The sequence below is a fragment of the Uranotaenia lowii genome, chromosome 2 (genome assembly GCF_029784155.1).
Source record: "Uranotaenia lowii strain MFRU-FL chromosome 2, ASM2978415v1, whole genome shotgun sequence".
Lineage (NCBI taxonomy): Eukaryota > Metazoa > Arthropoda > Insecta > Diptera > Culicidae > Uranotaenia > Uranotaenia lowii.
Genome location: NC_073692.1, coordinates 210,930,533 through 211,002,621, shown reverse-complemented (window position 1 = coordinate 211,002,621; position 72,089 = coordinate 210,930,533).

Here is a 72,089-nt window from a genome sequence, read left to right as displayed (position 1 = left end):
ATGACGGCATGTCAGGAATATTCGGAAAATACATCGCCCCGTAGGGGTTATTCATCACTGGAAATCCAGGGAACTGCGACGAGCTCGGCGGTGGCAATGTTAGCGGATTCAATGGTACAGGTGGAACTGGATTCTGAGCCACTGGCGGAAAACGTGGATTCGAATCAAGATAATTGCTCCTTGGGCCCGGTGCTATAGCTGGGGGAGGATTTCTTACTGGAATCTCTGCTTGTTTTGGCGCAGTGCTTGGTTGAATCTGTTGACCTGATTGAATTACTGCTTGCATTCTTTGCCGCTCCTCTCGCTGTTGGATGGCGGGATGTGGGTTCGCACTTGGAGCCACTGTCTCGGGTTTCTGCTGGACTGGGGTAGAAGTATGCACGAATCCGCATTGTTGTTCCACCCAACCGGCGATACTTCGATGACTTTTTCCTCCTACGCTACGATCACATCCTTCATTGAGCTCTTCCAGAGCTATTTCTGCTTCTAGCTGCTGCTTCTTAGCAAGAAACTCGCGATCCCGTTCCGCTTTTTGATCCTCCAAATCCTTTTGCTCTTTCAGGTGCCTCAAACGAAGATGAGCAATAGCATTTACTGAGACGACTGATCCGGCATTCGAATTAGACGAAGATTGAAGTCTTCCGAAATTTCGATCGTCCTGTCTCCCACTTATTGGACCGGTGGTATTATCATCACGTTCAGCGGCGCGAGCTGAAGCAAATGTTGTGTGTGCTTTGGGCGAGTTTATGTTGCCGGTTTGAGTCGAATTAACTGCGTTGTGACTAGCTACGCATCTGCAGCAGAGCCAGCTGCGATCGGCTATGGTAGCCGTAACACCGGCGCATCCATAATGTTGCCATTGCGAACACTCGTCACAAGCGACCATGCTCTGCGCTGAATCCGGGCGGCGACATGTCACGCAGCTGTACAGCTCTCCGGTAGGGCCTTCCATCATCGGTTCCAGGTTTAGGTTGCTCGTTGCAGCTTTATTTCCGAGATTTGTGGGAAATAAAAACTGTTCCGTAGTACGTTGTATGCGAACGAACTCGACTGTAAATACATTTTATTATTAAATGATGAATGTAAACAATCTTTTATGAACTTACAAATAAGTTTCGCCGTTTACCCTAAGCTCTAGCTCTGGCAACCCTAAACCGTCGGATATCACCCGCTATTTGAAGCTAATGGACGAAAATCATATTTATCATCGGGTACAAAACAAGTATTCTTGCGTACTTACGCTTTTTCTTTCCTACCGCTATAATTGAGCTCAACCCGGTACACCTAACCGGAACAACCGAACGGTCACTCAAACTATCAAAGGAAATACAATATTTAAGTGGCAAATTGCGCAGTAAGGAATTTCTATCACCTAACCTCTTCCGACTCACAAACCCGCGAGCACTCAAATTACGCGCAACTGGCCAAATAGATTTCACCTACTATAACAAAATACATTAAAAGATTATCGGATCAACTAATAATGAATACATACTGTTTTCTCTAAAACTATTCACTTAAAACTAACTAACTGCCAGGTCAAGAAAAAACGTGTCGCAGTTTCGATCAATTTTCTAACAATGACAATTCTTTTTCGCGCCAACGCGTTGACGTTTGTCCGATCTCCGTACCAAAGTTGCCAGTTGTGCTAACACTAATATTTTTCGACTGGGAGAAGTTTTAGTATGTTGGGAGAGTTTTTACCCGTGGGCACAACCTGAATGTTGTAAGCGGCATACCACTCCATGGACGTTTTTCATAATGGCAGGCCAAATCTGGCCAAAATAGAACTGTCTGACTAACAAAAAAAATTTCACAGTTACAGTCCTTAGTCCCGAATATCTAATTTTCAAAAATATAAGACTCACTAAGGTTGCCAGATTGCGTGGATTTTACCCGCATGTTTTCACTTTATCTGAGAAATCAAAGAAAAATTCAAATTGCGTGATTACAATTAAGTATGTATTTTTTACCCAAAACATTTTTTGAGCAAATGTTATTTAAATAAACTGGCTGATGTGTTTTGATGAACAAAAAAACTCTTTTTTGAGTTTTATTATACTTGATTTTCAAGAGTTCCCGAGTTTGGCTGAATATTGCCCAGATTTTGCTATGTAAACTTTGAAATCGAATGCCCGATTTCGAAAGGTTAAAAAATTTACTGCCTGTGGCCGGATTGTGGAATATGTATCCTGTTTATTACTCTTAATTTTGAGTTCAGTTCATCATTGGGAAAAAAAACATGATTCAAATCTTGGTTTTGCATTTGAAACTGAAATTAGATTTTTTTTTCATGCACGAAATTCATCATTCTGGAAAATTGAAAGAAGAGAATAAAACTTACAAACCATTTTTTATATTTGGATTTAAAATTTTTACTTTTATGCAGAATTGAAACTTTAACTTATTTCATAATGGTGATCCAGAATTGATATATCAGAGCTTCATCATTTGGAATTTTCATTCAGATTCACGTGTTGGAGAAATAATTCATATAGAAAATAGAAGATTGAAAAATCAAATAAGAGATTTCTGGCTAAGGATTGTGTTATGAAAAGGATTTTTAAGTTCATAATTATTGGGATTTTTTGTTTTTATCTTGGATTTAAAAAAAAATGAGAATCAAAAATATGTTTAGGTTTAAAATGCAAAATTCGGAATTGGAATAAAAATTCAAAATTTTGCAAGGAGAAACACACTAAGTGAAGACGCTGGCTCCGGATCGTCAACAGTGGATAGTTTTGACCATGGCGACAACTTACTTACTTACTTAATGATCCCGCGCCGATCCTCCGGTGCATAGGGCCGTGGTAAAAGACCTCCACTGTTGACGATCCGGAGCCAGCGTCTTCACCTGGTCCCAGTCAAGACTCTCGTCGACAGTTCGAATTTCGGCGGCTAGGCTTTGCCGCCACGAGTTTCTGGGTCTGCCTCTTCTTCGATGTCCTTCTGGATTCCAATCTAGCGCCTCTCTGCAAATCTCGTTTTCATCTTTTCTCAGCGTGTGTCCAATCCATCTCCATTTACGTTCCCGAATCTCGATTTCTAGCGCCCTTGGATGACACCGGCGATGTAGTTCCTCATTTGAGATCCAATTGCCAGGCCACCAAGCGCGGATGATATTCCGCAGGCAGGCAGGCAGGCGAAAACTTGCAGTTTTCGCGTCGTCACCGCATACATGTGCACCAAGTTTCGCACCCGTACAGCAATACGGATTTGACGTTTGAGTTGAAGATTCGAATTTTCGTTCGTAGAGAGATCTGACGTGACCGCCAGATGTTTCGGAGACTCGCAAACGCAAATCGGGCCTTTCTGATCCGGGTTTCGATGTCTTTCCTGGTACCACCATCAGGCGTTATCTGGCTACCAAGATACTGGAAGCACTCCACTTTCTCAACTTGTTGCCCAGCTACCATGAAACTGGAGGGATTTCCTGTGTTGATCTCCATCGACTTGGTCTTTCCGACATTGACTTTGAGACCTGCTGCCTTGGAACTTTCGGTGAGGTCGTCGAGTTTGCTCTTCATGTCCGATTGTGTTTGAGCGAGCAAAACAATATCGTCAGCCAGGTCAAGGTCGTTCAGTTGCTCCATTGTTGAAGGATTCCACGGCAATCCTCGATTCGGTGCACAGTCGATCGATCCAGTCAGAATCTCATCCATTACGATTAGAAAAAGTTACAGAGGTTGTATATAAGACACGACCGATAAGTTCACGTAGAATTACGACAGCCTGTCCCGTTTCAATGTGTTTTTCGTCTTGAAATAGCATTCTAGAATGAAGTATGCGAATTTTTTAAAGGAAATGATCTTCAAGAAAAGTCAGTCTTCCCTAAATTGTCGTTTTAATACCTATTAATGGTCCAAAACGACCCATAAGATAGAATGCAGCTTGTTCAACTGCATAACAAAAGGCGAATTAAATATAAGTATAAGCAGAAACAAAGCCGATGTCGTCGAAATGATTGCGCCCGGCAGTTATGCAAATAATGTTATCAACACACGAGCTTTTTATCAAACGCTTGCGAGAATAGCTTTCAATGACTGCTTTGCAGTCTTCACGGTACAACATGGGTGCGAAGTGCACGCAAGTTTTTGTACTTACTTGCACACAACTTTTGAGGCGCAAGTTCAACACGCACCCATTTAAACTCAACGCACTCAAAGTGTAGGGTGCAAGTTCGAGCTCGTGTTCGAACTCGGGTGCGAACCCGTGTGCGTGCATCCATGTTCAGAATCCAGGAAACGGAATCAAATGCAGAAAGTGTAAGCGCTTGAATCTTAGGTAACTTTTTTGTTTCAATTCCAATCGTGATACTGTCTTCGAGTAAAATGTTTGTCTTGATTTATGCTTTGAGAAAATTATTTTAAAAAATCAATCGGCTAGTGGATAAAAAAGTTATTAATGAAAAATCTGATTTTTGTGCATCTTTCGAGCAAAATATTTCTTAATCCCTTCCGATGGTCAGATTTTGCTTAATAAGGCTTGTGAACTTCTGGTAAGGCAATGTTTAATTTTAGCTTGGAGCTGGTTAGATTTACCATATTTTATTCTTCCTATGCTAATATTACTTACGTAAAGTAACCATAACCGGAAAAAACTATGTGTTTTTGAAAAAAAGTTCTATATTTCTTTGATTTGATGCCAAAATTCTGTGACCAGATTCTGTGATGTTTTAATACGATTTTCACTGAAAAACATTTGGCATATGCTTACTTTTACAATAAATATCATAGAAATCACAAAACAGTGTTAACTTTATAACATTTTCGTGAATTTGATTCAGAAATCCAAAGTAAGTATTGGTATGAAAATTTATAAGTTTGGAAAAGTATTCAAAATACCAAAAATCTGTAAATATTTTGTTCTATGACATAGAATCTGTGACGAAAATATGCTCAAAATTCTGTGAAATTATAGATTATTCTGTGATTTCGGCAACCTTGACCATAACTTCTACAACTTTCAACCGATTTTTGATAAATAAGAACTTAAAATCTTTGTTTTATATCAACATTCAAGTTCTGTATAAAACAAATAATATAAGAATGTTACCATCGCAATAACTTTTCTGTTCTAAGTCCATTCGGATTACAGTCTTCGGGTGAAATATTTTTTTAAATTCAGGCTTTAAGAAAATTATCCATAAAAAGCAACTGGCCGGTGAAGAAAAAAGTTATTAATGAAAAACCAGTATTTTTTGTTCCTCCCGAACAAAATACCTCAAAATCCTATTCACGTTTGAGACTCAAGCAGCCCTCCCCATGGTCACATCAATCTGAAATTTGGCATGTGGCCTTCTGGTACACTAATACTTAACGTTGACTTGGAGCGAGTGAGATTTACCATGTTTTATTCTTCCTATACTATGATAAGTACACCGTGGTTCGCCAAATTATTCAAAAATGCGAAATCTCCTGTTATGGTAAAGTAACCATAACATTTTCAATTTTCAAGCGATTTTGATAAACAACCACTTGAAATCTTTATTTTAAACTGATATTTAAGTATGAAGAAAATTTTTAACATATTACCTTCGAGTCCGAAACTAAAGCTGGAACAAAATTTTCTCTATTAAAATGCGTTTTTTATAATTATTTCTATCATAAAGTCACTAATATCAACTTTACTGTTAATCATACTCAAAAATAAAGTTTGCATGATCGATAGAAAATTTATTCACCTTTAATAAGCAAATAAGAGATTTCGAATTCACGTTATGAATTAAGAGATATTTGAATTTCAGTACAAGTACTTTATAATTTTTTTCAAAATTTCATATTTTGAGCATAACTCAAAAACTGTTCTACTGAGATTTTTTTAAATTTCATTCTCCGATTCAGGGCTTGTGATATAGCTCAGTTGACAAGTCTGTTGTCTCGTGAGCCGATGTCCGCGAGTTCGAGCCCAAGACTAAACATCGAACACAGTTGTACCGGATAGTTTTTCAATAAAGATCCGCCAACTGCAACGTTGATAAAGTCGCGAATGCCATAAAGATGGTAAATCGCCTATAATCGAAACAACAAAAAAAAAATTCTCCGATTCAGAGCCCGATATCACATTAAAAATATAGGTAATTTAAACGAAGTTTGAAAGACGGTAAAAACATTATTTCATGTACGACTATAATTCAGTCTAAAAATACTCGAAAAATCAAGTACGGCTTATTATGAACTTTTGAGAATGATGAACATAATCTTTCCATGAAGTAATTACGTAAAAAACAATTAAATAAATAGATGATGCGAAATACAATTGTAAAACAATTTATTGTCCTCGTATTAACAGGGCTTTTATAATTCATATAACGAATTAATTGTAGAACAAATAAAAAAAATTATAACATCGGAGAGATTGAACATCGGAGAGATTGAATATAGCTAAGCAAAGCCAAAATTATATGTCATTTTTAAAGTAAAACTTTTTTTTCTAGTGAAGGATCCCATTTTCATTGGATCCCAACATATCCAAACATTGTCGGATAGATGTATTCTTGAAAATTCCTAACATCAATGAAACATTCAAATACTGCAAAGCTGTCAGAAAGTCAGAGTATTTTGAAAATATAATTGTTTTTTTTTTACTTTTTTTCTGTCTGAACAAGTTTCTTGAAAGCAGGTAATACAAATCGACTTAATTTTGAAATGTTGAGTAGTTTGAATAAGTAACCTACACAATAAATATCATATCATAAAATTCGAATAACATTTACGGCCTGGGGAACGCCATCAAACCGCAACTCAAATTTCCCCCAAAACGGATGTTTTTCGAACAGCTTTGGAAGGTTAATATTTTGCAAATTTTTGCCATTTGTAATATTCTTGGCATTTTTTTAAATTTTCATCTTTTTTTTTTTATTTAGTCATTTTTAATATTTTTGTCAATGTTGAAATTTTGAATATTTGAACGTTTTCCATTTCTGTCAATTTGATCTTTTTTTCATTTTCAATCATTTAAATTTTGCATAATTTTATATATTTTCTACTCGCCATTCGATTGTTTATCCATTTTATGCTTGCTTTTTTTAAGCCTCATAAATATAAATATTGTTTCATAAAGTTTGCAGAGCGAGAGTTGAAACGGCAATTCCCAATTATTTCATAAAATCCGGTTTTCTGAAAAACAATCTAGTTCCAGACAAACAAATTTTCGGCCAATTTTTTCCTTCGTTTTCTTGCAACCATTTACATATTTCGGTTTTAGCACCCCATGCATAACTCCAAAAATGCTCAAAAACAGCAGTGAAATTTAATAACATAGGCACAAACGATAGAAAAACTAACTGAAGAAAAATGCATTCAACTCCCATGCATACCCAGGCAGACACATTCAATCTCAGCTCAGCCAACCACTATGAGTACAAAACTCGGTACGAACCCGAAGCGAACCAGGGTACGAACATCGGGGCGCGCACTCGGGTACAATAAATGTGCTCGAGTTCAGGTTCGAACTAAACCCAAGTACAAGCTTGTGTGCAAGTTCAGAGAAAACTTGCGCCTGGAATTCCGCACTCAAGTTCGCACTCGGTACATGTTTTCGTGAAGACTGCTGCTTTGATCTAAACGCTTGACTCAGTGCAAAAGCTCTCGAACTGTTTAGCCTCATGCGTCTCGTTGGAATCAGTATTATGTTTTCATTTCCCTTCAGATCACATTGCAATCACTAACTTAAAATGTTGATTTTACCTAGGATTCCGGAGAAGGCATCAAAGTATTATAAACGGCTCTTTTCAGGGCCATAATTTTTTTTCGCAAGTGAAACGTTGCCACGTACAGACGTGTTTTGGATTGTTCTCAGTTTATTCGCTCTCCTTCGTTTTCTCTCGCTAATAGTTAGCTCCCAGTAGTTTAGTTCTACAAAAAGTGAACCTTTTAGCTTCCCGCTGCTGCTGTTCCTACCGAAATTTGTTTTCGGTCTTCATGGCGGAATCTATTCCGCCCTGGGGGCCCCTTCCCGGTCCTTCCAACCGGAACTCGAGGACTCTTCCCAGATGGATGGACCCAAACGATGTCCATGGTGAGGTCCGCTTCCTCATACTGAAACCCGGTGACAAATTCAAGCTGCCCCAAAACCCCTTTATCGTCGCCAAATCGATTGACCAAATTGCTGGTCGCATCGATGGTGCCAGCCCAACCGACGGAGGACAAGCTGTCCTGCTGAAAGTTCGAAGCCAGCAACAATTCGATAAACTTCTTCAACTGAAGAAGCTCATTGACAATACACCGGTCTCAGTCGTGCCACATCTCACCAAAAATTCATGCCAGTGCGTCGTTTCGTGCAGAGAGGTAGCAGATCTCAAGGACGACGAAATCTGTCAAGCTCTCGGGGACCAAAATGTCGTTAAGGTCTATCGCTTTACAAGGAAAATCAACGAAAAAACAACGCCTACCAACACTATGGTGCTCACCTTCAGCGGCACCGTTCCTCCAACCCACGTCTGGTTCTGGTACCTCCGTGTTCCCACTAGGCCCTACTATCCAAGGCCCATGCAATGCTTTACCTGTGGAAAATTTGGCCATACCAAGGGCAAGTGCTCAAACACACCCATCTGCCAAAACTGCGGGAAAAATAATATTCATGACGATTGCCCAAACGACCCCCACTGTAACAACTGCCAAGGTGAACACTCAACAACCAACAGAATATGCCCCGCTTACCAACAGGAACAGAGCATCATCCGGATCCGCGTGGATATGGGAATCAGTCACTCCGAAGCCGCAAAAGAATTTCATTCTTGAAGAAACTCCGCAGCATATCAAAGGTCCAATAACGCATTGTCAACACTATTCCATCACCTCAAGAAGACAACAACAGAATTTTTGAGCTGGAGAAACCAATTGCGAATCTGGTTAAGAAAAACATCGAACTCTTAGCCAGAATCTCGGAACTGGAAACCAAAAAGAACATCCAAAGTGACGAATCGTACACCACTTTAACGGACTCCAACAGCGAAGCATCAATGGACACTGCCGACGACTCCCAACCGCTCAGCTCGACTCCGAAGCGTGGCCGCGGTACCGAATCCCCCGAAAAGACCTCTCCAGTTCGCATGAACAAAACCAGGAGACCATCTACCCAGTCCGACTCTGACTTCGAAATCCCCAGGTACGGTAACCAACCAATCAAATTGCCCAACCGTCAGTAAGTCGATTTTTACTTTATTTTCCACTGGCCCTCCTACTTGACTGTTATTCGAAGAATTTTTCCACCACTCTTGATATGGCTTTCAATATTCCAACGCACAAAACTGTAACCAATTTTGCAATCCAGTGGAATATTTTGGGTTTAAAAATCCGCTTACCTGACATTCAAATTCTCGTTGCCAAATATTCACCGATTATCCTCGCATTACAAGAAACTTTTATCTCAGATACATCCATCAATCGAAACGCAATCAAAGGCTACCAACTCATTACCCACAAAGACCCCACAAATCCCCACAGCAGAGGCGTTTGCCTCGGCATAAAAAACGGCTTCCCCTTTTCCCCAATCCCCACCCAATCAAATCTCAACATCACCTGCATTCGTCTGCAAGCTCCAATAAACATCTCAATTGTCTCCGTCTATGCCTCGCCATCACTTGCCTATCAAGATTTCGCCAAGGGTCTGGAAGACCTCATTCCTCAAATTCCATCCCCCTTAATTTTACTAGGAGACTTCAACGCCCATTCTACCGAATGGGGAGGCAAAACAGTTGACCGACGTGGGCGTTTTCTCAGTGACTTTGCCCTAGCAAACAGTCTCACTATTTTGAACAACGGTTCCCACACCCGCATATGCCCCAGCACTGGCAACACGTCCGCCCTGGACCTTAGCATCACCTCTCTGTCACACGGACCTAAATTCCGCTGGGACGTCATCGACGACAGTGGGGGAAGTGACCACCTCCCGATTCTAGTTAAAATCGAACACCCTACCACAATAGTAGCCACCAGACCTCGTTGGCGTTACCAAGAAGCCGACTGGTTTGGCTATCAAAGTCATGTCGATCACCTTCTCTCACTCTCTGTCCCCAACAACATCGATTCCTTTAACACAATACTTTTAGAAGCTGGTACTAAATTTATTCCTCGATCTAAAGGTATCCCTGGTAAAACATGTGTCCCTTGGTGGGGACCTGAAGTTCGAGATGCGATAAAGCTAAGAAGGAAAACTCTTCGTACACTAAGGCGAATCCCCAATGACGATCCTCGAAAACCAAGTGCCCTCGAGGCTTTCAAAATAGCAAGAGCATCAGCTCGATCAGCAGTCCGCACTGCTAAAATAAATGCTTGGCAAACATTCACCGAAGAAATTCATCCTAATACCCCCTCTAAGGTCCTTTGAAATAAAATTAAATTTCTTAACGGCGAACCTAGAAAAAACCAATTTCACCTCCTCCTAAACCGACAATATACCAACGATCCATATTTACTAGCTGAAGCCTTCTCTAATCACTTCACTTCAACTCAGTCTACCCCCAGCAACAACAACTCAATAACACAAAATCTACAACCTCCCCCGCACGCAGACAGACCTAAACTCTGCTATACACAAAGTAAAAGGACTATCTTCCGGTCCCGACGACATTGGATATCCCCTATTGAAACATCTGTCCCCCCTCGCCAAAATTACTTTCCTAGATATAATCAATAAGATTTGGAATGACGGACACATTCCTGTCGAATGGAAATTAGGCCTGGTGGTTCCCATCCCAAAACCACAAAAAGATCCATGTAATCTTGATAGTTATCGCCCCATAACCCTCCTGGACTGCTCGGGAAAGATCATGGAAAGGATGGTTAATCATCGATTAATCACAATCCTTGATCAAAACAGCCGCCTGAATGACCGACAGTATGCTTTCCGTCCTGGTCGATCTACAGACGACTACCTCTGCCTCTTAGAGAACATTCTCGACGACTCACTAAATCAGCATCAACACATCGAACTCCTATCCTTAGACCTTTCTAAAGCGTTCGACAGAGTAAATCCAGAGAAAATCCTCAAGACTTTACAGAAATGGAAAATCGAAGGTCGAATGTTCAAATACATCAGCAGCTTTCTCTCGAACCGATCGATCCAGGTCATCGTTAATGCCACCCTCTCTAACCCAAAACCTGTCCCCACTGGAGTCCCCCAGGGCTCAGTGATATCCCCAACCCTCTTCCTTATTGCCATCAACTCAATATTTAAAATTATACCCAAAAACATCAATATCCTTGTGTACGCAGATGACATCCTTCTGATTTCATCCTCTCCTTTCGCTCGCCTGTCGCGTTCGAGACTACAACTTGCCCTAGATACGGTAGCAAGATGGGCCCCCGAAGTCGGATTTCTCTTTTCTCCTGACAAATCAAAGCTAATTCATCTAGGTCCTAACAGGAAAAAACTTAAAAAGCTCCCTCCAGTAAAAATGTCCGATCAAATCATCCCACTTGTCCACTCCTTCCGTCTTCTCGGAGTTTGGATCGAAGACCGCCTTACCTTCAGAGTCCACCTTGATCAAATCAGGAAGAATGCTACGAACAAAATAAATATTCTTCGCATTCTCAGCAAAACACCAAGCATGGCAAATCGAGAATCCCTTTTGCGATTTTTACATGGCTGGCTAATGCCTTCAACACTTAATGGAATTGGTTTCGTCAGTCGAGCCGGCCCACTCCTCTATGAAAAACTTGAACCTCTATATAATCGATGCATCCGAATTATAAGCTCCGCCTTCTGCACCAGCCCCACAATGTCTTTGATGGCGGAAAGTGGACAGACTCCATTCAATTTTCTCATTGCTAAACATCTCACTTGCAAATCATTACGCTGGCTTGCCATTGGTGGTAGTAGTGACTCTCCTATGATCTGTCGTAATAACACAATACTTCAAGACCTAATTAGCATCCCTATACCACCCGTTTGCCCGAGAAGAAAAACATCTTTTAAGTATTGGACCGAAAAAACCCCAACCGTTGACTTCTCCTTATCACATAAAATCAAAGCCGGGCAACATCCTTTAGTGGTTTTACCACACTTCCATAACCTGGTAGATGAAAAATATTCCTCAAGTTCACATATCTTAACCGACGGCTCCAAAACTACAGATGGTAAAGTTGGCTGTGGCATACATGACTCGATCAACAACAGATTTATGGCTCTACCCCATCCGTGTTCCGTCTTTAGCTCCGAAGCTTTTGCTTTAATGGACGCTCTTCAAAACACCCAGACTTCCAATCCACCCGTCATATTCTCCGACTCCGCGAGCGTATTAAAAGCTGTCTCCGGAGGGAACTTAAAACACCCCTGGATCACAATCATATCCGAAGAAGCCTTAAACAGAAAAGCTACCCTCGTCTGGATACCGGGCCATGCGGGAATACCCGGCAATGTCGCCGCCGACCGTCTGGCTCTCCGTGGCACAGAAGAGACTCCCATATCCATCCCACAACAAGATGCCTACCGCTACGTCAAAAACCAACTTAGTCTTGCCTGGGAGAGAAAATGGGTCGGAAATCGAACAGCCAAACTGCGCGAAGCCAAAAACAGCACACTCAAATGGACTGACCGTAGCAACCCCCAAGAAAGAATCGCTCTAACTCGACTCCGAATAGGTCACACCAGATTCACGCATTCCTACCTACTCGATAGAGAACCCCCACCAACCTGCCCATCCTGTCACGGTACAATCTCTGTACGCCACCTACTCATAGAATGTTCAATCTTCTCATCCGAAAGAACAGCGTGTCAACTTTTTTTTTTATTAGTTGTTAACCCAGGTGGTAAATCCATTTTACGGATTGCATTCCAAGGCACGGCGAGCCACCGCGTCCCCCCAGTTTGCTACTCTGGGTCCATGGGTGCAATTGGACGACTCATGATACAATGCTAAGGAACACTGTACCCCCTACGCCATAAAGTCCACCTGGGGCCACTGACCTTAGTTCCCACCTCGAACTGTTTGACACACTTTGCTTCAATAGTGGGAGGTCATTTCGCGCTAGTGCGCTCCAAGGCAACACTCGTTTCCGAATCCTCTGTCAGCATAACCTCATTCTAACACAACTCGATGCGCAACCCCTCCTCTGACGAGTTAGGACCCGACATCTCATCGTGTGAATGAGGTCCCCACGCAGCGCAACTACTAACTTTGTGAATCCAGTCCAAGATCCAGAAACACAAAGCGAGTTGTCAACGACACTTTCTCTGTTCAAACACGCGGGTACCTCCGGCAGAATGTGCCTCTCGGACACTGACGTGTAAACACGTCCCTAAGTGATCGGCCCACCATTGGCCACCACTTTGCGCATCTACTCATTTTGCGAGACGGGTCTATACCCACCGAAGCGCAAAACAAGTTGGCGATCGCTCTCCCTCCGGTCGCATCCGCATATCAGGGTCATGACCCCCCGAAAGCGTGTTGGACCATCACGCTCACACCCAAGTACTGGTACCTAAGTACCCGGGTGCACCACTTCTTCCGCGCGGGTTTGGCGGACCCGTCGACGGCCTCTAGTGGGTTTGGTGTAGTTCTCTTGGCCGTACATCTGCAATACGCCGGACTTGCAGACACGTTTCCACTCTGCACCACGGGGAGGTGGAACTACGTCGCAGAGCAAACAGCGTGTCAACTGGGACACAACATCCGTCAAGTGCTCTCAAATTGTCCCTCTGAAGAAAGAAAGCTCATCTTTTTTCTTAAAAACACAGGTCTTTTCAAACAACTATAGTCCCCTAACCTCCTTAATCTCCCCTTACTCCTTTCCTTCCAAAAAAATATGTAATATAATAAATATGTAATATGTATAAGAAGAATGTAATATACCAAAAAAAAAAAAAAAAAAGGCCACATGAAAGACGGAATAGGGAAGAATGCCCTAAGTGGTAAATTCCTGGAAAAAAAAAGCCATCAATTTTCATAGAGTTGTTCTGGATCTTTTTAAATTTTTGGAAGCCGTGGGCGGTATGGATGGGTGTGGGGTGGTGTGCGATGGGTAGGTGGTGGTGAGCGATAGGTGGGTGGCATCTTATGGCTGGGAGGTGTGAGATGGGTGTGTGGAGGTGTGCGAGGGGTGGTGAGGGGGGGGGGGGGGTTGTAGTGTGCGATGGGTTGATGGTTTGCGATGGGTGGATTGTGAGCGAAGGGTGGGGATGGGAAGTATGATGGGAGATGTGGGAAGAGGGCGGCGGCTGGCGGGTGATGTTTCATGGGAGGTTTTTTTGTAATGGGAGGTATGTGTGTGTGTGTGTGTGTGTGTGTGTGTGTGTGTGTGTGTGTGTGTGTGTGTGTGTGTGTGTGTGTGTGTGTGTGTGTGTGTGTGTGTGTGTGTGTGTGTGTGTGTGTGTGTGTGTGTGTGTGTGTGTGTGTGTGTGTGTGTGTGTGTGTGTGTGTGTGTGTGTGTGTGTGTGTGTGTGTGTGTGTGTGTGTGTGTGTGTGTGTGTGTGTGTGTGCGCGCGTGTGTGTGTGTGTGTGTGTGTGTGTGTGTGTGTGTGTGTGTGTGTGTGTGTGTGTGTGTGTGTGTGTGTGTGTGTGTGTGTGTGTGTGTGTGTGTGTGTGTGTGTGTGTGTGTGTGTGTGTGTGTGTGTGTGTGTGTGTGTGTGTGTGTGTGTGTGTGTGTGTGTGTGTGTGTGTGTGTGTGTGTGTGTGTGTGTGTGTGTGTGTGTGTGTGTGTGTGTGTGTGTGTGTGTGTGTGTGTGTGTGTGTGTGTGTGTGTGTGTGTGTGTGTGTGTGTGTGTGTGTGTGTGTGTGTGTGTGTGTGTGTGTGTGTGTGTGTGTGTGTGTGTGTGTGTGTGTGTGTGTGTGTGTGTGTGTGTGTGTGTGTGTGTGTGTGTGTGTGTGTGTGTGTGTGTGTGTGTGTGTGTGTGTGTGTGTGTGTGTGTTTGAATGTGTTTCAGTGTGTGATATCATCTCGGCTGTCACAATTTTTTACCGACGCACTGTTGGCCAACTCGGCTGTTGCATACATATGTCACAAGATTGAGTTTCTCTTAACAAATGAAACAAAACGTCAGTCGACAGTTTTTTATAACTTTTGTTGGCTGAAATAAACAAAAATCATGAAGAGGCGGGGCGTCCAAGTTTTTTTTTCATTTTCGAATAGCCAATCACCGTTAAGCAGACTTGGTATGACTTTTAAGAAAGATGTCTCTGAAAGAGGCGTTTTTCGTGACGCGAGATCCATTCGGGGATTTCAATTTACCCACCCTATAGTGTTGCCGTAAGACGTAATTCTCCGTCAAAAGTAACAGTGATAAAATACATCCTTGTCTCACTCCAGCAGTTACCGGGATTGGTTCGGACAAGACACCGTCGTGCAAGACCTTCCACGAAAATGCCTCGTATTGTGATTCGATGAGATGGACTAGTTTCTCTGGGACCCCTCGTCACCTTAGCGCCCAGATGATTTCATGGTTAAGTCGGTCGAATGCTTTTTCGGAATCAACGAACACCAGCAGAAGAGAATCCTGGAATTTGTTGATTTGTTCCAGTATAATTGGTAGCGTTGTGATGTGGTCCACACATGATCGTCCGGATCGGAATCCAGCTTGTTGCCGTCGGAGTGTAGCGTCGATTTTCTCCTGGATCCTGTTCAGGATCATTTTGCAGAGTACTTTGAGGGTTGTACAGATCAACGTTATGCCTCGCCAATTACTGCACTCAGTCAGGTCTCCTTTCTTCGGGACCTTTATGAGGATACCTTGCATCCAATCGGCCGGGAATGTTGCAGTATCCCAGATGTCAACGAAAAGACGATGCAACATTTGTGCTGACAGGACAGGGTCGGCTTTCAGCATTTCAGCAGGGATGCAATCGATCCCAGGTGCTTTGTTGGATTTCATGTTTTTGATTGCCGCTTCTATTTCAACCAGCGAAGGCGCTTCCGAGTTGACGCCATTTATGCGACTTAAGGCAGAAACACAATACAGCGTCGGTCGTCGCGTCACGTCAGCGGTCAACGCTGTCGATAAGTACTAAAACGCGGACGCGACGCACCCGACGATTTTTGCATCACAATTCAGCGTCAAGAGACCTCTAAGATGTCTCTTGACGCTGAATTGTGATGCAAAAATCTTCGGGTGCGTCGCGTCCGCGTTTTAGTACTTATCGACAGCGTTGACCGCTGACGTGACGCGACGACCGACGCTGTATTGTGTTTCTGCCTTTACTGTTGGCGCTTCGAGCTGCGGATTCTGTTGGCCATCGCTATTCGTGACTCGGAAAAGTTGTTCGAAGTGCTCAGTCCATCGTTTGAGCTGATCTGTTCGATCGGTCAATAACTGACCTGCTCGGTCTTTCAGCGGCATTCTTGCATTAGTCCTTGCACTACTGAGGAGGCGAGAAACGTCATAAAGTAATCGGATATCTCCATTGGCGGCGGCTCTTTCTCCCTCTTCGGCTAGGGAGTTTGTCCAGGCTCTCTTGTCTCGTCTACAAGCTCGTTTAAATGCCTTTTACAGCTCCGCATATCGTTAGCGAGCGGCTGCTTTGGCTGACCCGGTACATGCCTGCTCAATTCGGACTTTCGCCTTTCTCCAATCATCGATCATCCTCCAGGTTTCATCCGACATCCATTCACTTCGTCTTCCACAAACTTTACCGAGTAGTAGTAAGTTGAACGTTGAACGATACAGACGTGTTTCCGCGCTCCTCCAGCAATTATCAAACTCTTTTTTTTTTGTCAAAACAGTCAAGTGCCTTCGTCAGTTTTAATTCTTTTTTTGTTGTGTTACCGCGAACGAAAACAAAACAAAAAATGCCAAAGTGTCATATTTCCTCTTGTGATGTCGTCGATAGCGTCCACCTTTGGACGTGTATTAGCCCATGTCACCGAAGGTTCCACGCCACTTGTGTTGGAGTGCAGCGAAATTGTGAGGAGTCAATCAGGAGGTTCATGGTCCCGGTTTGCCGTGACTGCCAAAATTTGATAACAGAGCAGATCGACCAAACGAAATTAATGGCTCAGCAAACAGAAATATTGGAGCAACTAAAGATTCAAAACATCTCCCACGAAAAGCTGAGTTCTCAGGTAGCAAAATTTTCTTGTCTAGAGACATTGATTGATGGTATCGACACAATCTCCAATCAGATCAATAGCCAAAAAATTGAGCTTTCGGCCCTAATAAAAGCGGCCTTGCGACCACCTCCGTCTGCTGAAGAATTAATTGACACGCTCTCATCATCAATGAAAGAGCAGTACGTGTCAACTTTTGACGGTCATAAAACGAAAATTGCACAAACATTTGAAATGCTGGAGGAGATGATTCTGGGCCATCAAAACAGCCTGATGAATATGGTCGAAGAGCAGCATCGAGACTGCTTCACCAATTTGGAACAGGAGCTCACTCCTTCTCTCTAATCCATTGCAGTAGAACTTAATGCCTTAAGGGCAACTGTGCATAACCCTTCTGCAAATGTGGACCTTATTGATGAACTTCGATCCATTCACGATGCCGTTAGCGCGAAACCTGTCCTTTCCCCACCTACACCAGGGACGAGCTTGGCCGAGGAGCTGAACGCTAAAGTTGTCTTAGGTTGGCGACTTTTGGGCACGAGGAAGGTGTGGAAAGCTGACTGGTCAGCCTACGATGCAAGGCAATTACGTCGCAAGGAACAACAAAAGAACGCGGATAAAGCAAAAAAGAAAAAAAAAACCGTCAACGAAAGGCGCGTAACCGAAATGCGAACCTAAACAAACAACAATAGATCAAAAAGCCGATCTCCACCTTCCACTGACAGAGAATTGCTCGCTGCCGCCAAGGTTGCGTTTGATAGGAAACCTCAGCCGAAAACAAAGATCCCAACATTCATCAATTTTCAACGTGGAGCTACCTTAAACCCTGGACCAGGCTTCCGAAAAGTACTGGCGAACGACAGTATTCTTGCGAATGTCGCACATGCACCTCGATGAAAGCTTTTCGAACATGTCTTCCCCGACAGTTTTAAAAGGAGCGGTCGTGCGATGTACAGCTATGGCTTTTTTTACCTCATGCGAGAGTTTGTTCGTGGGTATGAAAATTTTTTAAGCTTCGTGACAGTTTTGGGAATATCTTCGTGACAGTTTTCAATGCGTTGAATTTCGCATGACAGTACTACTTACTCCGTCCGACTGTAGCCGAGATTCGCTCGGGCCGAGTTAATTTCGAACGAACGAATTTTCCTTTTGCTTGAAGCTACTGCGGGTGGTGATCACCCCAATCACCCTCCCCTTCCCTTTTCGCCTAACCTGCGCCGGCACCACACATCGCGTTACGAGCCGATCGTATGCTGCTGCTCGGTGCGAATAGATGGCTATTCGCACCGTTTCGATCTATTCGAAACCGAGCAGCAGCGCATACGATCGGGCATGGGTACGGTATGGGCATGACAGTCACCCGTGACAGTCCTGCAAAAACTGTCACGCCCTGCAGCCGACAGTTAGGATGAAATTATTTTCGAAACAGGAGGCATGAAGGGATGAAAACCGAACTGTCGGTTGGGTTCGCTACAGCTTAAAGCACAACATTTTCGGCAACACATGCTTTGAGCCGATTGTTCAAGTACAGCCTGGGTTCTCGCACGTGTGTGATGTAGCCGAAGCATTACGATTCGTTACCGACGGTAGCAGCGACCCAAGTGGTAAGGAAAACCGAGACAGTTTGTTTGGCAAGAAATACGCCACCGCATCATGATAGGCTACCGGCTAGGTTCCCGACTACTCCTGCGGCAACGACTTCACCGTACCAAGCGAATATGTGCACACATCATTCATCGACTTCCATGCCACCATATGCAACGTTCAATCCGTTCCCCACTTCATTCAGTGCACCCTTTGCCGGCCACTGCTGTCACCATGACCCTAATGCATTTGATTTCAACAACCCGGTAATGTATCCATATTTTCTGCCCCACCGACGCGTGCCACTATAGGTACTAGCTCTTTAAATAATGTTGACCAAGCGGATCGCGTTACAATTCGTTCGCGCGACCATAGAACATCTTCTGCTCTGAATACATCGGCTATAGTAAATAATAATGAAATTATTAATTTTAACAGAATGCGAAGTGCGTCGAAATTGAATATAATTTATAAAAATTTAGCAGCTAGTAGTTATACTATAATTTTGGGAACAGAAACAAGCTGGGATGTAAATATAAAGAGCGAAGAAGTTTTTGGTTCTAGTTTCAACGTATTTAGAGATGACAGAAACTTTCTTCTTTCTGACAAGAAATCTGGCGGTGGTGTGGTTGTGGCAATCAGCTCTGTCTTCGATTCTGAGCTCATTCCTACGACTAAACACAAAGAGTTCGAGCAGGTGTGGGTCAAAGTCCGCATCTTCAATGAAACGCATATTTTTGGATCGATTTACTTTCCACCAGAATATGCCACTAAAGAATATTTTCAAAAGTTTCTGTCTGACATTACCGAAATGTTCGCAAATTTTGAGCCCGAATTTAAAATTCACCTTTATGGCGATTTTAACCAATCAAGTCTCCAATTTTTAATTGATGAAGAGAATGAAAGCATTCTCTTGCCGATCTGTGGTGAGAATGAAACACTACAAATTCTTTTCGATAATCTGTCTTCTTTGTGTCTCAATCAAATAAATCATGTAAAAAATGCCTGTAATCGATATCTGGACTTATTATTTTCAAACATGACTGATGATTTTTGTGTTGTAGAAGCTTCAGACCCAATTTGGAAAAACGAGGTCTTCCACACTGCTATCGAATTCTCAATCATATGTCCCGATCAAAAACGTTTACCAGATAATGAGTTTATAGAGACTTTTGACTTTTTTCATGACTTTTTTAACTATAATATGATTAAAACAAAATTACAGGTTGTTGATTGGCAAACAATATTCCGAGCTGAAAGCTCAACAGACAATCAAGTGGAGATTTTTTACAAAATTCTTGGTAATATTCTCAATGATTACGTTCCAACAAAATTAAAGCGACGAACAAATAATAACAAAAATCCGCCATTCCGTCTATCGACAATTCCAATGCTCGGGATTCTAGCTGTTCAACGTATGCCCTTTTCACCTCTGGATTCTCCAACCGACGACGGACGTCGTATTGACACCCGACTTTCTCCTCGCGCCGTTGGACACGCGCAACTCTCAGTCGTATCTCGCCAAGGACGAGGTGATGGTCAGATGCAATGACTGCGCTTCGTTTGTTGCGGACATCAAGAAGGCTCCTTCTCTATTTTCGGCTGATGCAGATGTGGTCAATTTGATGTAGTCAAAAATACGAAACAGTCGAAAACCACTGCACAATGGAAAAAAAGTATAAACAGCAAAGAAATTGAATATCTTCCCTCCTACACAAAACAAATCTATAGAAAAAAATCCTTTAATGAAAATGTTTGCCAAATCGATTGAACGTAGTTTCAAAGTCCTTAAGAACGCTCACCACACGCTTCAGAAAATGGAGTTATGGCTGTTTTTACCCTCAATTCCCCTACATTTTTCAATTATTGCAGAAAAAAGTATGGTCAAACTTGAAAATTTTAAACAAAGTGGTACGTATCTTGTGTGATTTTTTAAAGGAATGCAACAAAGTCCACTTGAGTCACCGCACGCATTGGAAAGAAGAGTAATGGTTGTTTTACTCTCAATTCTGTTACATTTTTCAAATAGTCAGTAAAAGTATGTTCGGACTTAAAAATTTTAAACCAAATATGGCTTGTCTTATGAGATTTTTTCCGAGGAATCCAATGAAGGCTGTTTAAGCACTCGTCTCAGAAAATAGAGTTTTTGCTGTTTTTACCCTCAATTCCCCTACATTTTTCAATTATTTCAGAAAAAAACATGTTCGGACTTGGAAACTTTGAACCAAGTGAAAAGTCTCGTAAGTGATTTTTTTTCGAGGAATCGAATGAAGACTTTTTGAGCCACCGCACGCTTCGGAAAATGTTATGGCTGTTTTTACCCTCAATTCCCCTATATTTTTCTATTTTGCCAGATAATAACATTTTTGGACTTGAAATTTTTTTAACAAAATTGGACTTATCTTGTGTGTTTTTTTAGAGCAACTAAACGAAGCATATTGGAGCCACCGCACGGATTGGAAACTGGAGTTATTGCAATTTACCCTCGGTTTTCTGAATTAATTGAAACATATTGGGAAATTGAGGGTAAAACAGCCATAACTTCTGTTTTCAATGCGTGCGTTGGCTTAAAAAGACTTCGTTGGATTACTCGGAAAAAATCACTCTAGATGCGTACCATTTGGTTTAATTTTTTTTTAAATAATTAAAAATTGTAGAGGAATTGAGGGTAAACCACAGCTCCATTTCCCAAGCATGCGGTGACGCAAACCGCCTTCATTCGATTTCTCAGAAGAAAAAAATCGCATAAGATAGTTTTCATTTGATTCAAACATTTTAAATCCGAACATGCTTTTTCTGACTATTTGAAAAATGATAAATAACACACAAGAAACATTCCATTTTGATCAAAATTACAATTATTAGCTATGATGAAATGTCTGACAGTGATCTTTCCGTAGATCATGTCGATAACTTAGAGAGCTTTGTTGATCATTACAAAAGTGTTATTGAACGCAACACAAAAACGATTACTTGTCATAAATCAAATAAATTCAAAAAACCATACATAACAAAAGAGATTTTAAGCTTGATAATGAAAAAGCGAAAACTGTACGATGCCCAGAAGCATGATAGTACAGTTCAATCAGAATATAGAAGAGTTCGAAATATGCTAAGCAACAAAATTAAAATTTCCAAAAAACTTCATTACGAGTCAAAAATCTAATATATAAAGATGAGTTGGACTATATATGTTTGTTTGTTTGTATGCACCTTATACAAATCCACACCGCTGAACCGATCAGCCTGAAATTTGGTACAGAGATGTAGTTGAACCAGGGTAAGGTTTTAGTAATAGTTATGAGCCCCTCCCACCTAAGAAAAGGGACCCTCCCATACAACTTTCGGTTTTATTCACACGAACCTAAAGTCATGGCACCCATTTTGGCAACTGATTTTTTTTCCTTTGGCGGGGTTATTTTCACCATCACCATGGGCCGGGCATTAGAAACGACCATCAAGAGTTCACGTGTACTGGAAAGCAAATCAATGCTTGCTGAGCGTTAAAGATTTGAAAGGGGAAATTTTGGCGGGTGTTTTTTGTACCTTCTACTGCTGAAAGCACGTGGTACCGGTAGTTACGAGATTTTTGGATGCAATAATGAGCTAACATTTCGGATTGAAAAATACAACTAACCTGTAAAGTATGTATTGACTTGAATTGTAGTGGTTTTTAAAGTACTCCCTACCACTGCTGCAGGGCTTTGAAGTCTATAAGAATATACAGTGTGTGAAGTATGGATGCAATAATTTATCTTCATTATGAATTTGGATGGAGTGCTGAAAACATATAAGCTATTTTCTTAAAATCAAGCTTTATAGAACCAACCATTTTCGTATTTTTAGAATTCCTCATAAAATAATTAAATTCAGAGTTATGAGTTGAGAGCTGTGATTTCAATGCTTTGAAAGCCGTCGAGAAATCTAAATGGAGGACTCAAAAATTTAACGTGCATTATCTGGAAAAAAAACAAATCCAACGCAAGAAACTTTATTTGAAACTAAGTATGAGTTTTTAAGTTTAATACCATTCAATTTTATCGGTCAATCTATGACTTTTGTATAAATGTTGATCATTAATGTGTTCAATTTTACCATCAAATTATGCGAAAACTTAAACCGTTAAGTTCTACGAATTCAATCAAATAATTTCCAAGAATTTTAACTTTATCACTCTTCACAATAATTAATGAGATTTGTTTTTCCAAGAATGGAAAAATTGAACAAAAAAATCTTTTGTTATAACATCATAAAATGGGCGATTTGTATTCCGAGAAAATTTCTTTTAGATCACTTCAAAAAACTATAAGTGGAACTTGGAACATTAAAAAAAACTATTCACAAAACTGTGTGGAAAAAAACAACGAAAAGTACACAAGCATTTGAAAACATGAAAAATGAGTCTTCAACAAGTTTAAAAAACCAAATACAAACACATATAGAAGCTCAATGAAATTTAATGTTTCCTCGAAGAGTTTCCTTTTACTTAATTCTAAGCGTACATCTTTCGAGAATATGATGGCTAGCATCTCACAAATGGTTAAACCACTAAACCACAAAAGTTTACTGTGTATGCCGTGACTGGGATTCGAACTCATGGTTGTTGGCTTGGAAGTCTTGAAGGCCACGAGCTGCCGCATGTTTCGGAAGCCTTCTGCGCAAATAAAACTTAAATATAGCATACGGGGGAGCATTTGGCATATAGTGCCCGATGAGATCATCTCCAGAAGAGACTTCATTAGATGGAGGGCTGGAAAGATAAAAATATAGTTTAATCATTTGAAGATAAAAAATAGAAAGCCAAAGCTATTCAAGCTTCCTACAAGAAAGAGTGGGTATAACATGTTTTTCGTGATGAAATAAAAAAGCATTCATGGGAAATTATTTTTAATGTCTATGAATACGAACCTCATAACTACCTATAAGTGTTTCAAAAATATGAAAAAGGGAAACACAGTAAATATTCTCATTCAAAACATGAAAAACACTAACAAAACTTTCAAAGCTTACATACATGGCATATGGAACAACATGAGTAAAATTTTCTCAAAATAAATATATTAAACATATTGAATACAAAGCTACCAAAATTTCGTAAAGTCAAACGACTCAATTTGATATATATTTTGTGCAAACCCGAGCAAGGCCGGGTAAATCAGCTAGTTCAAAATAATTTAAAGAATCCAAATTTTTTATGGCAACAAATATTTGAATTGATTTTTAATAAAACAGGAACAATTGAAAAAATTAAATATACAATCAATATCAATGACAACTTAATTTCGGGTGAGAATATTATAGCTAATGCCTGTGACGAAATCCCTGTTCCATCAATATCATCTGCAAACCAAAATGTTCAACATACAACACTTAATTTTTCTTATGTTATGGAAGAACATGTATCAAAAATTATTGATGACCTTGATAGCAATGCAGCCACCAGCTTAGACAAGATTTCCACAAAGTTTATGAAAAAATACAAAAATCTCTACAGTTCAAAATATACAACACCAATCAATGAATGTTTAAGAACCAACTATTTTCCAGACGTTTTAAAACTTGCTCTAACACCTTAACAGCCGCCATTAATCTCGTAGATGGCATCTCAAGTGGAATAGACAACGCCAAGTCTGTAGTATGTGTGTTTATAGATGTGAAAAAAAACCTTTGATTCAGTTCACCACAAGTTACTTGTTAAAAAGCTCTCTGACTTAGGTTTTTCTAACGATTCTCAAAGCTTTTTTTTTTTTAATATATCTTTATTAGTACCAATTTATCATTACATTTATATTACATTAATACATTAAATTAGGTGTTCAGTTCAATAATGAACTTTCAGAGCCCTATAGTTTAATAATCACTAAAATTTATTTATTCGACTTAAATTTGCTGAGCACAATCAAGCATTTTTATAAAGGAGAACATCCTGTAGTGAAAAAAAAAATATTTTAAACTTAAAACTAAAGCTATCCTAAAATTAAATTAATTGTAGAGAGAGTGAATCTCTGCGATAGATTTGCCTCTGAAGTTGGAGATGATTTTGTTGGCCATCTCTTCGATAGATTCAATGCCTGCAATCCGATGAAGATCTTCGGTGCTGTGCCAAGGTGGAAGCCGCAAAATCATTTTCAGAACCTTGTTCTGAATCCTCTGGATGGCTTTCTTCCTCGTCGCGCAGCAGCTAGACCAAATCGGAACTGCATACATTATCGCTGGTCGGAAGACTTGCTTGTAAATAAGCATCTTATTCTTCAGGCAAAGTCGGGATTTCCTGTTGATGAGAGAATAAAGAGATTTAGTGTATTTATTACATTTAGATTGAATATCTTCAATGTGATTTTTAAAAGTAAGATTCCGATCAAGTGTAAGTCCCAAGTACTTCACGTGATCAGACCATTCTAAAGAAACCCCATTAAAAGTTATGGAATGATTTTCATTAGGTTTTAAAAAATTTGCTCTTGGCTTATGGGGAAATAAAATAAGTTGAGTTTTGGAAGCGTTAGGAGAAATTTTCCACATTTTCAAGTAATTCAAAAAGGAATTTAAATTTTGTTGCAATCTACTGCGTACCACCCGTAAATTTCGACCTTTGGCTGAAAGCAAAGCATCGTCAGCAAATAATCTTCTACCTTTTCCTTCTGGGACATCAGGAAGATCAGAAGTAAAAATATTGTATAAAATAGGCCCAAGTATACTACCCTGAGGGACACCAGCTCTAATGGGTATCCTTTCAGAGCATGAATTTTGATAGCTTACTTGCAAAGTTCGGCTAGTCAAATAATTTTGAATAATTTTGGTGAGATATACAGGAAAATCAAATCGAGCTAATTTAGCTACTAAACCTTTGTGCCAAACACTGTCAAAAGCTTTTTCAATATCAAGAAGAGCAACACCAGTTGAATAACCCTCACATTTGCTAGCGTTAATCATATTAGTTACACTCAAAAGTTGATGTGTAGTAGAATGTCCCCATGACGAAAACCAAATTGTTCATCAGGGAAAATAGAATTCTGATTAATGTGAATCATCATTCTATTCAAAATAACTCTCTCAAATAGTTTACTTAAAGAAGGAAGCAAACTAATTGGTCGATAACTTGAAGGCTCTGAAGCACTTTTTCCAGGTTTCAAAATTGGAGTTACTTTGGCATTTTTCCATTTATTGGGAAAATAAGCCAAGTGAAAACATTTATTGAAGATTTAAACTAAAAAATTTAAAGTGCTTTCAGGCAACTTTTTAATAAGAATATAGAAAATCCCATCTTCCCCCGGGGCTTTCATATTTTTAAATTTTTTGAAAATCAATTTAAGTTCATCAATATTTGTCTCACAAGAACTTTCAAACACAATTTGCTTAGAAAGAATCTCATCAAATTCTAGGGAAATTTGAGCATCAATTGGACTTACAACGTTTAAATTAAAATCATGAGCAGACTCAAATTGTTGGGCTAATTTTTGAGCTTTTTCTGAATTAGTTAAAAGAAGTTTATCCCCATCTTTCAAAGTAGGAATTGGCTTCTGGGGCTTTTTTAGAATTTTAGTTAATTTCCAAAATGGCTTTGAGTAGGGTTTTATGTCCTCTACTGCTTTAGCAAAATTTTCATTACGAATGAAATTTAAACGACGTTTGATCTCTTTTTGAAGGTCGCAATAATAAATTTCAAATAAGGATCCCTAGTTCGTTGAAATTGGCGTCGACGAATGTTTTTCAGTCGTATCAAAAACTGAAGATCATCATCAATTAAAGGTTGATTAAATTTATGTTTAACTTTAGGTATTAAAGCGGCTCTAGCATTGACTATTGAAGTTGTCAAATTTTCTACAGCCAAATCAATATCTTCTATTGAATTCAATGGAACGTTTACATCTAAATTACATTCAATAAAATTCATATATCGCTCCCAATTAGCCTTTTGAAAATTAAAAGTTGATTTTAAAGGGTTTTCAATGGGACTTTGGGATAAAGAAAAAGTTACTGGAAGGTGGTCTGAATCGAGGTCCGCATGAGTAACTAATTGACTACAATGCTCGCCTAAATCCGTTAGAACCAAATCAATTGTGGAGGGATTTCTAATTGAAGAAAAACAAGTATGCCCATTAGGATATTCAACAGTATAATAACCTGCAGAGCAGTCGTTAAATAAAATATTCCCATTTGAATTTGATGAAATATTATTCCAAGATCGGTGTTTTGCATTAAAGTCACCAATAATAAAAAATTTAGATTTATTTCTGGTGAGTTTTTGTAAATCTCCCTTCAAAAAATTTTTCTGTTCACCGCTACATTGAAAAGGCAAATATGCGGCAACAATTATAATTTTCCCCATAGAAGTTTCTAATTCAATTCCAATTGTTTCTAAGACTTTTGTATTGAAAGAAGGAAGAAGTCTAAATTTGAGACGACTATTGATGACAATAGCTACACCCCCACCTTGTCGATCAAGTCGATCATTTCGTAAAATTTTAAAGAAAGCATTGCTTTTCAAGTTATTGTCTGGCTTTAAAAAAGTTTCAGTGATGGCAGCAATATGTATGTTTTGAGTTTTCAAAAATAAGAAGAACTCGTCTTGGTTAGCCAGCAAAGATCTAGCGTTCCAATTCATAATATTTAAACATCTATTTGGATCCATGAGGGAATCGTAAAGTCATAATAATTTTGTTAGCATAATTTAAAGAAGTTTGGAAAGCTTCAAACATTGAATTTGCTTTCAACATAAGTTGCATCATTTCCATTAAATTTTGATGCAAAAATTTTAATTTTTCCTCAGTAATCTCACCCAAACCAACAAAATTGTTAGGATCAGAAGAGGAAGGAGAAGAAAAAGTATTTGAATTTCGGGGATTTTCCCAAGCCTTCGCATGAACGTAGAGACTTGGTTTTTTCCCATTTTTATTAGTTAAACCTGAAGAGGGCAACCCATTTTCAACCACCTCTGAGAACGATAAACAACGAGTCTGTGGCGCAGAATCAGCCCAGGTAACATTAAAATCACTTCGGGTATTACCCAGCCGTGATTCCAATGTAGGCCGAGGCTGACTGCGAACAGGCAGGTTGTTTGCCGGTCTGACGTGTGTAGACGAAAAAGAGGAAGGAGGAGAAGAAACTTTTCTGGAAACTTTGGGGTTTTTCCTAGAAGCAACAATTTTTGCCCTAACGGGACAATCTAGAAAATTCGAGGAATGATTACCTGCGCAATTCGCACACTTAAAAAATTCTGTTTTTGGCTTATCACCACCAAAAAGGCATTTAGATTTTTCATGATCGAATGAGCCGCAAAACATGCATCTGGCATTCATTCTACAATTTTTAGTGCCATGACAAAAAGCTTGACAACGACGACATTGCGTAATATTTTGTAAAAAATTGGTATGGGATTTACGAAAAGGTTCAAATTTTACTCGACAATGAAACATAAGACGAGCCTTTTCCAAAATTTTCAAATTATTAACCTGATCCTTTTTAAAATGGATCAAATAAAGTTCAGGAGCAAAACCAACACTACTGGTATTATTCGTGTTTGTTCTTTTCCTCATTTGAATTACTTGAATTGGAGAAAAACCTAACAAAGAATTTAATTCATTTGTGATTTCATCCGGTGTCTGATCGCCGGTGAGACCACGAAGTACAACTTTAAAAGGACGATCACCTCTAGTGTCGTATGTAAAAAATTGGTGTTTTTTATTATTCAAATAATTTAAAATTTTTTGAAAATCATTAAAAGATTTCGCCAATATACGAGCAGTTCCCCTTCGACCGATCTGAAAAGAAATCTTCACATCCTTGACGGAAGTGACGATTTCTTTTCGAAAGGCATTGAAGTCAGGAATCGTGACCGTTATTGGTGGAATCTTTTCGTTTTTAAGAGTATAAGAAGAAGAAGACGGTTTCTTAGTACTCTTATCAGAATTAAATATGAATATTTCCTCATCACCGATGTTATGAAGGACATCGAATGAATTGGAAATTTCAACTTTTTTGGGCGATGGACCTGAATTAGGTTCGGCAATCCGTTTTCTGCCGGCCCTTGAACCGGCCGATGACTTCCCCATGCTGGAAAGAAAAGAGAAAATATGAATAAAAGAAAATGAAAATAATTTTAGCACTGAAAAGTGCTGATTGAAATACAGGTAAGGAAAAAATAAATAATGTAAAATGTTCCTGCAGGTACACAGCAACGATACGATGCTCCGGCGTACGTGTTGACGGCTCAACGGTACAGATGGAAGTGATTCTCAAAGCTTAATGCATTCATATCTGAGCAGTAGAAAACAAACAGTGAAGTTTAACAATACAACAAGTTCACTGCAGACTATCAAACACGGAGTTCCACAAGGATCTATTCTTGGCCCACTGTTGTTCATAATTTATATCAATGATATATTCTTGTTGCCTCTAAAAGGAAAACTACAACTTTACGCGGATGATGCTACAATACTATACACTTCTGAAAATATGATAACGCTCAAAGAAAACATCGAACATGATCTTGAACTTCTAGTTGACTTCTTTCTTTCCAATCACATGGAAATGAAAGTTAAAAAACCAATTTTATGTTGTTAAAACTTCGGGGAAACTCTCAAACTCTTAAAATTACTGTTAAAGGTTCTCCAGTAAAACAAGTCGGCTCATTAAAGTATTTGGGTCTATTCATAGATGAAAACATGAAATGGAATATCCATACAAAAAACGTCTGTGGTAAAATAACGCCATTGTGTTTGCTTTAAGAAAAATACGCTCACTAATTTCTGAAAGTACAGCCTGGAAGATATACTTTGCATATATTCATTCCCACATAACATACATGAAACGCATTTGGGGTAGTAGTGCCAGTATCAATCTACAACCTATACGCATCTTACAGAACAGAGCCATAAAAATTGTAAGAAATCTTCCCATATTGCATCCGACTGAATCACTCTACAATTCCAAAGTGTTATCTTTTGATATTCTCAATAAATTAGAACTTTGCCTTTATATCTACAAAGTTTTAAATAATTTGGTTAAACATCAAGTAAATATACCTCTATCATCAGAATTTCATACACATAATACAAGGAGTTCGGCACATGTCAATCTACCTACTAGAAGATCACGAACTTCTTTTGCACAAAACAGTGTTGTAAACAGAGGAATCAACATTTTCAACTCTCTGCCTAATGAATTAGAAAACATACCAAGATTTACTACATTCAAAACAAAAATCAAATTATTTTTAGATTAAACTTGAAACAATCATCACATTAACGAAACTCAGCACAGTAGGGTCTATCCACTCTTACGAAACCATACCGTACAAAGATAGCATGACTAGTGGAGGGGTGTGATCTTACTGTGCTTCTTAAACCAAACCTCGAAAATTAAATTGCACGGACCTCCCAAGAAACGAATTCGACGCGTAACGAAAGTACGCGTGACAAGCGCGGTAAATCTTGTCTAAGCCATGGGCTCTTGGGAGGAGAATTCAGGAAATGGTCTTCGTAACCGTGTGCAACCTGGTGTGGGAAATTATTAAGCACCCTTTCCAAATTCATCCTATCTCCTTTCCACCTCCAAAATCCATCCTTAATCTCCATCCCTTCCTTCCTATCCTTACTGTTTCCCAAACGGCAGCAACGGAAGTGTTTTAAATTTAAGAACATATTACATAAGTACACACAACCCTGGAACTGTAACACTGTCTAGGAACCGTCAACAGTTTTTATAAACTTCTTCGGTCATAACCAAATAAAGAAAAAAAATGAAAAATATTGTATTGTGCCTTTAAATTACACTAGTTTACAGCATTTTTGAACTCAGTAAACTGAAGGCCATTTCTAATGTGAAATTGGGCGCTGAATCCGAAAATGAAATTCAAACAAATCTCAAAAGAACCATTTTTGAGTTATGCTCCAAATATGAAATTTCGGAAAAGTTAAAAAAGTTCTTGTACTTAGATTGAAATATCTCGGACGGCATAACAGTAACTTGAAATCCCTGTTTTGCATATTGAAGGTGAATAAATTTTCTATCGATCATCTGAACACTGTTTTTGCGTTTGACCAACAGTATTGTTGATATTAGTGACTTTATGAGAGAAAAAATGATAAAAAACGCATTTTTTAGAGAAAATTTTGTTTCAACGAATGTTGTAGACTCGATGGTAACATTTAAAAAATCTGATTTTCTTTTGCGCTTGAATGTCAATTTAAAACAAAGATTTCAAGTGGTTGTTTATCAAAATCGGATGAAAATTGAAGAAGTTATGGCTATATATATGGGTGAAATATTTGTCTCAACATAAGCTTTAAAAAAATTAACCATAAAAATCAATCGGCTAGTGATGAAAAAAGTTATTGATAAAAAACCAGTATTTTTTGTTCCTCCCGGGCAGATAAACCTTTAAATTTTATTCACGTTTGAGACTCAAGCAACCCCTCCCTATGGTCAGATCTTCCTGAAACTTGGCATGTAACCTTCTGGTAAGCTAATAAATAATTTTGACTTAGAGCGAGTGAGATTTATCATGTGTTATTCTTCCTATACTATTATAAGTGTACTGCGGTTCCATTAATTACTAAAAACTGCAAAAATTACAGTTATGGGAAAGTAGCCAAAACTTCTTCAATTTTCATCCGATTTTGATAAACAACCATTTGAAATATTTGTTTTAAATTGAAATTTAAGCGCAAAAGAAAATCAGATTTTTTAAATGTTACAATCGAGTCTACAACATTCGTTGAAACAAAATTTTCTCTAAAAAAATGCGTTTTTTATCATTTTTTCTCTCATAAAGTCACTAATATCAACAATACTGTTGGTCAAACGCAAAAACAGTGTTCAGATGATCGATAGAAAATTTATTCACCTTCAATATGCAAAACAGGGATTTCAAGTTACTGTTATGCCGTCCGAGATATTTTAATCTAAGTACAATAACTTTTTTAACTTTTCCGAAATTTCATATTTGGAGCATAACTTAAAAACGGTTCTACTGAGAGATTTTTGAATTTCATTTTCGGATTCAGCGCCCGATTTTACATTAAAAATGTTGGTCAGTTAATCAAGTTCACGATTTTTTTTTTAAATTGTGTAAACTAGTGTTATCCCTTTGTCATAAATCTATCATCACCCTCATGATAATCATAATATTTATCATCGTCATTTTATTATTATAATTTTGCATTGAGGTTGCAGAAATTATAGAAGTTTCATATGATTTTCGACGATTTTTTGTCGTTTACTCTGTGGAAAAGTATTGAGATTGAGGAACAGATTTTACAGATATAGTAAAAGTTTTAATAGTCTTCCGTGAAAATTATATGAAATTTGATGTACAAAAAAATTTTTCGTTAAAAAAATGAGTTAATTATTTAATTAACAAAACTCAAAACATTGTCACAAAGTTTTTAGTTGAGTCATAAAATTACAGCTTATTGTTGTCTAAAATACGGAAGTTGTCCCCGCAACCTAGGACGTGATTGCATTAAGTTTGCCTTTCCATTATTAAAACGAACAAATAGAAGTAAACATCTATTAAAAACTAGTCATAATTCTGCAATAAATATTGTTGTTTGGATTTTATCCATACGCTCTTTATTGCTATAATACTTTTGCAAATTTATAAAAACTAAAAAAACTGCTTTGTCTTGAAAAAGAAAATGCTTCAGGAGGAATAATAAAAATAACAGAGTTTCATCAATTACCTTTAAAATATTGATGAAGAAATTTCATACAAACATTCTAACATGTGTTTAAATGCTGATTCTGTTGAAACGTTTTATGATTTAAAACAAAGTAGGAATTTTCTAATCAGTTTTCAACATTTTTGGTTTTTAAATTTTGAAAGCCCGCTTAAATCGATTTTGATAAACTTGGCCTGTTGATAGAAAAAACATTTTTGCACCTTTTGACCAAATTCCAGTTTTTCAATAAAAACTACAGCGATTATTGTGAAGCAATTGTAAATCTCTTGTAGCTGTATCTTTTTTCAGTTACACTAGTACAGTCTTTAAATGTTGTGGAGCGTTACTTCGATAGTTGAACTGAAATGTGTAAAATATCATTAAAAAAATCCTCTGAGAGAAAGATGGCAGCTTGTCAGTGCTCTTTTAATCGCCACTTCAGATTTAGTTCAAAAAGTTACATCGGCAAGTTTTAGCATTGATCAAATCTCACATAAACCTTGTAGTAAGAATTTGAAACTGATCGAACAAAACATGAGTCCTATTTGGACTCATACATATTTGGTAAAAAAAAAACATTTAGCTGTGTCAATTTTATTACAGTGCCAAAGAACGATGAAAAATATACCGGAAATACCGGATTTTTACCGTCCCAAAAGCCGATATTTCCGATATTGGAAAATGGAGGATTTTACCGGTTTTACCGGTTCGGTTAAACCGGTTCGGTTAAACCGGTTAGAACACCCTAACTTAAACCCCTTTGACTCCATGGGCATCATATGATTACACAGTCCAAATAAACAGAAGATTGAATATCAACCGTTTAACATTTGTGCTGAAATCATAAACACCCAAGTAACACAGATTATGCCAACTAGCATTAGGAAGTTTTATTATGGTTTAATTATGGCATTTTTTTGTGCAGTTCGTTTTATGGCGGTTTTATTGTGGTCATGCAGAATGCTTATAATTTTTTTTCGACCATATGTTTTAAGATGGTTTTGAAAACGCTAATAAAACTTTTATTAAACATGCTGTTTTAGTTATTTTGAAAGAGTTGTGAATGCTTTTTTTAAAACTATAATAAAACACAAACCTAGAAGTTTGCTCCAAGCTGTCTTTTGCATGTTCTATAATAGCACTCAGTGCATGATTATTAAACCGCCATAAAACTTAGTGACAGTTCTCGATCTAGATGTCAAAACAGGACACGCTCAGATTAGATAGCACATATTTGAATTGGAACTCCCATTTTTACACATTTTTGGTAAGTTATGCGTGTTGGTTTTGAGTTAAAATTAAAAAAATACATCTTTGAAAACTTGAAATCACCGAAAGTGGTTTGAATATCTTTATAATATGAGTATTGAGTGAAAGGGCCCAAATAGTAGGAAAAAAATTGTTGTTTGACTCCATCATTAATTCAAGATGGCGGCTTCCGCTTTTATTTTCAAAGCTGTAAATTACTGAAAATATCGTGAAACCTTCACAATATGGTTATTAGGTGAAAGTAATAAACGAGTAGAAGTCAAATTTCGTTGCCCGTCGCCATCTTAAATTCAAGATGGCGGCTACCACTCAACTTGAAAATACTGTAAATGACTGAAAATCGCATAAAACCTATATTATAGGGGTATAAGTTGAAAGAAATCATCCGGTAGAAGTTGAATTTCGCTATCTGATGCCATCTTGAAATCCAAGATGGCGGCTTCAGCTAAACTTTAAAATGTAGTAAATGACTTAAAATGACATGAAACCCAGGTGGTAGTGGGTGGAAGGGCTTAACGAGTAGAAGTCGAATATTGCTATCTTACGCCATCTTAAAATCCAAGATGGCAGCTTTCTATAAACTTTAAAAATGCTCTAAATCATTGAATATCGCATGAAACCTCCAAAATATGGGTGATTGTCAATTGGGATAAGCTATAAAAAGTTTATTTTTGCATTCTGACGCTATCTTGAAATCCAAGATGGTGGCTTCAGCTGAACTTAAAAATACTGTAAATGAATGAAAATTGCATGAAACTCCCAAATATATTGTATTGGGTGCTAAGGCTAAATGATAGAAGTCAAATATCTCTTTTCGCGTTTCTTTGAAAATCTGTAAGTGACTGAAAATCCCACAAAAACCACCACAATACAGACCCCGTTCGTTTTTGGCAACATTCGATTTTGGCAACATCGAATTTGGCACATGTGCCTAAATCAGACGGTTAACAGAAACAACATAACCTTATAGTTTTCGCTAGAATAAGACCAATACAATTTAAACATAATAGCATGATAGGAATAATAGAATTACATAAATGGCAAAAAAAACAAAAACTATAAACAAAACAAGAAAAGTGCTAAATGCATTAGAAACATAATGAAAAAATAACAAAAGTGATTTAAAATGATCTAAATTGTCTTAAAATAGTAGTTTTAATGTAGTATTACGTGAAAAAAGTTGTGTTCAAGCGATTTTCATTGATTAACAGTATTTTAAATTCAGTGGAAGCTGCCATCTTGGATTTCAAGATGGCGTCGGAAAGAAAAAAATCGACTTCTAGTTTAGCCCTTTCACCCAATACCCGTATAGTGGTGGTTTAATGCGACTTTTTGTCAGCATTAAGCATTAAAAGTTGAGCGGATGCCGCCACCTTGGATTTCAAGATGGCGTCTGATAGCGAAATTCAACTTCTACTCGTTTGGCCCTTTCACCCGATACCCATTTTGTTGGGGTTTCATGCGATTTCAAGTCATTTACACCATTTTAAAGTTCAGCGGAAGCCGCCATCTTGGATTTCAAGATGGCGTCAGACAACGAAATTTGACTTCAACTCATGATTTATTCCACGGGTCATTCAAAACCAATCCCTTTTCATTCAAAAAGTCTGTCCTCATTTACTGTACTAATGATTAACAACTCAGAAATGAGGAACTCAACCTTAGCGTGTAATTGGTTGGCTTGCGAGAGAAACGTCAAATCGTAGCTTTTTTTGGGCTCATCATTAAACCATAATAAAACTATGAATTGACTCACGCCATGTTGGTTGCAAAATCGAAGGGCACAAAATGACGCCATGTTGATGGATTCACAATGCAAGCATTGGAAAATATTTTTTCAGGCCTTTTTCCATCAATTCCATCATGATTGACCATCAGATTTGACGAGGCGCACTTATTTTAAGATACTATTTCATATACATTTTACCTAAAATCTTGACTGGCAGTAGACAAGAAGCTCAATATATGGTTAAAACATTGTTTTTTTTAGCTATTAATTTTACCAGATCATATCTGAATAATGCAATCATCATTCATCAACCATTATGGTTGCTGGAAAAAGTAAAAAAAAAACTCCGAGAACTGACAGAACCGAAAAAAAACAAAAATTTCTAACATGTTTTATAATAGCTTTTTAAAAGCTTTGGTGACCAACATTGATGACCAACAATTATATGTCTTGATGACGCTTCTAGGGTAGGGCCAAATAGCCTGATTTTGGCTTTATTAGAGTCCAGGTGATGTTATAGAATGCGCTTTAGCTTTTTATGAAGATTAATGCGATAGTCCAAACGATATTTTGCTGACCATAATAAAGCTAAAATTGTTACTTGGGCAGTGATTGTCAACCATCAAAACAATCAAGTGGTAAAAAAAATCACTTATGAAATATTTATGGTTACTTTGAAAATGTGAAGCTTAATTGTGGATTCTCTATGAAAAAAATAAGAAGAAATTATTGTCAGTTTGGGAAAAGCTCGAATCCACTGGGAACAACTTCCCTCCCAATCATCGTCATGGGCTTGCTTAGCTCATCCGGCTAGAAACGCATTGACCGGTAGAAATTGGAATAAATTATTCATTACGATTATTATACGATGAAAGCGGAATTGATATTGATTAATGAATGTTCGTTCCACCGCTATTCGATTTGCGTCTCTAGGAGCGAATTTCAATGACTAGATGATGATGGTGGGAAGCTGCTTCAGGGAAAAGGTGGGAAGCATTCAGTTAAGCCCGTCTCCTTTGGGACTTAAGGCGTTGCGTGGGTGTGGTTTGTCTGTCTGTTGTAATGAGCATCGTTGCACAATGAAGGAAAGATATATTGTTGGTTGGTTTAATTTTGGGAATTGTGGAGAGGTCTTGTGGCCGGATGAAATTTTTGTAATTGAAAGCTTAACGGTCGACCGCAGTCGATTGAGATTGATCTGACTGGATTTTGGATTCACACTTGTCAGTGTGTGGTTTGTTCAGTTTGCTTGTCGGTGGTTTTTTTTTTTGCGTCACGGTTGTGGGATTGGTCATATTAGGATAGATGAAGGGTTTTTTGTTTTGATTATAGTTGTTTCACCATTTTTATGGCATCTGCGACTTTAAATTAACCTTTTTAGTTGGCGAACAGTTATTGAAAAACTAATCCGGTACTACTGTGATCGATGTTTACTCTTGTGCTCGAACTCACGGACATCGGCTCATGAAGCAACTGATTTTCCAACTGAGCTATATCACAAGCTCAGATGACGACAGGATGCTAATTGATTTTATTTAGTTCTAAGGAATAACACATTAACCTGGAATAATATTTTGATAATTCGCTGAAATATCAATTGTCATTTTCCTGCTCTGTTTCAAAGTTCTCCATATGAAGTAAATTTCAATAGGTTCGTATCATAAGGAGTAAATTAAAAACAAACAAATCAATTCCCAGCTACTCTCAACGGTAGACTAGACTAGTTGATGTTGATATGCGCAACTTTTTGAATCGATTACTCTTTGCTTATTATTTTCAACCACAATCGGATTTTCCATCCCCACTCACAAACATTTTCGAAGCTCTGCTCGACTCTGCTCCCAGAATGTTCCAAACCAATGAATGAATAACTTTCCGTGTACCGTAAAGTTACGCTCTACTTTGCCCGGGAATGCGCTCTGGGACATTGAGAATGGTAAGTTGATCGTTCGTTGAACATTTCACGGGTAACACATTACGATGAGTTGTTATGCTTAAGCGTTCACTCGTCATAGTGAAAGCACCATATGGAATGATACAAAACTAAAGCGCAACTGGGTGGAAAATCTTTCCTTAAAAGCGGCTTCGAGGGGATGGCAGCCAAATCGCAAAACCGTTATCATCCTGTTGCATTTGGCAAATTTTCATCTCGTTCCAGCACTTGGCGCCTCGAATCGGACTAGATTGGAGACCCTTTGTACATCTGTGACTGCAAGGGAAACTTTTTCAAACTTACTACCCCACTTTTCTAAAACTAGATATACGTTCTAAGCCATTTCCAAGGGCGGACTTCAATCGAGCGTGAAATCATATTTGCCAAAGTTCGACAGACCAAAGTCACCAGGCGATGCACCGAGGCGTCTCGTCTTTGTCAGCTTATTGCAATGTATGCAACAGGGTGCTTCAAAATTGCTGTTGCAGCAGCAAGTAACAATCAGTTGGATCCGTTTTTTTCTTGTAAAATTATTTTATTTCTGTTTCTTGTCTTTTCTTCCAATAACCTATTAGGTATTTGATCTTTTCAAACAAGCAGCATATTTTTTCGTTGGAACTCTGAACTTGGAATGAATTAGGAAAAACTCAGTGAAGTGTGGTAATCTTTTCAATAAATCGTTCTTTCAATATGTATGCGACTATGCAGGGTAAAGCTCTAAACTTAAGCCTTCGTTGCTTCAGCTGTAGAACCAGGTTACTTTATTCATTAATTCGATCCTAAGGATTTGAACATCTTTATTTGATTCATCCTTCGAGTTCCGGCTTTTCTTTTGCAAAGGGAGTCCTGTATCTAAATACACGGCTTGTTTGCATACATTTTGGCGCAGGATAGCGAAAAGAAAGAATTCGAATTTCTTTGATTCAGTTGATCAAAAGTCATTGATTTATCGGCTAGTACTTCATAAACACCAAACTAAGCCTATCGACGTCAAATTTAAGCCGTGAACTTATTTCCACTAAGCCCTTGCCTAAAAAGCCTTAGTTCATTTAACTTCTTTTCAACAAATCACTATTTCCGAATTACATTTATTACTCAAAGTGAATATCAATCATACTAATTAACATCTTTTCTTTTCTTGCAGGTACGTTTGGCTCAACTGTATAGTCATCATCCTCAATTCTGGTATGGAAAGTGTAGTTAAAGATGATGGACCGTTGTACAATGATGGAAAAAGTGTATAAACCACGGAAAAAATCAATAGCTTCCCCCTTACACGAACCAAATTTATGAAAATATACTTTCCTTGAGTGAGAATGTCCGGTAAATCGATTGAACATTAATTCAGACGGCATGTTTTTTTTTTTTTTAGCGACCCACACCAAAAAGCTCGATTGAGCCCCCCTGGTAATGGACGCTACTGTTCTCAGCACGTCTGGCAGCAATTGAACAAAGAAATATTAAACTAAAAACGCGAGCAAAATTTTACTCATGCTGAGAACTCAAAATGTTAATAATCTAGTGCGAGGAAATGTGACGATACTAATTTAACAAACTTACAACTATGAATCTCAATGGAAAGAGATTTCCTTTTAAGAGATTCATTTTAAATTATACAAAAAAAAATTAAAACATTCTACATCTAAACTAAAATTTACAAAGGATTAACGCTACAATTTAAAAAATTCTTAAGGCTAGCTTTGTTCGACTTGTTTTATCAACTAAGTTTTTCTTTAAATATTTGAAGCAATTTTGTTTTGAAAGTTGGGCGACTATTTATTTCTTTTAATTCATTGGGTAAGTTGTTGTATTTTGTTGGTCCTATGAAGGAAATTCTTCTCTGTCCTAAAGTGGTTATCGACCGACAACGTTGCAAATAATTCAAACGGCGGGTGTTGTGTGTTCTTACTCCAGTAGTAAAGGTCAGGTTTTGGATGATATTTGATGAGTGCAGATTATCGAAAACATACATTATGGTTTGGAAATCGCAAAGATCTACTAAGGGTAAAATGTTATGAGAACTGGAAGAGTAAATGAGTTTAGTTGGATATAGCATCCCAAGTAACAATTTTAGCTTTATTATGGTCAGCAAAATATCGTTTGGACTATCGCATTAATCTTCATAAAAAGCTAAAGCGCATTCTATAACATCACCTGGACTCTAATAAAGCCAAAATCAGGCTATTTGGCCCTACCCTAGAAACGTCATCAAGACATATAATTGTTGGTCATCAATGTTGGTCACCAAAGCTTTTAAAAAGCTATTATAAAACATGTTTGAAATTTTTGGTTTTTTCGGTTCTGTCAGTTCTCGGAGTTTTTTTTTTATTTTTCCCAGCAACCATAATGGTTGATGAATGATGATTGCATTATTCAGATATGATCTGGTAAAATTAATAGCTAAAAAAACCAATGTTTTAACCATATATTGAGCTTCTTTTCTACTGCCAGTCAAGATTTTAGGTAAAATGTATATGAAATAGTATCTTAAAATAAATGCGCCTCGTCAAATCTGATGGTCAATCATGATGGAATTGATGGAAAAAGGCCTGAAAAATTTTTTTCCAATGCTTGCATTGTGAATCCATCAACATGGCGTCATTTTGTGCCCTTTGATTTTGCAACCAACATGGCGTGAGTCAATTCATAGTTTTATTATGGTTTAATGATGACCCCAAAAAAAGCTACGATTTGACGTTTCTCTCGCAAGCCAACCAATTACACGCTAAGGTTGAGTTCCTCATTTCTGAGTTGTTAATCATTAGTACAGTAAATGAGGACAGACTTTTTGAATGAAAAGGGATTGGTTTTGAATGACCCGTGGAATAAATCATGAGTTGAAGTCAAATTTCGTTGTCTGACGCCATCTTGAAATCCAAGATGGCGGCTTCCGCTGAACTTTAAAATGGTGTAAATGACTTGAAATCGCATGAAACCCCAACAAAATGGGTATCGGGTGAAAGGGCTTAACGAGTAGAAGTTCAATTTCGCTATCAGACGCCATTTTGAAATCCAAGATGGCGGCATCCGCTCACCTTTTAATGCTTAATGCTGACAAAAAGTCGCATTAAACCACCACTATACGGGTATTGGGTGAAAGGGCTAAACTAGAAGTCGATTTTTTTCTTTCCGACGCCATCTTGAAATCCAAGATGGCAGCTTCCACTGAATTTAAAATACTGTTAATCAATGAAAATCGCTTGAACACAAATTTTTTCACGTAATACTACATTAAAACTACTATTTTAAGACAATTTAGATCATTTTAAATCACTTTTATTATTTTTTCATTATGTTTCTAATGCATTTAGCACTTTTCTTGTTTTGTTTATAGTTTTTGTTTTTTTTTTGCCATTTATGTAATTCTATTATTCCTATCATGCTATTATGTTTAAATTGTATTGGTCTTATTCTTGCGAAAACTATAGGGTTATGTTGTTTCTATTAACCGTCTGATTTAGGCACATGTGCCAAATTCGATGTTGTCAAAATCGAATGTTGCCAAAAACGAACGGGGTCTGTATTGTGGTGGTTTTTGTGGGATTTTCAGTCACTTACAGATTTTCAGAGAAACGCGAATACAGATATTTGACTTCTATCATTTAGCCTTAGCACCCAATACAAAATATTTGGGAGTTTCATGCTATTTTCATTCATTTACAGTATTTTTAAGTTCAGCTGATGCCACCATCTTGGATTTCAAGATAGCGTCAGAATGCAAAAATAAACTTTTTATAGCTTATTCCAATTGACAAACACCCATATTTTGGAGGTTTCATGCGATATTCAATGATTTAGAGCATTTTTAAAGTTTATAGAAAGCTGCCATCTAGGATTTCAAGATGGCGTAAGATAGCAATATTCGACTTCTACTCGTTAAGCCCTTCCACCCACTACAACCTGGGTTTCATGTCATTTTAAGTCATTTACAACATTTTAAGATTAGCGAAAGCCGCCATCTTGGATTTCAAGATGGCGTCAGATAGCGAAATTCAACTTCTACCGGTTGATTTCTTTCAACTTATACCCCTATAATATAGGTTTAATGCGATTTTCAGTCATTTACAGTATTTTCAAGTTGAGTGGTAGCCGCCATCTTGGATTTAAGATGGCGACGGGCAACGAAATTTGACTTCTACTATTATTCTACTCTCTTATTACTTTCACCTAATAACCATATTGTAAAGGTTTGACGAAATTTTCAGTAATTTACAGCTTTGAAAATAAAAGCGGAAGCCGCCATCTTGAATTAATGATGGCGTCAAGCAACAATTTTTTTTCCTACTATTTGGGCCCTTTCACTCAATACTCATATTGTAAAGATATTCATACCACTTTCGGTGATTTCAAGTTTTCAAAGATGTATTTTTTTAATTTTAACTCAAAACCAACACGCATAACTTACCAAAAATGTGTAAAAATGGGAGTTCCAATTCAAATATGTGCTATCTAATCTGAGCGTGTCCTGTTTTGACATCTTGATCGAGAACTGTCACTAAGTTTTATGGCGGTTTAATAATCATGCACTGAGTGCTATTATAAAACATGCAAAAGAAAGCTTGGAGCAAACTTCTAGGTTTGTGTTTTATTATAGTTTAAAAAAAGCATTCACCACTCTTTCAAAATAACTAAAACAGCATGTTTAGTAAAAGTTTTATTAGCGTTTTCAAAACCATCTGAAAACATATGGTCGAAAAAAAATTATAAGCATTCTGCATGACCATAATAAAACCGCCATAAAACGAGCTGCACAAAAAAATGCCATAATTAAACCATGATAAAACTTCCTAATGCTAGTTGGCATAATCTGTGTTACTTGGGATGGGAAGCCTGTAAATATTTTTTAAACATCTGTTTTGCAGAGATTGTAGTTTTTGTAAATGTGATTGAGATGCTCTTCCCCAAATTGATATGAGATAGTGTAATACTGAGTGGATGAATGCATGGTAAAATTTCAACAGAACATGTTGAGGAACAAAGTGTTTTAATCTCCAGAGTACTCCACAGAGAGGTGAAATTCTTTTTTCTAAATTCTGTATATGACTTTTCCACGAAAGAGTTTTGTCTAAATAAATACCTAAGTATTTGAAGCTATGTACTTCTTGTATGACAAACTCATTCATATATTGGTCCCTGTGTGGTGGTATTACGTTCCTCGACGAGCGAAACAACATATATTTAGTTTAAGCGTAATTTAATGAGAGTAAATTGCTGTTGAAATATGTTGATAGCAGCTTTAAATCATTCTCCAAGTTATCTATAGTAGAACTTACAGATTTTTCTGAATAGAACAGAGCTGTATCATCAGCGAAAAGCCTAGCTGTGCCAATTAGTGGAAGATTACTTATGTCATTTATATAAAGAAGGAAGAGTAATGGGCCAATGTTACTGCCTTGTGGAACGCCTATGCTTATATTCCTTAGTTCACTATTTACTCCTTCAACTACAACAAATTGTTTTCTGTTTTCGAGATAACTTCTGAAAATATCGTTAGCTATTCCTCTTAGTCCATATTTGTTCAGTTTGGCCAGTAAGATGTCATGGTTAAGTGTATCAAAGGCTTTTTTCAAATCTAGAAATAATGCACCAACTATGTTCTTGGAATCTATATTTTCAATTATGGAATCGACAAGTTCGGAAATCGCGATGAGGGTGCTTGAACCGGCTCTAAACCCGTATTGCATTTTGTAAAGCACATTATTATTATTAAGAAAACTTAGAATTCTATTTATGAGCTATTTCTCAAATATTTTACCAAAGACGCTGAGACTGGATATAGGTCGATAGTTATTAACATCTTCAGGATCACCTGATTTAAATATAGGAGTCACTCTTGCTGTTTTAAGACAATCCGGGAAACTTCCTGATTCAATTATTAAGTTGAAGAATTTTTTGAGGATGGGCGAAAAAAGAATGTTGTTATTTTTTACTACGCTGGTAGGGAAATAATCTGGTCCACAGCTTTTTTTGTTTTTTAGAGTAAGTATGATCGATCTAACTTCAGTTTCATCAGTTGGTTGCAAAAAAATTGAGTTCCGCACTTCATTAATATTGGCCAAGACATCACATTCCCTTTCAATTGGTATTTCCTTGGCAAGATCTGATCCGATCGATGAAAAATATTTGTTGAATTTATCAGCAACACATTTTTTGTCTATTATGAGGTTTTCACCTTGCGTGAGATTGATCGATGGAGATGTTTTAGATTTTCCCAAAAGTTGGTTGATATTTTTCCATAGTTTAGAGTGGGGGGTATTGTTCAGTAGACGTTCAAAATATAAACGTTTGCACGTTTTCTTATCATGGTGTAGTTTTTTATTAATGTGTTGAAGCATTTCTTTTAGATAACTGTCATTAGGATGTTTTTTACACGTTTTAAGTAGTTGTTCTTCAGTTTTATCAAGGCCCAAAGGTCGTACGACATCCAAGGGCAATAACTTCCTTTCAAATTTATTTGTTTAGATACTGTTTTTGTGCACTGCTTAAATATGCGATTGTATGTAGCTGTTATTTCTTCGTTATGTTCGGACTTTATCATTTGAAACCAACTAGGGCCTCTTGCGTGATTTTTTTCGATGAATCGAATGAAGGCTATGGCTGTTTTTACTCTCAATGGGATGGGAGTAATTTCACCTATTGTATTCTCGATTTTATTGAATTTACTTGATAAATATGTTTTGTGCAATGATATGATATGTAATTTTGTTGACATTCGGCTTCGTGATGCCGAGCAGTACGGTCCGGTTTTACGAGCGCTCCGTGATAATCAAGCATTTTATTTGAGTACGACTATTTCGCGAGTGTGAAGTGAAAAAGTTTAAATTTCAATATATTTTCGTTCCGAATAATAATATAATGAGGAATTCGGTTGTTTCTGAATTTAGAAACAGGCTTTTTAAGAAAATTTCCGTTTGATTGTGCGTTTGCAGTGCGGAATTGTGCGGGCAGCAGTGTGCGAGTGTCTATCTCCCGTGATCGGGATACATTTTAACATGTTTTTAATTGAGCAAATGATGTGTGGGGCTTAGTTAAGGGTTCTTCCAACAATACTCGAAAAGCTAGTGATTCAGAATAAGAGGCAATGAATGCAAAAGAAAATTGAATCAATGTGGAAGTTGTGTTGATTTCTGGAGTGGTATTCACACCGGAGCAAATCGCAGATGGTCACATCACATTGGATTATAAACCAGACGAAAGGCTAACTCCAGACATCTACAAACTTGGTGAGATGGTTCCATTACATACCGCTTTAATTTGAACCTGCAAAACCTAGCTCTATGCCAGGCATGTCAAACTGGGGGTTTGCGAGCCGCATGCGGCCCGCGGCTTTGGTCAATGCGGCCCGCGTTGCCCCGTCTTAAATTTTCACAAAATTCCCTACTAAAGCTTAGTTCTTTTAGAAATGGAACACTTTCTTTAGTTTATAACTCATTTACTTCTAATCGGATATTCAAAATTTTGACAGCATTTTTCTCCCTGTTAAAAGTACTATCTGACCTATTTTTTCCAAAATATTAAATTTATGTGTTTTTGAGATATTAACGATACAAGAAAAAATGAAAAAAATAATTTTGCACAGTTTCTTTCAAAATCCGTCATTATCAAATTTATAGCTGACAATATCGTTGATTTTTAAAGAATTACTGTGTGAGTGGTGGAAAAGTATGAAAACACTGTTAAAAATGTCCACAAATTTCCAATCAAGCATTGGAGTGAGGCACATGATCAGCAACTACAGTTAAGGGTCATCAGAAAAGTCAAGTTTCATACCAGCATTTTTAATTTAGAACAAGCGAAAAAGTAGGTGTGGATCGCTGAAATGTCCAAAACCTTTAACTCCGATAAGCTAAAATTTTTGCCCAGTTATGAGTCATTCGAACCTAACCTAAAACAACAATTTTTTGCTGGTTCCAGAACTCGTAAGCTGTATAGCCGGTACCGAGGCAATGAGACAGATGATTTCTGATGAACGACAAAACTTATGAATAACCCTAAATCAAAAAAAATCCAGCGTTTGTATCCTATACCATTTCTGCTCGTGGCAAGGTTCCTATAATATTAAAGTATGTATTTGCTGGTTGTTTCGAATAAAACATAAAATGATTTGCCAAGATTCTGCTCCAGTGGAGAAAAAAACAACAAATTTCAACTGAAATCATTGGTTTTCGCTGCTTTTAAATGCTAAAAAGAGTAATCCCTTCGCAACCAACGATCTATACCAACCGATTATACTTAAAGTTCAATCTCATCATAGTTTTACTTCGTTATTGTCAGATTTTGCCAGCAGAAATTCCATTAAAACGCTTTGAAGTGGCTCAAAAATAATCAAGTTTTATTGATTTGCAAAAAGCTGTATCCACAAAATTGCCCTCAGCTTCTTTTAAAAGAAAAGTATTGGACTGAAAAGTAGCAGAAATTGAAAGAGGAGAATGCAGCCACCTAAAATACAGATTAGACGAAGTATGAGTTTGAAAAACTGATCAAAATCATGACTGAAAATAGTGTGCGCTGGCCGATGGGAGGTACAAAGAATAAAGTACAAATATTTCATACAAAAAACGATAAATAATATTTTTTTTAAATTTTTTCCTGAATTATCAAAAGATAACCTTCATTTTCTTCATAGAAAGTATTTCGATCAAACGAATGGTTCTTGAGATACACGCATTCGTAACTGTCCCATTTCTAAAAGAACTAAGTTTAACACAGAAATACGCTGGCTTTCCAGCCAAAAAATATTAAAACGATTTTTTTGCTACGAGAGGAAATAATATTATTTTTGGAAATGAAAGGTGAACCTGTTGAACATTTTCAAGCAGAAGACTGGGTTCAGGATTTGGCATTTGACGTTGATCTCACTGGCCACCTGCAAGATTTGAACTTAAAGCTTCAAGGAAAAGAAAAAAAATATCATATCTGCTTGTGATGATGTAAAAAACTTTCAAGCGAAGTTATGGTTATGGATCAACCTAATTTCCAAAGAAAATCTAGTGCACTTCTATACGTGGCAAGAACTGAAAAGATCAAATGAGGCTGCATAATTTTGTAAATACGTACTTCACCTAGAATCGTTACTAGATGCATTCAAAAGCCGTGACTTTAATTCATAAGAGCAAGAATTTTCGTTGTTTGTATCTTTATTTTCGTTGCTCCTAGAAATGTTGCTGATAATTTGCAACTAGAGTTGATAGAGCTGCAGTGCGATTCTTTATTAAAAGCGAAATACATTGAAGTGGCTGAACCAACATTTTACAGCTATTTGACAAACACTACGTTGAGTTACGGAATTCTTGCTATGTTTGCAGGTAGCTATCTATGTGAGCAGTTTTTTTTCCATAATGAAAGCTACAAAAACTCCTTATCGTTCAAGATTATCTGATAAAAATTTATCATCAAGAATGAAAGTGTCAGTGACAAATAAACTTCAACCTGATATCAGGACAATAGATATATTTAATGCATTATAATAGAAGAATGTTAAACATTAAAAGCTTACACAAAAATTTAACGCAAAATTTCATTCCAAGTTTACTTATAACTATATTCCATTTTATTGTATTTAATCTCCGCGAAACTAATATGTTATGTTTTCTAACTGATTTTGGTTGCGGCCCTCTACGTCATAGAAATTTTTTAATGCGGCCCGCACACTTAAACGAGTTTGACATGCCTGCTCTCAGGCGGCGGCAATTCTATTCAAACCGTATGGAGCACATCTCTCAGATTTCCCCTCAGATTTCCCCTTTTTTGACAGATTTAAGCTTTCATCTCCTATGCTCTCAAGGCAAAAAAAGCTTAAATCTGAGGAAAAAAAGCTTAAAAGCGAGATTCACGACCACTTATTTAAAAGATGTTGGTCACACGATACATAGACAAAACGTGTAACGTTGCAGCCGCCTGCCTGCTCTATGCAGTTTTCTCCTTCCCAGAAGATCTTATTCTTTTTTTATAAACAAACATAAACATGTTGCAACGAGTTTATTTCGATCACAGCAATCGGGAAAAAGGTTTTTTTACCACAGTTGAATACATAAGTTTGAATTGGTGTTGGTGATGCTAGGGAATCGGGAAGAGAAGTGAGAGAGCAAACATTTTGGATGTTCTCTTTTTTATGTTGCATATGTATTCCTTCAACACGGAGATACAAACCGTGCAACAAATCTTTGAGTATCATCGATAGGTTCAACTATTGAAACTTCTAAATGTGAATTGTGCTGGCATTTTTGTACTGACTTAATAAAACCAATCACCAATTTTTATTAACATGCCTTAGCTCATTCTAAACCGATAGCGTTGGTATTTTTCTTTTTTTTCTTAGAGGTGGCTGCCGGAGAACGTCGAAGCGAAAGCAAAAGTTCAGTATTGTAGGTATTTAGAAGAAACTTGGTTAAAGCATATTAACAGCTTGTCCTACATAAGAAAATTTAAACTATTTGTGCGGGCTGTTTGTCAGTATGCATTTCGCTTCAAAATCCCCAAACGCAGTAACACTTTATTAACTGATTTTAGCACTTTATGTAGAGTCATGAACATAAGCGAATTTGTCGACGTTGGTTCAGGAGAAACTCAAAGGAGACAAACAAAAACACTAAAAGTAGTGTGGCCACTAATTGCAATGCATTCTTTTTCTGTTCAATTTTGATTGGATGAAATTTTTTTCTGGTCTTATGTGGATTCTAGTTTCCAGGATATTGACGTAAACTTGTGTTGTGAATGTTTTACGAAGCTGTAGAAAAAATTACTCGAGTTTTTCAGGCACTTAAAAAAATCGGAATATCATAGAACACCACATACACAACATAAAATTTAATATTATTTTTATCAGTTGCGAAATGCAAACGAGATTATTGTCGAATCTTCGTATTAACAATTTTTAGTTTCAGCACCTGGTATAAAATACAGATTATACATACATTATTCATGTTTCCTTGGATGTCGAAGGTTCTTTTTAATGCTTCAACAATGATAACGATTTTAATTATTTCCAAAATATTTTAATGCTTCTTCTTTATGATAATGTTTATTTTTGAATATGCTTTGCTAATAGATTTCATACGTAAACATGCAGAGTGATCATCTCATAAAGCCTAGTCCACTCTAGGGAACTTGGACTGCGATTTCGGTTACTAAGACTTGTTTATGTTTACATTTGGTGAAATGCACGTCTCAAGTTTTCCGACAAGTATGGGAGACCTTCAGTTACCAAGATGTAATCATAAACAAGTCATGAATGAAGCCTTTAAAATTCCTCAGCTGTATTTAATGCTCCATACAAAATTGGAAACTGATAGGACATATTCTTGAAAATGATTATTTATAATACAAAACTTTATGCAAAAAAGTTATAGATGAGGCATGCTCAGTTTGGCAAAAATTGTAAACTTATCAAATGCAAAACACTCTCGAAGACTTAAAAAAAAAAAAAGTTTAAAGAATGAAGATTTCAATGAAACAAAATTTGATACCTGCTCACTGGTCAGTGATTTAATCAGATCAATTTGACATTTGAGCGCTTTTTTTTTTTCTTGTGTTTTCCACCCCTGGGTTTAGGGGACATTTTACATTTTCAGATATTCATGGAATGTATAGTTTCAGTTATTAGTACATGCAGATTCTCTTTCATCGAGCCTCACTGTTTAATTTTTATTTATATTGATATTAACTTCTAAATTTCATGTAGTTCAATTTCTTAGTTCCTAAAGCATGTACAACGCCAACGTAATGCAAACATTGATAATAACATTTTATTTTATTCCTTTCTTTTGACAATATAACTTCCCTGAATGATTATTTCTAGGGCGTGGTCATGTTTACTGTTCTTAGTTTTTTGTACTTAAACTGAATTTATCATTTTCGATACTTTGTTCAAATATGTTGCTTCGCAATTTTTTAATAGTATAAAAATTGTCTCTGTTGTGGTATGAGCCTACTTGGTTGAATGATTCAACTGAATCAAAGCAATAGATCTGCAGTAGCTTTACACATGTGTGAATCTGGTCACTCTATTGATCGAGGAAATGTCTCGCTGATCTGGTCTTTGAATAGTAATTCGCTTAAATTGGATGTTGCTGAAAGCATTGAAATCTTCAATGAAAAATCAGTTCATCTCTTAAACGGAGACACCGGACCAGGGACCAGGGTAGGTTCACGATATATCGATGAAGTGCGAAAAAATCACACATTCAATTGCGGATAACTCATCACAGCCAACTCGTATCGCGTCACAATCTTCTACAAACTTGTTTGTCATTGTTTGAACTACAATTCCTGAAATTCTGACATACTATAAACATATTTTAGAACACAAAGAGTGAAAGTATGTCGATTTTTCATACATTTTGCCGAAAATCTCCATACAAATTTCAATTCCTTTGCGCCAGCTCGTGCTTCTTCCAAATGACCTGAAACTTTCAGAAAGTCATTTTTTCACCTAAATGCACCAACCTAGGGGGTGCCGCGTGGAATATAAAGATTTTTTTGGTTATGGGCCAGTCTAATACATATACACGAAATACATTCATTACATGACTGTTCAAACGAAGCCATGGTGTCGGGTATGTGGTATTTTGCATTGAAGATTGGCCGAACTAATAATCTAAAGAATGCAATTTAGCGCATACGTTGGCGAAACTGCGGTGAATCCGTGCACCCATGGTGGATTATCTACATACATACATACATACATACATACATGATAAGATATGCAATTTTGTTGAATATGAGCTTTCGTGCATCTTATTCAAATTTGATATTTGATTGATTTTCGCATTATTTTGTATTAGCAAACCCCCCCCCTTGCAATGTTCCAACACCGTGTGACAAAAGAAGGATTTGAAATTTGTTCCGGCCTTAAATTTTAAACAAAAAATGATTTTATAAATTTTGGCAAAAACCATAAGCAGGCTCAGTTCCATGGAAGAAACAAAAATAATGTAGATTTTTCAGTAAAAAAATATTCAATTTTCCCATACGAACCTTAAAGTTCAAATTTACCCATGTGAACGTTACTTAAAACTTCTGCAAAAAATCATGGATGAGTTTTGAACCAGAACGATGCTTTTTAGATCCCAGCGTTCTAGAAATTCAAAAATGACACCAAATCGACCCAGTCTATTATTCCATATCATATCACAAGAAAAAGCAGGATGGAAAAAAAATCAATCAGCAACGATATTGTTGAATGATTGATGCCGTATTTTATTTTGCTGTGCACCAAGTGCTGTCAAAGCGTTTTTTATATGAAGATGACAGCAGTTGGTGCGCAACCGGTTGGCCACCAAAAGAAAGAAAAAAAAATACGGCATCACTGAGCGCTGTGTATGTATGTAAACCGACATTAGAAAATTCTTTGTTTCCATCCGACGGCAAAAAGAACCATAAAGATGAGCTGTGCGTATGTGTATAAACCGGCCGTCTATTAGGATATATTGACAGTTCTACACGAACACCACCTTAGCAGAAGGCCTCAGCCCTAACCTCAAACCATGGGAGAACAGAATTTGCGTTTTTGAGAAGGGCGCATGATAAACGCGATATTCCAGTACTAATATTGACAAATTCGCCCTGTGGAAAGCGATGCACAGATGTTCATGTTTTGATGTTTTTGGGTGTTCAAGTTCATTGATATTTGGAGGATGATTAGATTTTTTTAGTTGAATTGTTTTTATTGAAAAACCTTTTCATGAATACTGAGAATTTGCAGCTTTCCCGTAGATTTCTATTCGAATGTGAAATTAAAAGCATCATTTATCTGAACGAAATAACCACTGTCTGTTTTGCACACTTAAACGATGTAGCGAATTATGGTTATGTTTAAAATAATCAGAGCATGTAGGCGATTTTTTTCAAAGTCAACATCATTCACTGCTACAAAAAAGTAAATCAATGAAAGCCCCATTAATTTACATTTTTGTAACAGTGAATGATTTTAAACTCGTTTAGAAGTTAGAATCGACTCTTTTTTAATCTACTAAGCAGTACATGAAAATGTTTTAAATTTCCCTTGAAAATTGATTATCAAAAAATGGCTCATCTTCATCCCGTAATGAATTCAAACGTTTAGCTGTTGATAGTTCAAAAATTTAATCAATTCAGAAATATTATGATTAGTTTAAAACATGCAACTGATTTTAATAACGCACCTAGCATCGCTGGTGAGGCCGCCTGCAAATCAAAATTTGAGGTTATGGCTGAGGCCAATTTTGCGTCAATACTATTGTCCGTATATACCCTTATAGAAAACAGATTGTAGTTTCCCATTGCCACCCATTCCCATTTTCATCCCTTTCCCTTCAAAGACAACAGAGGATGAAAAAACACCGGTAAAACGACAAACGGCGGTGGCAGAAGTACTATGAAAATAAATGTTCGTTGGCTAACCGATTCAGATGATGCACTGGGAAAGACATCGGACTGGCAAGCCGAGATGAAATGTTACGGTGAGTTCGCTTCTTTTTATGCTTTTTTTTGATGAATTATCCAATAGGATGAAAATCCCATAAAATGTTTTTCTTATTTCGCTTGAATGTAGTGGTCGTGCATCATTTTGCTTGGGAGCTTTTCCAATTATATCGTCTTTGGTACAGTACACTTTTCAGCGCATTTTCGGCACAGAGATTTGCTAAATAGGCATTGAATTTTTGCAACCGCTTCTATGGGTGCACCAATAAACAACGACCCTGTAGAATATAAAAATTGATTAAAATCATTTTGTAGAATGGCTAAAACAACTGACTTTGTAACACCCAAAATTCAGCCTCTGTGCCAATGGCGTGTAGTCAATTTCATAGCATCATTGGTACAAGAAGATAACGCGACCGGCACTGATTCGATTTGCGCCCACCGGCATTAACCTCCCAGCGCAACCGAATTTCGTATGTCTGAATGAAACAAAATAAAAATGTTTTCGCGTCCCTCCCCATCGCATCACAAGCCGAAGAAGGATGGAAATAAATACCGGCCAACACCAGGCAGCCAGCGAACCGAGCACTGTGCGTGTGAATATAGCAAAAGCAACAACAAAAACATTCCTTCAATTCACAGGCAAACAACACCGGCCAAGCTGCCCGGCTTTAGCAGCTGTGTATATGTAGCGTGTGTATGTAATAGCAGGCAGTAAGCAAACAGATCCCTGCAACGTTACACGATTTGTCTATGTATCGTGTGACCAACATCTTTTAAACATGTGCTCGTGAATCTCGTTTTCAAGCTTTTTTTTCCTCAGATTTAAGCTTTTTTTGCCTTGAGAGCATAGGAGACGAAAGCTTAAATCTGAGGAAAAAAGCTTAAATCTGTCAAAACGAGGGGAAAAAAAGGGGAAATCTGAGAGATGTGCTCCATACGGTTTGAATAACATTGCCGGGAAGTGTAAGCAAAGCACAGTTCTCATTCAATGGGTTTCCCGTTCCTTCACTCCCGTTCCCTTTCCCGTTTCCATCTTAAGGCAAAGGAATGCATTGAAAGGAGGCCAAACGCCGGGAAGCCGCTGTTGTACGTTTTTTGTGATTGATCGGTAACAGAAAGCCTATGACAAATATACCTCGTCCTGCATGAAGCTCGAATAGTACACTGGTTAGAATGTCGGACTGGCAAGACGATACAATTGGTGATGTGAGTTCGATTCTCACTACAGCGCTGTGGTTTTAATTTTTATTTTCTTGTTTCTGGGATGAATTATCCAATAGGAAGGAAATCCCATAAAATGTTTTTCTTGTTTCGCTTGAATGTAGTGGTCATCATTTTGGTTGGGAGCCGAGTCCTTATGCCAGTTACGGTTTTTCAAACATACCGTCTTCGGCACAGTGCACATTTCAGAGCATTATCGGCACAGAGATTTGCTAAAAAGGCATTGGATTTTTGCAACCTCTTCTATGGGTGAAAATATCAACACAATATCGGACACAATCACAGTAAGTAGTGTTGTGTCATGAAAAGTGAGCACCAAATAGAAACCTTTGTAGGGCTGAGGTTTGTTGTCACAATGAATAGCATTGTTTCAAATGAAGTGAGCAACAAATAGTAGGCTCTGTAGGGTTGACATTTGTTGTCACAGTGAGTAGTTTTATGTTGTGTGAAGTGAGCAACAAATTGCAGCCTTTGTGGGTCTTAAGTTTGTTGTCACGGTGTGTAGTGCTTTCTTTAAGATAGCCCATCCCAATTCCCGGTCAAACATCTATTACCGGTCAGACCTCTCACCGAATGGATGAACGTTGGTTTGGTTGGTTGGTTGGTTTAAAGCCCTGGGTGGTGCTCCCTAGTATCAAAAACTGTGATATTTCCACTGTGGAGTGGTGATACTTGGGCGTCAAGGCATACCCTATTATATCCAAGAAAAGCATGATACGGTCAAAATTTGATCAATATCAACTTGACGTATTTCTATCAATTTTGTATTTAAAAAACCTGAACACCCCTCGTTTTGAAGGTGTGTTTTTTTTTGGTTACCCAGGTGGTAAATTCGAAGAAGGAATTTTACGAATTGGTCCCAATGCACGTCGAGTGCCGTGTCTACATGGGAACAATGGGTCAACTCGTTATATACTCATCCGTATATACATATGCCCTAAACTCCACCTGGGGCGTCAGACTATTTCCCAAACCGGTACCTGCCCTAAGGCAATACTTCGGTAAGGGGGTGTCTAATTCACGCATAGCGCTACTTTCGCAACACTCGCCAAGAAGTTGATATTTAAATTAAATATCATCCTGACCGCCCAAGATCATCTTCACGTTATGGTCCCATCGGCTACGCTGATTGTTTTGCGTAGTTCATTTCATACCTTCGGACTCTTTAAGCTTAGTAATATTAACCTACGTTATCCTACGTCAATCGCAATTTGCGTCAGTCTCCAACTCCTTTGCAAAGCAGTCATAATCCGAGTGAGCCCATCACTGACTGCCTGCCATGTGTTGATGTCATCACACATCTTCTGCAACATGTTGTCCGCTGTCGTTTCTGGTCCACAGGCGGCGAATATGTTGGCACGTTCCTCTTCAAATCTTGGACAATAAAATACCACGTGTTCGGGTGTCTCGTCCACGTCAACGCATGTTAGGCAGACCGGCGAGGCCGCATGTCCGAACCTGTGTTGATACTTCATGAAGCATCCATGACCAGTCAGGAATAGCGTCATGTAGAAATCCACTTCGCCATGCTTTCTCTCCATCCACTTTTTGATGTTTGGGATCAAACGATGGGTCCACCTTCCTTTTTCTGAGCTGTCCCACAGCTGCTGCCAGTTGGCCATGGAGCTATCTCTGGCTCGTGCTCTCACGTTTTGCGTGCCTCTATTTTCGTAGCAATATGAGTCCTCCATCAACAAAACCGAGATGGGCATGACTCCCGCTACAACGCATGCAGCTTCCGACGAAACGGTGCGGTATGCACTGATGACCCGCAAATTCATTCGCCTCTGTACACTGTTCAGCTTCTGCTGGCTACACTGGATGTTAAGAGCAGATTTCCAGGCCGCCCCCCATATCGAAGGATTGACGAAACTACGCTCGAAATTATTCTTTGCTGACTACTTCGGATCCCCGAGTTGTTCGCCAATATCCTCGTGAGTGCGGCCGTTGCTGTTGCCGCCTTCTGGCATACATACTCAACGTGGTTTTTAAAGCTGAGCCGGTCGTCAATCATCACACCCAAATATTTAAGCTCACGCTTTGATTCGATAGTGCATGATCCAACTGTAATCCTGCCTGTTTGCGGTGAAATCAGGTTTGATATCAGGACCATCTCGGTTTTGTGGTGAGCCAACTGCAAACTTTTGGAGGGCATCCAGCTCTCTACCGCATCTACAGCCTCTGAAACTCTTAGCTGGACGATTTCTGAAGAGTAACCCGTCGCTAGTAGCACGACGTCGTCCGCGAAACCAACCAACTTTACTCCCTCTGGCAGGCTCAATTTCAGCACCTCATCATTCGTAATATTCCACAGAACCGGGCCCAGTATCGACCCTTGCGGCACTCCAGATGAAACATCCATTTCCAGAAATCCTTCGCTCGTCATGTATAGAAGCTTACGGTTCTGGAAATAGCTTTCCACTAATTTGCAGAGATATTTCGGTATCCTCATTTTCATAAGCGAAGAAGCAATCGCTGCCCAGCTGACACTATTGAAGGCGTTACGCACGTCTAATGTTTGTGCATGACGATGCAATCCATCGTCCGCACAAAAACGGTCCCCTCTTCTCTTCTTGAATCTGGCTTTATCAGCCGTTTCGATGACAGTTCGAATGGCGTCGACTGTGCATCGCCCTTTTCGAAAGCCGAATTGATTGTTGGACAATCCGCTTTCCCCCTCGGTGTACCGCTGGATACGATTCAAGATCACCTTTTCCAGAATCTTTCCAACCGTATCCAGTAGGCATATTGGCCTGTATGCCGATGGGTTCCCCAATGGCTTTCCTGGTTTGTGTGTGTGTGTGTGTGTGTGTGTGTGTGTGTGTGTGTGTGTGTGTGTGTGTGTGTGTGTGTGTGTGTGTGTGTGTGTATGTGTGTGTGTGTGTGTGTGTGTGTGTGTGTGTGTGTGTGTGTGTGTGTGTGTGTGTGTGTGTGTGTGTGTGTGTGTGTGTGTGTGTGTGTGTGTGTGTGTGTGTGTGTGTGTGTGTGTGTGTGTGTGTGTGTGTGTGTGTGTGTGTGTGTGTGTGTGTGTGTGTGTGTGTGTGTGTGTGTGTGTGTGTGTGTGTGTGTGTGTGTGTGTGTGTGTGTGTGTGTGTGTGTGTGTGTGTGTGTGTGTGTGTGTGTGTGTGTGTGTGTGTGTGTGTGTGTGTGTGTGTGTGTGTGTGTGTGTGTGTGTGTGTGTGTGTGTGTGTGTGTGTGTGTGTGTGTGTGTGTGTGTGTGTGTGTGTGTGTGTGTGTGTGTGTGTGTGTGTGTGTGTGTGTGTGTGTGTGTGTGTGTGTGTGTGTGTGTGTGTGTGTGTGTGTGTGTGTGTGTGTGTGTGTGTGTGTGTGTGTGTGTGTGTGTGTGTGTGTGTGTGTGTGTGTGTGTGTGTGTGTGTGTGTGTGTGTGTGTGTGTGTGTGTGTGTGTGTGTGTGTGTGTGTGTGTGTGTGTGTGTGTGTGTGTGTGTGTGTGTGTGTGTGTGTGTGTGTGTGTGTGTGTGTGTGTGTGTGTGTGTGTGTGTGTGTGTGTGTGTGTGTGTGTGTGTGTGTGTGTGTGTGTGTGTGTGTGTGTGTGTGTGTGTGTGTGTGTGTGTGTGTGTGTGTGTGTGTGTGTGTGTGTGTGTGTGTGTGTGTGTGTGTGTGTGTGTGTGTGTGTGTGTGTGTGTGTGTGTGTGTGTGTGTGTGTGTGTGTGTGTGTGTGTGTGTGTGTGTGTGTGTGTGTGTGTGTGTGTGTGTGTGTGTGTGTGTGTGTGTGTGTGTGTGTGTGTGTGTGTGTGTGTGTGTGTGTGTGTGTGTGTGTGTGTGTGTGTGTGTGTGTGTGTGTGTGTGTGTGTGTGTGTGTGTGTGTGTGTGTGTGTGTGTGTGTGTGTGTGTGTGTGTGTGTGTGTGTGTGTGTGTGTGTGTGTGTGTGTGTGTGTGTGTGTGTGTGTGTGTGTGTGTGTGTGTGTGTGTGTGTGTGTGTGTGTGTGTGTGTGTGTGTGTGTGTGTGTGTGTGTGTGTGTGTGTGTGTGTGTGTGTGTGTGTGTGTGTGTGTGTGTGTGTGTGTGTGTGTGTGTGTGTGTGTGTGTGTGTGTGGTGTGTGTGTGTGTGTGTGTGTGTGTGTGTGTGTGTGTGTGTGTGTGTGTGTGTGTGTGTGTGTGTGTGTGTGTGTGTGTGTGTGTGTGTGTGTGTGTGTGTGTGTGTGTGTGTGTGTGTGTGTGTGTGTGTGTGTGTGTGTGTGTGTGTGTGTGTGTGTGTGTGTGTGTGTGTGTGTGTGTGTGTGTGTGTGTGTGTGTGTGTGTGTGTGTGTGTGTGTGTGTGTGTGTGTGTGTGTGTGTGTGTGTGTGTGTGTGTGTGTGTGTGTGTGTGTGTGTGTGTGTGTGTGTGTGTGTGTGTGTGTGTGTGTGTGTGTGTGTGTGTGTGTGTGTGTGTGTGTGTGTGTGTGTGTGTGTGTGTGTGTGTGTGTGTGTGTGTGTGTGTGTGTGTGTGTGTGTGTGTGTGTGTGTGTGTGTGTGTGTGTGTGTGTGTGTGTGTGTGTGTGTGTGTGTGTGTGTGTGTGTGTGTGTGTGTGTGTGTGTGTGTGTGTGTGTGTGTGTGTGTGTGTGTGTGTGTGTGTGTGTGTGTGTGTGTGTGTGTGTGTGTGTGTGTGTGTGTGTGTGTGTGTGTGTTTGTGTGTGTGTGTGTGTGTGTGTGTGTGTGTGTGTGTGTGTGTGTGTGTTTGTGTGTGTGTGTGTGTGTGTGTGTGTGTGTGTGTGTGTGTGGTGTGTGTGTGTGTGTGTGTGTGTGTGTGTGTGTGTGTGTGTGTGTGTGTGTGTGTGTGTGTGTGTGTGTGTGTGTGTGTGTGTGTGTGTGTGTGTGTGTGTGTGTGTGTGTGAAGAATCTTGCTCCTATTTTGATTTTGGAATTCACTCTTCAGTTGTCAAAATGCCGTCCAAGGAAGAAGAGCAGCGTATCAAAATTTTGCTCGCACATCGCGAAAATCCAAGCTACTCGCACGCAAAGCTGACAAAATCACTAAAAGTTGCCAGATCAACCGTTACAAATGTAATTAAAGTGTTTGGGGAACGTTAGTAGACCGCCTGCAAGTCTGGATCAGGAGGAAATCGAAAACCGTAAGCCGCTGAGACGACAAAGAAAGTTGCCGGTAGTTTCAAGCGAAACCCTAACCTCTCTCTCCAAGATGCCGCAAATAAGCTGAGTGTATCGTCTACAACCGTGCATCGAGTCAAAAACGAGCCGGACTATCGACTTACAAGAAGGTAGTTACTCCAAATCGCGATGATAAACATAATACGACGGTCAAAGCGCGATCCCGGAGGCTGCATACGACGATGCTGACGAAGTTTGACTGCGTGGTAATGGACGACGAAACCTACGTCAAAGCCGACTACAAGCAGCTTCCGGGACAGGAGTTTCATACGGCAAAAGGAAGGGGAAGTTAGCAGATATTTTCAAGCACATGAAACTGTCAAATTTCGCTCAGAAATATCTGGTTTGGCAAGCCATCTGTGGCTTGAAAAGCAGCATTTTCATAGCTTTCGGGACTGTCAACCAAGTAATTTACGTGAAAGCGTGTTTGAATAAACGTCTGCTGCCTTTCCTGAAGAAACACGGTTGTTCCGTACTGTTTTGACCGGATTTGGCATCTTGCCATTACGGTCAAAAGGCCATGGCGTGGTACGTCGCCAACAACGTGCAGGTAGTTCCCAAGGACAAGAACCCTCCCAACACGCCAGAGCTCCAGCCAATTGAGAAATACTGGGCTATTGTCAAGCGGAACCAAAAGAAAACCAAAAAAAACTGCTAAGGACGAACAGCAGTTAAAGGCAAACTGGCTTTCTGCGGCGAAGAAGATGGACAAGGTGGCTGTATAAAATCTGATGGCAGAGGTTAAGCGTAAGGCCCGGCAATTCGGATTTGGAAGAAATTCGGATTTAAAAAAAAAACGATTTCACCGATTTACACGCGTTTTTCATTGACCCAACTTTGACCGCATCACCCTTCAATATAATTGAGCCTTCATCCATGCCCAGGGAGATTTCCGTCTCACGGGCCACGGCACGAAATAACTTGAGGCACATAAAACTCACTCGGTCTATGTCAACCGTTCTTCAATTCCTCGCTTGTCGTGCCCCTGCTGGTCTCTTTTCTACCGGATTGGCAGCAAACACCTGTTTTGCAGGTCATTCGTCCGGCATTCTCGCAACATGTCCGACCCAGCTTATCCGGTCAGCTTTCGCCACCTCCTGGATATTGGGTTCACCGTATAGTCGCGCAAGCTCGTGGTTCATCCTTCGCCTCTAAACTCACACTTCGTTCCCCTGCATGCCACCAATGTCTCGTGCAGGTTAAACTTCGTGCGAGGACTAAGTCTTCTCGATCGCAGTTGCTTGTGGAATCCATAGTAGGCACGACTTCCGCTGATCATTCGCTGCCGTATCTCACGGCTGGTATCATTGTCTGCGGTCACCAATGAGCCGAGATAGACAAAGTCTTCGGCTATCTCCAGTTCGTTGCCGTCGATCATGACTAGATTTTTATTTTAAACTAAAATCCAAATCTTCAACTCAATCGTTAAAATCCGAGTTGATGTTATAAAAAAAATCATTAGAATATTTTCCAACCACCCAGCCCTAACAAAAATCAAAAACAAGTAAACATCCTGTAAAACTGTTACGAATAACTTCAGTCTAGTGCTGTCAGGCATGAATGCGAAAAATATCTTTAAGCACCCGCACCCACTATACATACTCGAAGCTAAGAGAAAGCAACTTTTCTGTGGGACTATATTCGTTTTTCGTCGGAGAAATATGAAACCAAGAGGCAGCGAAATCTCATACAGTATAGCAAGCAACGAATGCAATAAAAAAAACAGGAGAACTTGAACGAATCGAAATCGAGAAACTTTTCTCATGTCATTTTTCCGCTTGCACAGTTGAAGTGTGCAATGTAAAGAAAATTTGCAGAAAAGTTTTAAAATGCGAGACATTTTTCTTTGGAAATATTTTCAATTTTCTTCTGCTGTTCTCTCGCCTTCGACTAGGTCAGTCCCACAAAACGGGGGATGTGGTAATTAAAATTGACTGTTAATTTTTAAGTTCATCGTCCTTTGCCAACAGATGAAGTTGGCATCTTTCTAATGCGACGGAGCCAGAACCGACATTAATTTAGGTGCCAACTGACAGTGGCAGTCATTTGGTGCAAACTTTGAAGTTATGTTTTTTTTGCCGGAGGCTGTTTTTTTCATTCGAGTCTTCCCCTTTTAGAGCAAGTTCACTGTTGTTGGGAAAAAGTGGTAGAAATTTGGTCTCTTTAGCACATTTTGAAAATTTTGTCATGCAAAAACATTTTCAAGATTTGTGGCTTTCAAGTTTTTTAACAACACGTGTTGTAGTTTCGCATGCTGTGATGCAAAAATAGCAATATTTGTATCACATACGCATACGGCTGAAAAAGAAACAGTGCTGTAAAAAAAATACAACGCCCAGAGATCTCGAAAACATTTTTGCATGGTGAAATTTTCAAAATGTCAAAATTTCTACCACTTTTTCCCAACAATAGTGAACTTGCTCTTAGAAGTCAGAGTATGATCTTCAATTTTAATTTTAGGCAGAAAACTAGTGCCCGCTTTAATTTTAAAACGAAATAAAAATTTCCTCGAACTACGATTTCATGAACTGACCAAAAATGGATTGAATTTCTCGTTTCTGTCAGAGTATTTTTAGGAATGATAATAGTCTCAATCTTCGCCTCAAACGTAATGGAATTTAAGACAGTGTTTCCATATTTTTTCGAAATACCTATAATTCAGTTTTATCAGTTCTACATTAATGTGTTCAATTTTTGTGTTCAAATGTTATAATTTGCCAAACAATTTTAACATAAATGCGAAAAATCTCGACAGATTTACAAAGTTCAGCACAAATTTCGACAGATTAATTTTTTTCAATCTTGGATAAATTTTCAATCACAAATTTGAAGAAGCACCATTGATGAATTGACAGTAGAGAATGGTGCCATCTGGTATCAGTTGTGAAAATGTTAGATCCCCATAAACATTGCTCTCCCCGCCCTACGGGTTGTACAATTTCGTTGCAAAATTAATGCATACAGCTCCCGAAATTGCAACATATTTTCCGGTTGCGTTCGGCCGAGTAGCGCTGAGGTAGATTTAGAAATTTAATTTGCCATTGTCGCGGCATGATTGGAATTAAGGCCGACAATTTATGCCTGGCATCTGGGCCATGTTGTGGCATTAACAATGAAACGGATTACCACGGCCAGGTGAGTTGCATATTGGCACAGTTTGGCGTTTTCCCGAAATTAATTTTCCGAGACAGCAGGATCGATGCAAGGGATTTGCTGGACCCCTGGTGGCACATTGGGATTTTTTTACTCACAAACAGCTGCTTCCACAAAATCAATAACAATGTTCGTTGCATGAGCAGTTTCCGTTTTAACTTTTAATTGATTCAATTCCCCTGCGATACCCATATCAGGCAAAAAAAATCCCCGTAATTGTAGCTAAAGGAAGTCGGAATGATAAATAACAGCTTAAGCAGTTTCCATGGCCTTTAAACCAGTCAAGACTTTTTATCGCCTTTCTCCCCCGCCGCATGTAACAAGGCAGGCAACAAATTGTCGAACGTCTTGCTTCATCACAATTGTACGCTAATTAGGGTACAGCAATGTTTCGTACCTCGCCGGATCGAGAGCAATGAAGAAGTCGAGGCAGAAAAATTAACGAAATAAAGAGAGCAAATTCCGTTCAATAAGTAGGTAGGCATAAATATCTACAGGAAAGTAAGCCAATTAGTCAGCAACGCCACGCACTCACTTTCTGCTGGAATGACAATTCGCCGTCGATTCATTTAAAAAAAATTAGCTCACTTTTCTCTTGATGGATGGATGACGGTGGGATAATATTCGGATTTCCAGCATGTTTTACGAATTTGATGAATTGAAATAGTTACAATCTTAGTAAAATCTGAGAGTAAACGTTACTTTGTTTGGTAGTTCCGGTGAAAATTTCATCAATTTCCTTCAATGCATTAAAAAGTTATTCGCAAAAAAGTGTTGCATTTATTTCAGATACACTCTTTAGTTCAGTTGTTTCTATAACACATTAAGAATTGTAAAGAAATGTAAACCGAGACACAAAAAAATTCAGTGTTCTTTATCTCAACATTAATTGGACCAAATTTTACAAATCTTTATTTACGATTACCCGAAAGTTTACTGTTCAATTTTGAAGAATAAAGTTCCGGCAATAGATTTATAACATTTGAGTTATGTTTCTAAGAGTTGCAAGAAATCTCGTATTAGATCCGCAATGTATTTAGTACGTTTACCTGACAATTTTCCTAGATTGGATCCTTCTGTCCCTTTCCGGTCATAATTAACTAAAAGCTTCCGGACGTTCGATTCCACACAATGGAACTCAGTACGAAGGGTACAAATACAGTGAGCGTGAAGCGGAGAGATCATTCACCGGATGAATTTCGCACGTTCGTTTTTTGAAGGCCGGTCACAGTGCACGCGAATTGCGAAGCGGTTCAACACTGAAAAAAAAATATCAAAAAACTTATCCGGTACAACTGTATTCGATGTTTACTCTTGGATTTGAACTCACGGAAACCGGCTCAGGAGGCAACTGATTTGCCAACTGAGCTACTTATAAAGGGTGAAACGGTCAAAATTTGGCCAAGGGAAAACGCGTGTAAATCGGTGAAATCGTTTATTTAAAAAATCAAATTAAATTTCATTTTCAAGTTTAATTAGTTTGAATTTCAGGAAAACTATTCAGTTAGGCTTCCGCTTTTCCAATTCTGAATTGCCGGGCCTAACGCTTAACCCCAGCCATCAGATTTTGTACAGCTACCTTGTCCACCTTCTTCGCCGCAGAAAGCCGGTTTGCATTGAACTGCTGCTCGCCCTTAGAAGTTTTTTTGGTCTTCTTTAGGTTCCGCTTGACAATAGCCCAGTATTTCTCAATTGAGCGGAGCTCTGGCGTGTTGGGAGGGTTCTTGTCCTTGGGAACCACCTGCACGTTGTTGGCGACGTACTAATCCATGGCCTTTTTACCGTAATGGCAAGATGCCAAATCCGGCCAAAACAGTACGGAACAACCGTGTTTCTTCAGGAATGGCAGCAGACGTTTATTCAAACACTCTTTCACGTAAATTTCTTGGTTGACAGTCCCGGAAGCTATGAAAATGCTGCTTTTCAAGCCACAGATACAGATGGCTTGCCAAACCAGATATTTCTTCGCGAACTTTGACAGTTTCATGTGCTTGAAAATATCTGCAACCTTTCCCCTTCCTTTACCGTATAAAACTCCTGTCCCGGAAGTTGCTTGTAGTCGGCTTTGACGTAGGTTTCGTCGTCCATTACCACGCAGTCAAACTTCGTCAGCATCGTCGTGTACAGCATCTGGGATCGCGCTTTAATCGTCGTATTTTGTTAATCATCGCGGTTTGGAGTCACTACCTTCTTGTAAACCGATAGTCCGGCTCGTTTTTGGCTCAATGCACGGTTGTAGACGATACACCCAGCTTATTTGCGGCATCTCGGAGAGAGAGGTTAGGGTTTCGCTTGAAACTACCGGCAACACTCTTTGTCGTCTCAGCGGCTTCCGGTTTTCGATTTCCCCCCGATCCAGACTTCCTGGCTGTCGACAAACGTTCCCCAAACACTTTAATTTCATTTGTAACGGTTGATTTAGCATTTAGGTAGCGATTTTGCCATCTTTGCGTGCGAGTAGCTCGGATTTTCGCGATTCGCGAGCAAAATTTTTATACGCAGCTCTTCTTTCTTGGACGGCATTTTGACGGCAAAATAGGAGCAACATTCTACACACACACACACACACACACACAGTGGCTAGTGAACGGTAGACAACGTGCAACTCGAGACCCCATACACCCAACCCTCGGGTAGTGGTCATTAGACCGCTGCAAGCTTTGTATGGAAACTTCAAATTCTTAAATTTTTACACCTCCCATAACTTTTTTTGGTTGTTTTTGCTGCCAGAAATAGCAATAATTTTTATTTAAGCGATCCGTCCAGTCCTGAATTAGCGCAACGAGTTTTAATTTTGTATGTAAATTTGTATGGGAAAACAAAATTTTTCATTCAAAAATCGCCAGAGATTTTCTGAAAGTTCCAAAAAATATAACTTTGGATGAAAAATGTTCCTTGATTCTTGCAGTACATTTCTTGCGAACAAAGCACAAACCTAACTTATACCCCAGAAAAGATATTCAATGTTATATAAAATTTTTATTTTCAAAATTCAATAAATTAATTCTATAGTTTTTGATTGGTTGTTTGAAAGCTGTGTAACAGTAGGATGGGAATAAAAAATTTCAAAAAACTGCTTTGCATTGCCAGAGAGTTTATTGATTAATATAACCTTTGCCATAACATTTCATGAAATTATAAACAGCTCTAGCAAGTAAAGTCTGCCATTTTTGAATACTTTTCAATGGATTCAGATTTTTTATTTTGAAATTGTTATAACTTTTTCTATGAAATTCTTAGCTGCTTGTCATGTAAGCAAAAAATGAAGCTTAAGAATAGTCAAAACCAAAAATTAATGACCGACTTCATTTCAAGCTTATTTGAATTTTCTGGATGATTTAATGTGCAAAAATTCCTTCTTCCATACAAATTTCCATACAAAATTGAAACGCGTTGTGCTAACTCAGGAATCAACCAAAACATCTCAAATTTTACACTAATGCTTGGGGACCCAAAAGGCATCGAAAAAACATATGGGAGCAAAAAGTCATTTTTTGCAGCGGTCTAGTGGTCATATCACCTCTTGTCTGAAACTCCGATGCTCTACCTACCCGTGGTGCTAGCTGAGGTGCGAGCAACCTTAGCGGAGATCGGGTACCCAACCCCGGTGGATGCTTTGGTCGCATGCAGACTGAGTCAAGGGGCTTCGTACGCGTCTGTTCTCCATGTCAGGGGCGGCGTGCGGAGTGCAACAACGTCCTGGTGCTGTTCGGGACCCAAAACAGCAACATCACGACGGTCCTCCTGCGAGATAGTGGTGTTAGCTGCGGGCCTTGCGAGCCCGTGGCTACAAAAAAACATAAGCAACTAACAACGAACAACAAATTTCGGATGGAAATCGGCAAAGACCCACGCTACGAAAAGGGACTAGCGATTGGAAACTCGGGACATGGAACTGCCGATCTCTAAATTTTGTGGGCAGTACCCACGTGCTCTCTAATGAACTGGGCAGTCGCAAATTAGACATCGTAGCGCTGCAGGAGGTGTGCTGGAAGGTCTCAAAGGTACGAACGTACCCAGATGGTCGTCATATACCAGAGCAGCGGCAACAAACTTTTTTTTAGGGATTTTCATCCTATTGGATGATTCATCCCATATCCCAAATCAACTCACGAATGTACCGGTTGAGAATCAAGGGCCGGTTTTTCAAAACCAGCATCATCAACGTACACAGCCCTCACGTCAGAAGTACCGGTGACGACATAGACGAATTCTACGCTCTGCTGTAGCGTGAATTCGACCACTGCCCAAAACATGATATAAAGATCCTCATCGGGGATTTCAGCGCTCAGGTTGGCAGGAGGAGGAATTCAAACCGACAATTGGAAGATTCAGCTAACCAACGAAAACGGCCTCAGACTAATAGATTTCACCGCCTCCAAACGAATGGCCTTAAGAAGTTGGTAGTAGGTACATTTTTCCAGCATTGCCTCCCACAAGTATACCTGGAGATCTCCGTACCAAACGCAATCACAGATCGACCACATTTTGATAAACAGCTTGCACTTCTGGGACATCATCGACGTCAGATCCTGTCGAGGCGCCAACATCGAGTCAGACCATTATCTGGTGATGGTGAAGATGCGCCCAAAATTCTCCGTAATGAGCAACATACGAAACTTGAGGTCGCGGCAGACTACACGCAATCGGTCGAAGCAGCGCTGCCGGCAGAGGGCGAGCTTGACGAAGCTCCTCTAGAGGACTGTTGGGATACCATCAAGACAGCCATCAACAGTTCTGCGAAGAACGACATCGGTTCTGTGGAATGAACTCGACGGAACGACTGGTTCGACGAGGAGTGTAGGTGGTTGATGGACAAAGAGAATGCCACGCAGGCGGCAGAAGTGCAAAGAGGCACCCATCGAAATGTGGAAAATCAACGACAGCGGAAGAGGCAGTGAGTCCGAATTTTCCAGGAGAAAAAGCGTCGCCTGGAGAAGAAGGAGCTGGAGCTGCATCGTTCCCAAGAAACACGAAAGTTCTATCAGAAACTAAACGCATCCCACAAAGGCTTCGTGCCGCAAGCCAAAATGTTCCGGGATAAGGACGGAAGCATCTTGACGGACAATCGTGAGGTGATCAAAAGGTGGAAGCAGCACTTCGATGAACACCTGAACGGCCGGCGCACATACAGGAGAACATGACGATGGAGAAGGTACATCGCAGGCCTAGCCAAAGACGTAGACGAGCCACTCCTTACGGTGAGTGAGTTAAGGAAGCCATTCGCCAGCTGAATAGCAACAAGTATGCTGGGAAGGATAGCATCGCAGCTGAGCTTATCAAAATGGGCCCGGACAAGTTTGTCGATTGCCTACATCAGTTGATGGTCCGGATCTGGAACAGAAAACAGCTACAGGAGGAAGAAGGGGTTAATATCTACAAGAAGGGCAACAAATTGGACTGTGAGAACTATCGAGCGATCACTGTCCGCCTTCAAAGTGCTGTCCCGAATCCTACTCGGCCGCTTAACGCCACAGGCAAACAGATTCGTGGGAAGTCACCAGACCGGTTTCATGGAGGGACGGTCTACCACGGACCAGATCTTCAATTTACGGCAAATCCTCCAAAAATGCCGTGAACACCAAGTCGCTACGCACCATCTATTCATCGACTTCAAAGCCGCATACGACACGATCGACCGTAATGAGCTATGGAAAATCATGGACGAGAACGGCTTTTCCGGGAAGCTGACCAGACTGATCAAGGCGACGATGGGTGGAACGCAGTGTTGTGTGTGGATTTCGGGTGAATTGTCGAGTTCGCGGCGAGCAGATCAACGAGGCGCTAAAAGGTGTTATTCGACGAGCGGTGGTCGAAATGCGGGGCACGATTTTCTCGAATCCAGTCAACTTTTCTGATGACATTGATATAGTCGTCAGATCATCTGCGGCAGTGGAGGAGATTTAACGCAAACTTAAACGCGAAGCTGGAAGGATAAGGTTAATGATTAATACGTCCAAGACGAAGTACATGCTGGCCTGAGGATCCGAGACCGGCCGAACCCGCTTGTCCAGCAATAACAAGATCACAGTCGACGGCGACAAGCTGGATATAGTCGAAGACTTTGTCTATCTCGGCTCTCTGGTGACCGCGGACAATGACACCAGCCGTGAGATCCGGCAACGAATTATCAGCGGAAGTCGTACTCACTATGGTCTCCACAAGCAACTGAGGTCGAGAAGACTTAGCCTCATTAGACCGGTTGTTCTCTACGGGCTCGAGAGATATTGCTCGAGGAGGACCTCCGCACACTCCGAGTAACGATTGTTAAGAACCATCTTAGGCGGCGTGCAGGAGAACGGAATGTGGCTTGTGAAGCATGAACCACGAACTCGCGTAGATGAACCACGAGGTGTTCGCTACGAATCCGGTAGAAACAAGACGAGCAGGGGCACAATCAGCGAAGTGGTTAGACCAAGTAGAGCGTGATCTGGCGAATGTTGGATGTCCGAGAAATTTTAGAACGGTTGCCATGGACCGAGTGAGTTTTAGCAATTATGTTCGTCAAGTTATGTTGGGAGATTTTGTTTGTATACATTTCAAAAAAGTACGGACAAGAACGGGATTCCCTTCGAAAATTTAAGTGCAAAAATTGAGCAGCCAGGCAGAGGTTTACGTTCCCAAAATTTAGAAGTGTAAGTGAAACGCCCTGAATTATGACACAAATACTAATAGCGACCAAAAGAACTATTGTTATTCAGGATTCCTTGTTGAATTTTTGTTATACAGTCATTTTCATCTAATTTTTCAGCCTTTTTACTCAGTACCCATATTTTGGAAGGTTCATGCGACTTTTAGTTATTTACAGTATTTTGAAATTAGTGGAAGTGGAAGCCCTCATGATAATTTCAAGATGACGTAGGACAGCAAAAATCGACTTCTACGTATTGGGCCTTTTTTCTCAATACTCACATTCATGTGCAGTCACTTCCAACGGTGATAATTAAATGAAAACGATTTTTCGAGAAATCATGATTTGCGATGAAAAATAAAAGAGAGAGTATTGTTCTGAAAAAAAAAGCTTGGCTTTCGGTTGCCCATAATAATAAAAAAATTGTTAAGTTTACTTTTGTGTTTTAATTTTCTGGTAACAAATTACCCAACCTCCCTCATTACAATTATTGTTCGGACGTGACAAAAAATCGACTTACAGCTTTCTCCTGCATCGGCGCGTCCCGGTTCATGACAGTGGAGGTCCAAATCGCAATTTTATCCATCTTCTGGCGAACATTCACGACGGCACCGCAAATTTCTTCAGGGTTATCGAAAACCTCGCCCACGTTGATCACCCACCGGCCGCCGCGGAAATTCTTCTCGTCTTCCCACATGGGGCGAAGGCCCTGCTTGAACGGCGAATAATCGCACCCGGTCTTCAGGTCCGACGGGCTCTTGATGTGGTTGTATAATTTCCAGAAGTCCTCCACGGTACCGACGGTGGCCACCTCGTTCAGGTTGTCTCCCCCCGACTTGTTCTTATCCGGTTCCTGATACCAGAGCGTCCACTGGAATTGCAGCGGATGCTTGATGAGGCATTCCGGATCGACGATGCCGCCCTGGCCGGTATGATTTTGCTCGGTGCTCTCCGGTCGTTGCACAACCTCCACTTTGGTTTCGCCAGCCATGATTGTCAATCGGCTCAGCTCGAGAAATGTCTACCCAGGTCCCAGACACGTTGATCGAAACAGGGGACAGGAAATTTTGCTTCTCGGGGGCTTTTCGCTGGAAATCAGCTACACTTCCGTCGAACTTAGTTTTGTCGCTGCTTCGACCGATCTCCTCCTTTCGCTGTCACCGTTCTCCACCAATCTTGCCAAAAAACTGACCCCCGGAAACATCGATGACAGGACCAGTCATTTTTCTTTTTTTTTTCCTTTCAGTTTTTCGTGGACTGTGGGCTGTCGGGTTTTTTAAAAATAAGTTCGATACAGTGGGCCAAATCTAGTCGAACAAAGTCACTCTTAATTTGTTTTTGATTAGGGTTGGGTTTTTTCTAACAAAAATGTTGCCAATTTTACTCAAATCATATCGAATTACAGTCAACTAAAACATTAAATAAACCAAATGTAACAGTATTTTCAGTGTATGTCCGGATGAACTCGGGGTGGATTCGCGCGATCAAGCCGGTTCTTTCCGCGAAAAATTGCTTGCACTCTGGCTGGATCCAATGAGAAGCGGCTTTTCGCGCGAATTGGGAATCCCGTTGAGATTACCGTTAACAAACGAAAAATGCGCTTAATTCAATTCACAAAATAAGTCTTGGTTTTTTGATTCCATTTCTTGACCGTGAAGCATGCAGCTACACAGAAAATCAAAAATACCCAAACTTGAGAACTCCCACTCCGCAAACCTAACTTCAATATTAAGTCTGTTCAATGAAGTCTAGTCGAAACGAGTCGAAACAAGTAGAAAAAATCCCTGATGTCAATGTGCAAAACTTGCCCTTTAAATGGAAAATTGATTTTTTGGGGGATTTTCGTTGATATTCTGAATGACGCAACAGTTATTTTAGCTGAATGTATCTGGGAATCATATTTGAGCTGCATGGCAAGTTCTACAAATTCGGTTTCTCATGTTGATAAGTGTTATTGAAAAAAAGAGTATTGCAAATTTTGAAAATAGATAGTAGAATTTTAAAATGAGTCAGAAATTTAAATTAGACTGTTGTTATTCAATTTAAAAAAAATATATTTTCGTTGCCTCATTTCATGAAGCAAAGCATAACATTCCTGAACAAATATTCTATTCGATATAAATTCTCGTTAACTCCTCAAACCCATTCAAACAACGCGAGCTCTACATATAATTCATCTTTGCATTTTTGAACCATGTTTTACTTGATATTTCACATTCTTTTCACCTTGAAAATCCTAAAAATAGCTTTCAAGGCTTTCCACAGATGCGTTAAGCTCTGCTTAAAAATACTACGATTACCGGATGTTGAGTTCGCCACGATAGAAAAAAAAAACAACCCGACAAACAAACGCGCACCTCCCCATCCGTTTAACAAACGCCTGTCATCTGTCTTGAAAGTGTAATTAGGGATAATTTTCTAGGAGAGGAAAAATATCTACACTCGGTTGAATCAAAAGAACATACGGAACGTGGAAACTGGGAAAGAAAAATTTGAGCAAAACTGACTACTGCATGCACTCGACAAACTGAAGCAGCTTTGTCACGTGCGGCATTTTTTTTTACTTTCCATCCTTGCCTTGGTTCCAAATCACAGAAAACTAAAAACTTTTCCAGGGCGTCGTCGTCGTGGAGCAGTTTCGTCGCGTCGTTTTCGTCGTGATATGCTGAAGAGTTTCGTTGTTGATCAAAATATGTCATTGAGGACGTGGTTGATAATTACTTTTTACTGGCGTTTCAGGCTAATTAGTTGCTTTAATTTTTAAATGACGAAGCAAAATGACATTAAAAATTTAAAATTTTCTTTTAAGGGACTCCATTACCAATATTTTTAAGACTTAACCTTCGATGTAGACAATTATGCAAAATTTCCATGAAACACATGAATAGGTATAATTTTAATTCCTTTGAAATTACCCAGATTTTCAAATCTCCAGTAGAAAAAAAAACCCTAAAATCAGACCATTTAACAGCAGCTCATTTGAACAAAGTTGAAAAATCCTTTTCCCAGCCAAACATTCCCCAAAGCAGGGAATTTGTTTGCCACAAATCACGCTCACTGGAGCCCCCAGACAATAAATGTCCCATTTGGCAAACCACGAAGCTGCCGCCGGTTTTGCATTAAATTTTAATCTCCACTCCCATCAAGGGTCATTAAATTTAACGAGAAAAGCAAGTGTATCAATTCTCGGTCCGGATTCGTTCTAGTGTCTTGGGATGCTCCTGCTCCTCGTCTGGCTTCATCCCCTTTGCAATCGGGAGGGATTCTAGAAGACTTTCCTTTCCCGAGACTCGAGTCAGATCAACCGGCATCCCGGACGGATTGGCTTGGCACAGGTCAAACGGACCAGTCAAATGGGTCGCGGTTCATTGAGCGGGCACGATGAATGGACGATACACCCTTTCGAAGTTATTGGCCGGATCGGATGTCTTGGACAACCCAAAGTGATACAAATAACATCCGACTAGAAGCTAGAAGCATCACACGCCGACACGTAGACACACACGTATGGGTAAAAGGATCATACGGTTTATGGTGGGCCATTTCTCGAATGGGAAATTCGATCCCTAAACAGCTTGAATTTGAAGGAAGGTCGAGAGAACCGGAAATGGATGCATCTCAAACTAACGATTGGGAGGAATAAGCCAGACGTATCAAATGTCCTCCTCGAAGATAACAAATGTGTTGTTTTACAGTCTACTAATTGCAACGAAATGAAAGAAAAAAAAGTTAATTTAATGTAAGGGCAAAACACGAATAGTAACTAAGAGGTTTGTCCTCAAAGATGACTTTTGTTGTAAACCTAGAGTGAAAAAAAGTCATTTAAAATAAGTTATTATTTCATCTCAAACATTCCTTAACCCTCATCCGCATTAGGGTGTCATTTTGACACCATTGCAAGTTTGAAGGCTTGTAACTTTTTTCAGAAGCTTCAAAATACAAAAATTTCTTCGGGGACCCTAAATTAATTCAAAAGTTCTTCAATATTGCATCTTTACTTTTTTTATGGACGAACCCTGGAAGCCTGGACAAAAAAACTCCCTTTTCCGACTTTGGGTATCATTTTGACACCACAAAAGTAAAATCTATTTAAGTCATTTGAATGATTATGAACTTCATGTAAAGCTTATATCAATAGAAACCTTGTAATGTCAGTAAAATATGTTTAGAATATTAAATACAACTAGAGTCACAAGTTATCTCGTTATTCAGCATGAAAGGAAAAAAATCCGAAAAAACATGCCTCACGAAAACTGCTGTAGTTCATATATTACACGTCCAAAAAAATATTTGCTTTATGCATATGAAAGCTGATGTTAATGCCTACATCATGAAGACAAGAAATATTTTTTTAAATTTTTTTTAATGAAATGGTCACAAAAAGTTCAAAAAAGTGGTTTAAAAAACCTACTTTTC